This window comes from Diadema antillarum, unplaced genomic scaffold (assembly GCF_040938485.1).
Source record: "Diadema antillarum isolate AM-2024a unplaced genomic scaffold, OU_Dant_1.0 seq00001012_RagTag, whole genome shotgun sequence".
Taxonomy (NCBI): Eukaryota; Metazoa; Echinodermata; class Echinoidea; order Diadematoida; family Diadematidae; genus Diadema; species Diadema antillarum.
In genome coordinates this window covers 425,918-488,538 of record NW_027271848.1, presented here as the reverse complement: position 1 = coordinate 488,538, position 62,621 = coordinate 425,918, and the positions used below count along the sequence as shown (strand labels likewise).

Sequence of the window (62,621 nt, the reverse complement as noted above, 5' to 3'; positions counted from 1 at the left end):
ATAATTGGCACAGTTTTGGAGCTCCGATTGTAGTAATCGTCTTAGACTAAATCTAGTTTTGCACAGTTTACAGTGATTACAGAGAGGATGTAAGGACAAAAGACAGCAACACCTGGTTTGCTATAGAAAATCACCATCGGCTGTTGGTACAATAACTACCACAATAAAAGACGGACTTTGATTCTCAATGTCTCCCCATAACACCTCTCGTGCTGGCCTCATCTTTCTGGCGTGCTGGCCAGTGTTCACAAAGGTGGTGTGAATTTAGAACAGGGTTTATGCAAATTCTTGTGGGTTAAAGGGGACCTCCGGATGATTTTCAGACTTTTACATTTGAACAACTATAAATTAGTTAAACTGAGTACAGAGTTTCAGAATATTTAGTGATTGGGATGAGGAATGAGAATGTTTTCAAAATCTATAACAAATCGCAATGAACAAGGATGATGACATAGCAGCCTCACCATAAGAATGCATGAGTTGGGGCTCAAGGAAGCAGAACAAAAGAAGAAGGCATGCATAGATTTTTCACAGGTGAGCTTGTTGAACAAGCGGTATTGTAATGGAATTACACTGCTACATTTCTGAAATAGATGAGGCTCTGATGTCATCAACACTGTTCAGTGTAATTTGTTAAAGATTTTCAATTTATTGGTTTCTCTGCTTAAGGACCACAATAAATTCCACAAATCTATACATGGAGCTGTCGATTTATGTGCTACATGATGTGAAATTATTAAAATCGTCCGGAATGCCCCTTTAATGCCTGTAATAGATTGTGTAGCCAGCATTAAAACTGTGCATTGATATGCGCATGTGAAAGGTATGCATATTTCACGCTTATTTTAGTACATGGACTAAATTTAAGCCTGGGTATTGATTTACACCACCTTTGTGAATACGGGCCACCGTGTCCAGTGATTACCCCCATATAATTGGGAGTGAATGCATGTGTGTATGTGAGGCTTTATGGATGAGTTTAGCTAGGCTGCATGTTTGTGTGGAGGGGCCATAGAAGGCATGTGATGGCACATCTCTGCCCCCCACACTGGCGAAACATCACTGTTACATTAAACATTGTTGTAATGTACATCTCTTCTACTTGCTAAGTAGTAAGAGTTTAGACTGCCATTGCATGAGGTATTGCAAGACCTCCCCTTCCCATGGCCATTCTTGCCTGTGTTGAGACTAAGCATTCATCACTTTAAATACATGTATTTACAAATGATCCGCATTCTTGTTGGAGGCTAGTGTGAATGCAGGGTATGGCAATTGGGGTGGGAGCTTAAGACTGGAGCAATCGTTGCAGGAGCAAATGGTGAATGTGTGTGTATGAATTTTGGTTGTTTGGGTATGGAGAAAAAGAGATGGGGGTCGGGGGGATGTGTCCAAGATGAATATGTTCCATTGAGCGACAATTGGGGTGTAATTTTAGAGTTAAAAAAGATTTTTGGTGAATTAAAATGAAGTGAACAACATACACAGTCATCATGGAGCATGACTGACTGTATGCGAGATTCACCTTTTAAGTTTGATATAGATAGGATCAATGACACTGAGTAAAGTCTCTGCATGGATTAAATACTAGTATATCAAGGGGACCTCAACTCTGCTTCCAAGTTACTAACTGCTAAATACATTGTAGACTGACATAAAGCTGCTTGTTTGTTTCACAGAAATTGAGCGTGTACAAAAGTTTGGAACATGGCACAATGCACAAGTAGCCAATGAGATATGAAGTTTGATGTTCATCTCACACTTCTGCACAGTGCTTTCACAGCCTGGGACCAGTGTGGTGTGCACAGATGGCAAAAAAAATCAGATTGTACTATTTTACAATCAATCGCCACTATACGTATTTAATCAAGGGGACACAGTTCATCGAGTAGACATGTTACTAAAATATCCACACACTTCTCCATCACACAAGTCACAGGTGGTCATGGATAGGTTGACAAATTTAGTGTGAGTGAAATGAAATGGTGTGAAATGTTTGCACAAGTGAGTCATCCATCTGGAGGGCATTTCATGAAGAGTTTGTCATATTTCGTCTGACAAACTGTTAAAAGCTACAGAAATCCTTGCATGAGATTGGCTGACAGCATATTTGTCGGACAAAGTTGTTGGACAAAATGCTTCATGAAATACCCCCCTGTTCTTAGCTAAATGGAGTAATGTTCATCGATGACTCTCTTTTCTCCTCTTCAGTCCATACTCCCCCCTCCCCCTCCCCTTTCACTTTCCTTGTCGAAGATATGTTAAAGGTGCATGGTCCCTGTGTTTTAGTCAAATGCGTACGCGGGCGCACGGCGCAAGTTTCCTATAGAGACCTACGCTATCGACTCCTCTTTAGCGCTTGTGCTTTGGCCCACTTCCCCAAGTCCGAAGAAGTCCGATTCATTGTAGTCGGTGGTCGGATCACAGTTCGGCTCATGATTCGGCTGAGGGGGATGACAGCTTTAGCAAACTTCTTTTGTGATGTCATAATAACAAGCACATATGCACGCACCGTGGCATTACTACAGACTGCGCGATGCACAGAGAAGACAACGAAGGCAACGTTACTTAGCAACACCTACGCACTTTACTCTTGATGACGGCTCAACTTCGGTAATCTTCGTATCAATGCTAACGGTGGTCGGCAGTATCATCAACAGTGCCCTCTACACTACCGGGACTATGCACCTTTAATCAGCTCTTGCACAGGTGACTCAATTTACAACGAAGTCTGCAGGACCAGAGGTTTTCTTTTGGTATAATAAAATGTCGTTACAGCTGAACAAATGAAGTATATAAAGATATATACGCCTAGATAATGATTTTAGGACCTGAATTTTCACTTGCAACAAAATTTCTATATCACCAAGTTTGTTATGCTAGGTGGGCACTGTACCTAGTTTTACCACAAATACATTATGTGGTTTCAATGAATGGAGAAATGTAAGTAGAATGTAACAAAGGTTGGGGAAAATTGGACCAATCTGTTCAAGACATAATATATTTTCAAAGTTTTGGTGTTAAGCCACATGCCCTCATTGCTGGATAAGATTACAAAATATACAAATAGTGAATGGTCACGAGTGCGATGGTACAAGATTTCGCACGAGGTGAAAGATAGAGGTACTCTATTCAACGAGGCAAAGCCAAGTTGAGTAGTGCGCCTCATCAGCCGTTTACAAGGTTGGCACCAAGACTGTACAGTGTACAATGCACTACTTTTCTCAATGCTCAGAATTCACATACTGTACATGTTAATGAGATAAGAGCCCCTTAAGGTGTCTCCATTTTGCTGTTAGAGCTTGTCGATGCACAGAGCAAACCAAAGTGGCACACCGTGGCACTCATTTCATAAAACATTTTGCCGCACCCAACTTTCACAAAATTGCTGCTCCCATGGTGACCAGCTAGGCAGCTTTCATTTTGGCTGATAACCAGTCAACAGCATCTCGTAATAATACAAAGTTATGATAATTTACAGTCCTCTGTCTTCAAATGATGCCCCAGTCTTACAAGTTAAAGGGATGGTATAGTATTGGTGGAGAAGAGAAATGGGTTTTTAACTCTTTGCGAGATACCAAGAAACCATTTATGAAATAGTACAGACCATACCATTCAGGGGAATTCAAAATTTATTGGATGAAAATCGATTTTGGAATGGCTGAGACATCCAAAAACAAAGTAAAACAAAGAGATCATAATAAAAGGTGGGTCCCACCATTTATTAGGATTGCTCTGTTTTGGATATCTCAACCATTTCAAAACTAATTTTCATCAAATAAATGTTGAATTCTTCTTGGAATTACATGTTCTTTCATATTTCATGAAAGGTTTCTTATTGTCTCACCAAAAAATGTTAGAAACCCAAAGTTAGGTGTCAACCAAACCTTTACGATCTCTTTAAAGCATTTCCCAGACGCTTCAGAGTACTGCATCACATCATACTCCACTGCATCAACATGCCACAGTGTACGGGTAGTCCCCGTTAAATTCAATTCATCCTCATTTCGTTCTTCATCAGAATATCAAATGAAAATCAAAGAACTCTCAGAATTCAATATTTCACTGACATTATCTGACAAATGGTAATCAAATTGTGAACAGTACTCTTTGGGCAGTCTGATGAAACAAATCATGTTCTGCCAAATACGTGGGGGAACCACTGGAGCACATTGCTAGAAAAAAAAAAAAAAAAATTGTCTCTCCCACGGCTAGTCATGCAAAGTTTCTAAAAATGACCTTGAGAACAACAAATTTGTGCATTCTATAGACAGTAATGCCAATCCTGAATTTGATGGCACTGAATTAAATGAGCAAGCAGCAATAGGCAGAATGCTTTTTTCCCCTTTCATTTTTTTTTTCTTTTTCTCTCTCTCTCTCTCTCTCTCTCGCAATCATACACTGGTATACAACAACAGCTGGTAATGACAATATTGACAGTATTCCTGCACATCATAGAGTAACTGTACAGAATAATTTAATGGAGACTTTTTCCTTTTTTTTCCTTCTTTTTTTACAATTCATTTGCTGTCACAGTATGTTTACAATATTTTTGTAATTTTCCTTTTTTAAATACACTGTATTACAATCATATTTTCAAATGTATGGTACAATATTGATAGAGCATTTCACAACAAAGTTCATTAAGATTGTGGCACTTAAAAAATGTTAACGACATTCACAGGATCGCTTTAAACTGATATATTACTGTACCTTTCATATGCGTACATTGAGATAGGGCACTGAAATACACCAGTGGCCAACATTTCTACATTATATACCACTACCTGAAAACTAATATATGTTTTTAGTATTATTCTCTAAAATATTGATTATCAGTCATGCTATGATGTAGACATATAATCCCAAGTTCTCTGGAGCATGTCCAATCACAAAATCCTCTCATTTATTTTACAATTTAATGTCACTTACTGTGAACCTGACAGTAAATACTGTATCACTCCATCAGTCAAATGCAATTACAATCCACACTCACACACACACACACACGATTAACACACATATGCACTTGTAAAACTGTACATATGTCCATGCATAAACAAACTCTCACATTTCAAGCACACACACTCATACACACATTTTAGTCATGCATGCACACAGGCACACACACCTTCGATCATAATTGACTATGAACCTCTCTACAATATTACTTCTATCCCCCCCCCCCCCCCCAATCAATCCTCCTACAGTCAAAAAGAGGATACACACACAACTTGAACTTACACTTGGACAGAAGGGAGGTGAAAACTCAAATCCACAATTCAGACAAAGATGAACCAACTGTCAAAATTATGTGTAACATGCACAGAGAAATATGTTAAGTTGACCAATTACAGGCATCAAAGCATGGTCGTTGGGGATGAAGGGGGTGGCCAGATTGCATTCTAGCATTCCTTCCTTTTCCTTGTTTTCCAAGATTTCAGTACTTTTCTGTCCCATGGGCACCACATCGATTGCAGAAAACATGACAAGATTTTTACAGCACTCATCACAGAGGTTGCACATCTTCTAACCATGGGTGACTTTCATGTTTCCCTCACCATTAGTATAACTAAAAAAAAAATTAAAATAACAAAACCAAAGTAAATCTGATTTACCAGTCAGAATTAAGTATTAACAGATTCTGTGTTCTGTTTTGCAATGTGCGATGACATTGTGGGATCACAACTCCAGTCCTATAATAACAAGGCTGTTTGAAATGAGCATATTCCTCTGTATACAACTACAACAACAACAACAACAGCAACAACAACAACAACAACAACAACAACAACAACAACAACAACAACAACAACAAAAATCTTCATTCAACCAGTTGTAGTCATAATGCCCTGTTGCAGTACAAACATGACTTACATGGTTACACTGACATCACTTCTCAGGAGTGGGATATGAACACACTATATGTGAAAGAGGAAAAGCACAGTTAGAACAGACTCTTCTTTTTTAGGATCATGGTACAGCGAGCGACAAAACAGACTTGGCTCGAAAAAGTTACTTTATATGAGGCAAGGCGTGTAATGATGTGTTTTTTACTGTACGGAATGAAAACAAAGATTTTCTCACATGTAAGATCCACTAAGTGTGTGCGTGTGTACATATTTATCACACAAAAACTAGACTTAGATAGAGTTAAGATGAAGTTTAACCTACCTGAAATGTTTACCTGAACTCAAATATCTCAGAAAAGAACCAATGTCACATTCTGTGTTCTTTATATCAAAAATAAATGCACAAACTCCCTTCTGATTATAAACCATGAACAACAGAGATATCATAGCAGCTAATGCAATTCTTGCACAAAATTGCAAATTCATGTATCAACACAAGGGCACTACAGCCCATCCACACTAGCAACACACTGACCCCTAAATGTCATGGATGACTCAAAGTGACCGATTGACCTCTTGCTCCATATCCTGGCATTGGACCAGTATGACACAACAGATAATATAGTACACTGACCTATGAAAGCTGTGTGACCAATAATACATGCATTATGCCACAGTGACCAAGCTGAAATTTGACACACTGTGATAAAGGTTTGCTGATTTCCATGTACGACAAGATAGGACAATCAGGCCACAATTTAAGGTAATATCTCTTATCGGGGTCAGGTGACAAACAGCCTTCTTCCGGTGAAACAGACATGTCCTCACTTACAGCACATTGCTAGCCATTTGTTTAGTTGTTTAGTCTTTCAGCTTCGCTATTGTGCAGTGACAAGCATGAAATGTTCTGGGCAAATTAATTTTTCACACCAACATGTGTAGACATTCGACCAAGACATGAGATTAACTATGGAGAATTCTTCCCCTGTAATTGTTTTTATGCCTTTTATATCAAACCATGGCTAGGCTATGACATATTCCACTCCTGTTTTCTCAGTCATCTAACATGTACACAGGCTAATGAATAAAAAAAAACACACAAAAAATGAACTTCTCTCAAGTACAACATACTAAATATAAAAAAAAAACCCAAACATTTCCTGCCATTAACCATGTTTGCCCCATGAAAAATTCCATCACAACACAAGGTTCCTCATTCCTTCAGTCCTGGACTAAACTCTATTATCCTTACAAAATTACAAGATAAAACAGTAATCTACAAAACAAAACAAAACCAGACCAGCAATACCTTTGAGCCAAACATCCAAATGCCATCAGTACCCGTTTCTGTTTTGAATCATAGCCAGAATGCTATTGCTCAGAAATTAAACACAATACAAAAGAACACAAACAAACACTTAACAAAAAACAAAACAAAATAAAACAAAACAACTGCATAAGCTGTAGCCTAAGCCAAACGGGTGACCTGACTGCTAATCCAAGCATGGCTGATAAACCAACAATGCAAAAATTCACATCAAGAATGGGAAGAAATTCACACGGTGTCTTTTTTTTTTTTTCCTATTTATGAGACTTTGTGGTTGAATTGGAATGCACGATGCACACAGTTATACTTTAATATGGGAAGGTATCTCAATTCCTTCATGAACATTTCACACAAAACCCTATACAGGAGAAACATAAACAGGAAAAGAGTTGAAGAGGAGGAGCAGGAGAAGAGATGGAACAGAAGAATACCAGATGGAAACTTTAGGAAGAAGGGAAGGAAAGATACACAAATAATATATAAAGGAAGGAGAAACAGAAATACACATTGTAATATACAGTACATGTGGTTTTAAGGGGCCAGAGGACAGACATGATAATATGAAAGGTTGGTTTCCTTGTAAGGGTTGAAAAAAAATCCAGTCTTTCTTTTTTTTTTCTTTCTTCCTGTTGCATTCAGCTGAAAAACATGCCATTACACATGCAAGCAGAATGTCTGCATATTGTTATAAGCCACTGAGCATGACTGGCTGTGGTATACAAACATGCCATGTTTAACACCCTGTTTGAATGGGTTTGCTGTTATTGGATGTTGTTTCTTTTTCCCCCTTCAAGGAAACAAAGACTGCAATGTGTGATTGATCATTCCTAGAGTTCATTCATCATGACCCTTGACCCTTGACCCTTGACCCTTGGTTGGCATTATGTGCATACAGATGTTATAGGGATCGTATAGTTTAGGTTGAGACCTAATTTCAGGTTTCTAACATTTTTTGGTGAGATAATGAGAAACCTTTTATGAAATATGAAAGAGCATGTAATTCCATGAGGAATTCAACGTTTATTCGATGAAAATTGGTTTTGAAATGGCTGAGATATCCAAAACAGAGCGATTTTAATAAAGTGTTGGACCCACCTTTTATAAAGATCGCTTTGTTTTACTTTGTTTTTGGATGTTTCAGTCATTCCAAACCCAATTTTCATCAAATAAACATTGAATTCCTCTTAAAATGGTATGCTCTGTACTATTTCATGAGTGTTTTCTTGGTATCTCGCAAAAAGTTAAAAGCCCAATTCTCATCTCCACCAATACTGTACCATCCCTTTAAAACCCTTGGACTTCAGTAATATGCGGACTATGAGTTTACCATTCATGACTACTGTATACATCAACAGCAAATCTTACTTTTCGAGAATCAGGACTTCCCAACAATTTCTCCAGTGGTTGAATTCAAAATTGTGGAGCACGGGACTGAACGGAGAATAATATGCATGCATGTCACCATCATGCTGGGATCAGATTTAACATTTCCGAGTGTTTCTAATTCGCCAATAGCACCTGACTTGCGAAAATCACGAAAATAAAAACCTCACAAAATATTTGGCATACACAATACTTCATCTCTCATGTTTCCAATAGCATTGAGAGGACTTACAGACACCATACCTCCCCTTTATTTCAGGCCACAAACTCCTTATTTTCCTGGCATACATCACCACACACAGAGAACTAAAATCACAGTATATAAGGAGAGTCCACTACATCCGATGTTGTAAGGAATGTTTGATGCACAAATACCCTCGTCAAACTTGAAACATTGCCAATAATGTACACACACTTCCCATTTATAAATGGATATAATCACCATAAGTCATAAGAATTTGGCAAAAATATTTTACACGTGGAGAATCCACAGCTTAACGGCTATATTTTTGTTTTATTTTTCTTTCTAATTGTATCCTCTCTGTCATGAATGGATGTGAATTATATACATCTCTTCACAAACGAGAACAAAATGAATGGCCTGCAAACGTTATCATATTCCTGTATGTTCAGTCCAATCCCCCAACCTCCCTCCCTCCCTCCCTCCCCCCCCCCCCCCCCCCCACAATTTTCCAATCTCGGATATGTATTAGCATTAGCGCTAAAATAGGCATCTTCTGCCAAACGATAGCATGTTCCCCTGTCTTGATATCAACAAAACTACCCGGTAAGTATCCCTCAAATAAACATTTGACTCTTTCTATCCACACATATAAGTTATGTACTTTGGGCATCATACTACCAGATAGATGTGGTGTCAATAACAGTACACCTCACCAATGTTTGCTCTTTCTACAGAGAGACAATAGTGTCAGAGAGTAAAGGAAGTAGGTATTCTCCTCCTCCTCCTTAATTTCCTCCCCTTCCCCTTCATTCATGGTTACATAACAAGCCAGTCATAATGCCCAATTATCAATTTTCATGGTCTACCATCCCAGTACTTAGCAGCGGCAGGAGTGAAGACAAATCCATAATCAGCATATTTTCAAGACAAAATCAGCTACTTTTCTTCCATAACTATTGGCTTTGAAATTTCATGAAACTGTCACATTTCTGATAGCCACAAGAAATTTTACAGACAAATTATGGTAAAGAATGGTAGATCAAGGATTCTGTACGCCGACACCGTGCTGCGTCATCTTTAAAACAATGTAGATTCGTGCACAAGGCATACCAGCCGGTAGGCCTACGCTCAAGCAGCTGCTCCGCACATGCACATGTACTTGGCGGGCAATAGTTTTGATTTCACTCCGGCTATAGTAGAACCATCTACCGTGTACCTGACCATGAGAAAACTTGCAGAAATAGCCTCTTATACACAATAATGGATGTTGTAAGGCCCTGTCCAAGACAGAAAGCTGAACATTAATACCTCATCATAACTTGTTTTGAGCACTGTTTATAGAGCAGAAGACAAGCATTGGCATAGGCCCTATCTGATATCACACCAACCAAATTAATATGACTTTTATGTAATTCCCTATGTATCTCATATCTGCAACATCAACATAGTGTGCACATTTAATTAAATGGTTTAGTATTTCACTGCATGAATCTGCATATTCTTTATTCCTTGTATGAAAGAAACATGAAAAAAATAAACAAAACAAAAACATGAGCACAGACAGCTTCGGGTACTTCACAATACTTGTATATTCTTCACAGCAATTGTGAATATCTTATTGGATACTAGTAGCTAATACGATTTGTTTTAAACCAGTGACAGTATCACCTTAGCACAACGTTTTGTGTCAGTTTCTTCGGTTTTTTTTCACCACACTGTACTGTCAATCTCTCAAACACATTCCCTCTTAACACACATATCATTTTAAAAAACACATTCATCCTCTGAACCACTCAAAATAAAAGTCACTTAAAACCACATAAAACCAAGATATCTTTCATAGCACCTATACAGTATTTCTCAACATTTCCTGCTAGAACCCACTCTCATTGTCAAGCTGACCCACATATCCCTGAAATATCATACAAACGAGCTGTATTCAATAAACCCACACCCTGACAAACACTCAATAATGAGGTAAAACAAAAGAAAGATGTAATCTGCCAAACAAGAGGCAGAAAGCATGCTAAAGCAGCTTCTATCATGCATGCATAAACCCCATTCATGGCAGTTCTGGTGACTTCCTAAAGTCATCATCGTATTTTAATATGCGAACCTGCTTTTTTGGAATCTTCCAAAATCTCTACACAAATTTTTTATACACATACCTGTGCAAGGAGGTGATTCAAATAGTGCTCTCAAGGGGGTTCATCTCCTCTCCTCAAACTTCTTCACAATGCATTCAACATAAAAGAGTTGATGCCATGACCTATGCTCACATATTTTCCCAATCAAAATCTAGCACCAAAAAGTATTCATATTCTCACTCAATACATACTTCACTCCTACAGCCCAGTGATGAATATTCTAGTTCTTCTACGCAACGATGAAAACAAGGGACATTCTCAGTGTTAAATTGTTAGATATTTTCACTCCCATTGAACACTTGGATGCATTTTATGTCCAACAGTTGGCATCCATGAGTATTATTACCAATATTATCTTTATTTTTCGTACAATTGTACCTCACTGTAACACACACAGTAATCAATCCTTCTACACTTAGCACAATGGCGTAAGTACTTCACGGTGCAACATCCATGCATGTACATGTTGTGAATGATCCATGCTAATCAACAAGGTTCACCAGTCTAGACAGAGAGATGCAGCAGACCGTATCTCACTTTGACTCCAGGGGGAAACAAACTCAGTATGATACAGTAAGGTAACACTCCCTATGAACTCAGAGCATAGAAAAGAATAAGATCACTGTGCATTAATAGCAATTAACACACAAGTGGGAAGTGTGGGGGAGAAGGGGGCAGTGGTGTGTGTGTGTATGTCTGTGGCTTCCTCTTGTTTGTATGGCTGTTGTTTTTCTTCTTTTTAGATCCAAGGGCAGAAAGCAAAGAACAAAAGCAGACACAAACAATTCTAGTGGAGCAAAAAACATTTAAACACATAACTGCATACTCTACTGAACGGATTTACAAGCAAACAAACAATTATATGATATATATAAGCAGAAAAGAGCTTACAATACAAGGTTACTAGACCCCATTTTTGTATGCAAGTGGTACATGCATGCTTTTAGCTTTGGAGCAAAACTAAATACACATTGAGACCCCAAAATGACTTCCATGAGACATTTTTTTTTCCCCTTGGTGCGAAATCTTGGAGCAAGCAATGTATACCCCAACAACGGAGACAAAAAAGCCGAATGATATCAACTTCAGCTTTAGTAAACATAATGATTTCTACGTATTTAAGAGGGTGTTGGATCTTGTGATCTTCCATAAAATTAAAAAACTCCCGTTGCACAAAAACTCCAGCGACACTTTGCATGAAATATATCTCGTTGAGGGAAAGAGCAAACAAAGCAAGAAATAATACATGAATACGGGATGATGATGATAGAAAAGTGTGTGATAGATCTGAACAGCATCATACCATGATATAAACACTGGCAGTGTTAACTTCAAAAGGAAGTATGTGACATCAATATGAGAAATATTCTTCTACCCCTTCTCCTGAGAGTCCTTATTGAATGCTCAATCAAAAAATACTACTACTAATAATAATAATTGGAGGCCTGAATAAGATTTTTCCCCCTTTTGATAAAAAAAAAAAGGGGGGGGGGGAGGAGTTTTATAGCAAAAAGGGGCAATTTACATGCTGGTAGTAGAGACTGATAGGGAGGCTTCCAGAAATGGAAATGATGCAAAGTTATAGGCATATCTAAAAAGCATCAAGTTTGGTTTGACTGAGTTGATTATATTTTCTAATATTGTTTTTGTTGAAGACACTCCTATTCTTATCTCCCCCCTTTTTTGTTGCCAAGGAGGTTAACTCCCATTAAAACATAGTATAGTGTTCTCTCCTTTCAGTTTCTACATCCTTCAATCTGAAACAAAGGGCTAAGTCTTCGTATTTCATCTTTGAATGGGAATAATTGCATTAGAAATTGAATTTTTTTTGGAAGAGAAGGAAGCATGTACTGTAAGAGTGGATATTTTCGCGCGACTAATTTTTCGCGCTCGGCAGGGTTAGAAGAGTTTCGCGTGTTTTTAATCCCGCGGAATCAAGACGTCAACTACTGGAACATATGGCAAGCAAAAATATTTGCGTGCTTTTATTTTCGCGCTAGTTTCTGGTTGCGCGAAATGCGCGAAAATTTCAACACCGCGAAAATTTCCACTTTTACAGTAATACATCAACATTTTGGGGCATCATCATCACCTACTACTCCTTAATTAGCACAAAAGATATGCTGTGTAGAATGTGTCTGCTTACAAGGGTAAATACTGTTGGCAAATGTCTTTTCGATCATATAACACTATACACTGAGAAATACTTGGCTGTGACTGGCAGATGGCTGTACCGTACGTAACTTGTAACCATCAAATGGTAATTACACAAGAGTGAATATGAGAATTTTAAACTCTGCTGCCCACTAATAGTCAGTATAGAATATGCACAGTAGGCCTACAGGCCAACATTCACACCAACTATGTACACACCAACACTAATACACACACACACACACACACACACACACACACACACACGTTCATTCAACACGATCAGGCACACACAAAAAGTCTGTGTTCCATTACCTCGATCTGCAAAAGTAGCTTCACAACTGACCAAATAGTTTACTTATGGTACTGTCTATGAAAGAGACGTGCAAGAACCCCAAAACAACAAGAAAAGTTACTCTCCAATCAACTTCTTTACATCGCCATGACATAGAATCACAGAATGACAAATTACCACTGCCCATCACACACTGCCGTATCCTAGTTCTACCAAAATTACTCGTTACAAGAAAAAGAGTTTGTCACATAAATGTGCTTTATGTCGGCACATAGTGAATCCACACAAGAGATGCCTCTCTTCCATTTACAGGAGACCTCTGGATGATTTTCAGACTTTTGCATTTGAACAACTGTGGATTCTGAGTACAGAGTATCAGAACCTATAGTGGTTGGGATGAGGAATATGAATGTTTTCAAAATCTATAACAAATTGCAATGAACAAGGATGATGACATGGTAGCCTCACCATAAGAATGCATGAGTTGGGCCTCAAGGAAGCAGAACAAAAGAAGAAGGTATGGTAGCCTCACCATAAGAATGCATGAGTTGGGCCTCAAGGAAGCAGAACAAAAGAAGAAGGTATGCATAGATTCTGCACAGGTGAACTTGTTGAGCAAGCGGCATTGTAATGGAATTACATTGCTACATTTCTGAAATATGTGAGGCTCCTTTGTTATTAACACTGTTCAGTGTGATTTTTTATGATTTTTCAGAGTATTGGTTTCTCTACTCAAGAACCTCAATAAATTCCACAAATGTATACATGGAGCTGTCAATTTATGTACTATATGATGTGAAATTTTGAAAAACATCTGTAATACTTATTCAAGGCTTTGTGTGTTCTGAGTGCTGATTGGTACAGAAACCCTACAGCACTGTTCACACTGTCTAAAGTCTCTGGCACAGAAAGGGTTTGAGCGTATTATATCATCTGAATGCAAAATTCAGATTCATATGAAATGTTAAGTTGACACAGAGGTGTGTATGTACGGTACTAGGACCATATCACTGTATATGGCGGATTCAGGACTTTCTCTTCATTTCAGTGTAAACGCGCAAAAGGCCAAATGTGGGGCCAAAATTGGGCGCGCATTTGGCCACACTCTGGAGGTGGTCTCAGCCGCGGCCGAGCCTCGGCCGAGCCCGACCTTTTCTAAGTGTAAATGCAAACTGGGCCAAATGCGCGGCCAATTTTAGTCTGGCTTCCAAACCCTCTGCCTGTATATTTCGCTATTCAGGACATTAACCCCCTCAACGTCGAAAAGTAGTATAGTTTAAGGTGGTTTTGTCCTGCAAAGGATTTTTCCTTCGGCAAAGGCCTTTGCCCGAACGGCGACTTTGTCACCACCGAATCCAGTTGGATAAGGGTCTGAAAACCAGACTATACCAAATTGCGTTTATTTACAAGCAGAGCGCCACTACGACAAGATATTGAAAGGTTTGAATTAAAAGCGCGGCCGAGCCCGGCAGTGTAAACGGACAAAATTGCCGGGGCTCGGCCCCGCAATTGAGGCTGGGCTCGGCTGCGGCTCGGCCCAGCCCCGCACTGTAAACGGGGTCCAAGTGAAGCTTACTTTAATATGTGCCTTTTAGCATCTGAAGTGTCAAGAGTCTAACGTCTCAAGTTCAATGTTTGCCCCTTTTAATCTCTCTATGAATAAGAACCTGCAAACCAGACTCTAACCCAAAGGATCTCTCAAACTGAAAATTCCCCTTAGTAAACTAGAAACTCTAATCGCATGAGGTGGAAGTGTGACGTCTCTTGCAGTGAGGACTTAGCTCTAAGTTTATTGATGCTCTCTGGAGCTATGTTATCCTGATCTCTGATCACATATATGACAACATAGAGTAGGGGGAGAGAAAGCCAATCTCAAATAGGAGAAAAAAAACAACATCTTAAGCAGGAGAAATTCAAATTTAACCGGGAGAGCAGGAGATTTTGAGAAAACTGCCCCAAAGCGGGAGAGCTGGAATCTTCGAACATGAAGTAGGAAGTAGTATGAATCATAAGGCTGATTATAAACAAGAAAATGAGTTGTGAGTGCTATACAGGATGTAATACTATCTCAGCGAATGACAATACAGGGTATTCCCCACATCCTTAATATCTGTGCATGAGATCTCAGGTGTTAAGAAGGGGAAATGATCCTCAAGACATCTTAGATACATAAGAGTTCACGCAACAAAAGAAGCACAAGTATTGTAATGCCAGCTTTAATATAATAATATGGATCATATTTACACAGTGTCCAATGTCCAAATCTTGAAGGTTGTAGGAATACGTGAACGTGACATATATACGAGTAACATGAACCTGGCTACATGAAGCTCATGTCTATTAACTCATCCACACAAATGCCTTCTCCACAGGATGGAAACAGGTGACCACAAGAGGAAAGTAATGGCTTAATACTACTTTAGAAACACAAGATTCCTTCCATTATAAGTTAAATTAGCTTACATTTTAGGGGTTTTGAAGTGGTGGTGGGCCCGGTGCCACACTCAAATAATCTCCAGAAGAGAGGAACGCATCACCGCTCTTTCTACACCTCAATCTGCTATCTCCTTAATCTGGGTGATGACCTGCACTATGCATTCATGAGCTTGCGACCAACCCATTACTGCATTTGCTCTTTCATCACAGTTAGAGTATCCACAAGCACAACATACAGGACCTCAATGCCTGCATTCCACTGGCAAACATGCATATACATAATATATTGACACTGAGGGGCACCTGAGAATGTTACGAGGCATACAGGATTTCTTAAAATGAGATCTTTGTTTTGACATGAGTGACCATGTAATTGACACCTTCCTCCTTCTTCTCCTCTTCCCCAAATCTCCCCTATCCCTTCCCTACCCCTGTTCACCTCTTTTTAAACCTCCCCCAAAACATCATTGTCTTGAAATCAATTTTGAAAGTATGGCACAAGTGTATTTCAAGGACAGCAATGGAAATACATGCTGTATATTTACAAATAACCCCCCCGGGACTGATTTGTATTAAGCACTCTCATTGCGGGGCACAGCAAGCTCAGAAACATAGGACTGGGTAGCAAGGTGACTTTATTAAAGCAATTTGTGCAATGATGGCTGTTTTTGCTGATTAGATGCCAAACATTGATGATGGGGACAAAGCAATCAGATAATCAATTGAGGACTGTACTATAATGATTCTTGCTGTGACTGATAACTCTGCTGAATCATCTGAACAATGTCTATCTACAACAACTCGCTATAAAACACTCGCTTTCGCCTGCCCCCCAAGGCACAATCATTTCAGTTCTTCAATCATGATAAAACAACAACAAAAATGATAACTGATCTAGAAGCTGATTTGCTGCGATACCAAACTCAAGACACTTTTTCTGAATTCCATTAGACTTTCACCAGACCTATTCTTTGCCTCTCTGTCATCATAAAAGAGTAAATCTAGCAGAACAAATTCAAAACAAAGAAAATGAACAAAATTCCGAGTAAATAACAGACATTTTCCTCCATTACTCCCTCCTTCATCTCTTCCCATATCTCCTTCACCCTCTCTCACCTCTTCTAGTAATCCACTCAGCACGGCACCAGGTTCTCATTACATGTCAAACCACATGGCCGATAGCAGCATGCTCTACAGATGCACCTGTGTAGTAGATGACTCCAAAAACTGCAATCCAGCCAGTGATGTCACACCTCAGCCCTGTTGCTGTCTTTGATTCCTGTATTTCATTACTAGAACAATACATTTCTCAAGACAACAGGTTGACACCACATGGAATTCGGCACACCCCTGCATAATTTTTTCCTCTTACACTGAACACCCCATGGCAGCTACATGTACAGCTCTCTGAATGCCACCCTCATCCAGTCCACTAGTCCAGTTGGCGAGACACAAATACAAGAAACTACAGAGTGGTCTGGCAAACCAAGTTTCTTAATTCTCAATCTGACGCAACATCATAACGAGAAGATTCAATATCACCCTGCATGTATCAAATTATCACATCAGATACAATGTACGTTGTACAATGTGCATGTATCAAATTATCACATCAGACACAAATGTACATAAGACTTTGCCGACTGCCCCTTGGCAACAAAATGTTTGCTGCTCTCTTGTCGAGAGTCTGGCAAACGAAGGATTTCATGGGTCAGCAGGACATGAAGTACTTTAATGCCTGAACAGGAATGATAGTTTGCTCATGCTCTGGAAATAAATGCCGATATACCCTATGAAAGATTACAGCCAGAGCAAAATGTAGCTAAATCGTCTACCTAACTCACAGTCTCCAAATACATGTTCCCTTTAGTGTAGAGCAAAACAGTGCCCCACCAGAACACCCCTCCCAAGCAAGCCCTTCATCAATTGCACTCCGGTGAGCTGCTGCTGGCTGAGGGAAAGACCAGAATGTGGTCCATGGTGTGCTGCGGAGAGAGGCGGGCCTCAAAGGAGTGGGGGATGCTGTCTGCCGAGCCGGGGCTGGAGCTGAGGATGCCGTTGCTATCGGCAACGAGCTCCACCGGATGCTGCTGCTGCTGATGATGCGGCGACTGATGATGCTGGTGGTAATCTGAGGGAGATGCGGGATAAGCACGTTTGATGAGACCCGGTCTCAACTCAGAACGGAGCAAACTGGCCTGAATGGTCAAGGGTTAAGTTCGAGGGTCACAAGACGGGCGGTGAAGCGATGCAGTGAAAGGAGTTTAACAGAGATAAATGTCAGGAAATGTGAAATGGCAGAGGAAATTGGAGTTGCCAGAAAACATGCAGGGATGGAGATTAAAGGCAGGGGACCCAAGGCAGGGGACCCGAAGTTAAGATGTAATGAATACAATGCAAAAGCCAACAAACAAACACGATAGATATAGAGGTAGAGGAGCACCCATTTAAAGATTGGGAGGGAGAGTGCACAAGGATGGAGAAAGGGTAGCAGTTAACAGGAGGGAAACAACCAAATAAATGAAAGAAGTAGATGGAAAGTGTTAGTAGAAATATTCCACACCACACAATAGTTATAGTTAGTGATGAACAAAGGAGTGTATGGTAAATATCGGATATATATTAGTGATTAAAGTCTTGGGTATGATAACACTAGATACAAGGCTGTAAGTTTCAGATTTGATAGAGCAAGACCTCCACCAAAGATGAAAATGCAGACCATGAGATGCTTTGTTGGATAGCTTGATTACATGGCAGGGTTATAGCTGGCTCAGTGGGTAATTGGACTATATAAAGGGGACACAACAACAATCTGAAACAAACAGATTTGAACTTATAATCAGCATAATATGTCAGCAAGAGTGTTATGGGTGGTTTTTTTTTTTTTTTTTTTTTGATAGAAATGATTGCTTAAAATAAGAAGTGCTATCTATATTTTAGAGTAGGCAGGTGCATGTACTATTGATTCCTTAGTACTTAAACCCTATTTCAGTTACACTGACACAAAGGGCATCTTTTAAATGCATACAGCTAATAATATATCACAAAATCTTTTTATCTCACAATAACAATAGTATTAACCATACAAATTTCATAAGGGTATCTAGTGTACTGTAGAACAAATCTAGGCATTACGGATGCATAAAGTGTGTACAGTGAATCATCAATCTCAATGACAGCAGATGTTTCTACACCCGTCATAAGTACTCAATTCCATAACTTCATGCTTAAAGCTACTGGACGATGAATATCTGTCACCACTTACATGAATCATAGCAAAAAAAAAAGGCAAAGATAAGCCTGTTGTCAAAGCCATAATTGGTAATATATGTTCTGTTGGGTTCTTACAACACCAAGTTTACGAACTTAGATGTCAAGTGCACAGGCCTTCTTTTATCTAGGAAAAATTTGCTAATCTGAACACCCTTTTGCAAACATCACAAATTTTGCATGGTTGAAAGATAATGTTTCTAAACACTGTGTATGAAATCTTATGGTAATACAACTCATAATAAAAAAACAACAACTGAAAAACTAATCCACATCTTTTAAGAATAGGCTCCTATTTTGAAACGAGAATAACGGTCGGAAATTTGGGGGTGCAAATTAATTCACTAGGAAATTGTAGTAGTATTTCCCCCTCCATCACATGGAAGTTTTCCACTTTTGTTATTCTAAGGAAAGGTCTGACTCACCTACCTTCAATATACCAGATTATGAAAGGAATCTAACTTCCAGTGTTACAAAAGAGACCCATAGTAATTTAGTGTTTCTCACCTTTGCGCTTTCCTGAGGGGCCCGTCTCACTGATGGGAGACTCCGCCATGGCCTCAGCGATGGTCTGCTTGAGGTGTTCCTCCAGCATCTCACTACTGCGCTGGTGGCTGGGGTAGCTCTCTGGCCAGCTGCCACAGCTTACCTCCAACAGGTTGGAGGCGTGGTCAAATGTACCTGGCAACAGACATGGCAGACAGAGAACACCATTCTACATAAACAATTTACTCTCCTTGGGTGACAACAGGTCATGACAGTGGAAAAAAAAAGAAGAAATTTTTCGTGAGCAGGGATTTACCCTATGTCGGGGGCATGGTCAAATGTACCTGGCAACATACATGGCAGACAGGGAAACTCAGCTCAGGTATGAAATTTACTCTCCTTGAGTAACAGTAAGTCATACCTGACAGAGTCGCTGTGAAAAAAGAAAACTTGAGTGAGCCGGGACTTCCCCCATCTTGGAGGTGCGGTCAAGTTTGCCTTGCAACATACACAACAAACAGGCAAAACCATTTCAGATGGCAATTGACTCATCTTGACTTATCATTCAGGTGTTCCTTGCAATTGATGTGTAGGGAAGAAAACTTAAATGGCAGCAGTGGAGAAGCTCCTCTGCCGGATACAAAAGAAGATGATTTCTCACTGGGACCACAGTCAGTAAATCCCAACAGTGAGAATGTGGATGGTAATGACAAGGAGACATAGCACTTTGCAAATATTTGACAAGCACATTTTTCAATATAATATAAATATTCTGGTTCAGATGAATTCTTCTAAACATAAGTTAGCCATGTCTTTCTTTTTCTTTTCTTTTTTCTAAACATTTCCAGACTGTTAGAACTTGACAAGCTGATCGTGAACACATTTATCAAATATACATATCAGATACTGTACTTTTTTCCAGCTGATTTTTGATGGATTATAGAATTCAAATTTGGATCTATCTTTGGCAACTTATCAAATGCCTAGACATGTAGAAAACGAATGATGAAATAAATGTAGAGTTAGTTTTTACCTGATCCGTACTCTATACTGGCTCCTGCTGACCCCTCACAGCTGGATAACCTATGAACTCTGCCCTCTTGGCTCTGCGGCGTCGGCAGGGGGTCAGATCGCAACGGCTGGATCCTGTGAATGACAAAAAATATTGAAATGAGCTTGTTCCATTGAATCTTTTCAAAAAAGAGCAAACAGTAACCTCCTAAGGGTGGCCCTTTGGAATACCACACAAATAATGGATGGAGTACGCTCAGCCAAATCCTGCATAAGAAACTTTATCAGCTCCAGCAAAGTTTTCATAATACAGTAGTAGCAAAGTGTGAAACGCACCAAGCATGTAATACATCCTGAACTTTTTACTCTCTGAAAGTCTTAAACGGAGCAACTGAAGACTTTGAGATGGATAGGGTTAAAGGTCCTGTTTACCTTTGGGAGCAGTGATTTAAAAATGTTCAAGATATCACTTTTGATGCATATGTGTAGGTCAGTTGTATCACAAAACATCCTACTGTATAAAATTTTTGCAATAAAGCCTAAAATATAAGGAGATATCACTATTTTTCTTCTTAAACCATAACTGTAGACAGTCTAGTCTGAAAACATTTTTATTATAACTATAGTTCACATTTTGTATATTGGACAATACTTAACATCGATTATAATGGTTCAAATTTTTACATTGGTTGTTTCTATCCTTAACTCACATTTTAGAACTATTTTGAAGCACTAATGCTGGGTTTTTGTTTCATCTGCAAATGGTAAATTATGCCTTTAAGTTTCCTCACCAGGGCTTCAAACAAAAAGTATTCACCAAAATATTGATATTTGCAGCAGCAGAGATAAACATCTGGCAACAACCTTGTGAATGATAGCCAATTTTATTTTAGAAGAATTGTAGAATTGTGCATCAGCAAAATCTCACCTGAGGGAGCGAAGGTCCACATCATCAACAGTCATGTCCATGGCAGAGCGGTTGGTTTCTTGCCCTTCAGTGAGGAGCGCAGATGAGCTGGAGGAGAGAATGGTGGTACTGCTCGGCTGGGGCACCGTCTTGAAGACAAACTGTGGTCCCATCCATAGGTGACGGTGTGGGCCAGCGTGTGTTACCATTTCAACCTGGAGGTGAACATGCATGTTGTGAATTCATATGCTACAATTTGAGGTGGTGTCATTGATATATTGCAGTAAAGACGTTCTCACTTTCATCATTATCACACTGGGTGTCTGTGCATGGTATAATAGTGCATAATTTTCTGTGTAAACAATACTTCTCAAACACATGCAACCATGATTTGCTTACATCCTAACATTGAAAGTTCATTCATGCCTTTTCTGTCATTTTACTGTGTATTTGCATTACCTATGAGCAACGATCACATCCACAGCACAAGAATTTCATTTAATTAGTGATTGTGGCTGAATTAGACTGAAGAGCAAATTTTGAATTTGTACAGCCTATGTACCAATCACAACTCTTCACAAATAATATTTTACTAGGTACGATATTGTAGCTTCATACGACCACTGATCAAGTTCTCCATTCAAAACAAACAAATATGTGGGAATTCAAATTGAATTGAATAGAGTTGAAATATGATTAACTTTGCGTGGCCATATCATAAGGAATGTACTCATGTAAGCAGGCAACCACAGGACTGGTAGGTTTAGGAGGTCCTCCCAAAGACCAGTCAATGAGGAAAAAGTGCCTTGCACTGGGGGCACTATGCCTGCTAACAGGGGGGCTTGACCCAAGGATCTCATGATTGATGGTCTTTGCTTGTATCCACTGAGCCACAAACAGCTCTTACCAGGTATATTCCACGAACTTTTGCCAACCCACTTCTGTGTCCCCTAAACTGACCTGCGCTAGCCAGGGCTCGTCAAAGTCACTGTCCTGGCTGCTACTGTGGGCCGAGGTGAGACTCTCACAGGACTCGTTCCTGGGGAGGGACTGGTAAAAAGACCCTGTGGAGAGACATGTGGTAGAGTAATTGGTTGAAAGAGAGAGAGGGAGAGAATGGCAGCCTCTAAATTTAAAATGTACAGTACTGGTTGAGGTGGGAATTCATGATTTGAAGATTCCTAAGTGAGATAATGAGAAACCTTTTATGAAATATGAAAGAGAATGTAATTTTAAGAAGGATTTAACGTTTATTTGATGAAAATTGGTTTTCAAATGGCTGAGATATCCAAAAAAGTGATAATAATAAAAGGCGCATGCCATGTCTTTTATTAGGATCTCTTTGTTTCACCTTGTTTTTGAATATCTCAGCCATTTCAAAACCGATTTTCATCAAATAAACTTTTGATACCCCTTAGATTTGCATGCTCTTTGACACCCCTTAGATTTGCATGCTCTTTGACATCTCAAAGAGTGGTTTCTGAATATCTCACAAAACGTTAAAAGCTAAATCCTCACCTCAACCAGAACTGTACGCACCCTTTAAAATGTATGCTTCCTCTCTTTCATTCAATTTTAACACAGCAAACTGAGGAGGAACTTAAATACATTTCAGCACAGCAAACTTCAGGGAACTGGCAATACTTTTTTTTTCTCTCTCTCTCTCAATACGGCAAGCCTGCAGCAATTGCAAACTAACTTTTGTGTCTTTTTAAAATTGTAAATCACTTTCTTACAAAATTATTGTAGTGATTAGTGACTTTCTGACTCAGTTTCTTAATTTCTGCAGAAATTTGTGACGGATGATACTTTCACATTGTCATCAAAAAGAAAAAAAAATACAAAAAAGTACTCAAGACCAGTAATCTGTCTTCCCAAAATAAACATCGTCATCTAAGTGTGGATTAAAGAACACCTTCAATCAAATACACGAATTGGAATGTAGCTTTGACAGAAAATAAAAATGAAGGTAAGATAACACACATGAGAATAACTGCAACTTTGAATTATTCATTTTTAACAGAGTAATTACATTTCATCATGACAGTGGTGATTACAATGATCTGACAGAGAATCAGAAGGAAAGACAGTCAGAGGTTGAAGAGAGGAGAAAAGAGGCTCAATGTAAACACACCTTGAGTGGCAAGTAAGGACTGCTCACCGTCATCCGTGAAGAGATGCACTAGACTATTGCCTGTTATCCTCATATGACACTCTGATGACCCGATGTTTCTGTGGCAGAACAGAGGTAGCAAACAAGTTATGAGGAAAGTTACTCCACTATCCCTGCCCCCCCCCCCCCAGAAAAAAGAAAAAAAATATATATATATGTATATATGAAGAACTTAATTGCAAAATGAAATAAATCAGATAACTTCATTCTTTTAAGTTGAGATATTTGTGCTTAAAGCTGCTAATAAACAATGAAAATGATAAACAGGATTTTTTAAATCATAACTTTTAGAATACTCCTTGTTATGTCACAAGTGAGGTATTACTGGAACGGTTTAAATTTGCTCTATCTGATGATGTACAGTTTCACTTGCTTTGAAATGCTTAAAAACGGCAATTAGCTCAGTTAGCAATAAAACTCTTCATATACATGCTGTACAAACTTGTACATTGTGCTCCAAAGTACATGTGTGAACACAGAACCAACTGCTTCAGTCACCTTAAAGACCTGGTAGCGTGGGGATTTGTGCAATGGGAAGACTGGCCCAATTTGGATATAATCGAGTATCCCTGTAATTAAATGTGTGTAGCTTTATCACTCTGTGTGTCTGTCAGTCTGTCAACATTAGAGATCTGTCAGCTTGTCTAATATAATAATAATAATAATAATAGCTGCTTATATAGTGCATAATATTCCTGGAATCTCTATGCGCTTTACATAATTGGGTAAAGTACCATAAACTACAACTTACATAATTTTAACAAAACAATATAATCCAACATACAAAATACAACTTATCATAATCATTTAAAAACAAACAAATATGTTTTTAAGGAATGGGGAAGTGTGAGTACATGTGATGGCCCTAAGTTGACTTGGTGATTTGTTCCAGAGTACAGGTGCTGCTTACTGAAAAGCCCAATCCCCATATGAACATGTTTTGGTTGTTGGTATAATTAATAAATTCTGGCTAGAAGATCTTATTTATCAATGTTTTATGACATAATGCAAGGATCTACCTATCAATGAATAAGTCTACGATTGTATTTCTCTCTAAATTTACATATGAATACACAGAGAGTTGATTTTCAGATCTACTCTCTGATCAGGATACCAGTGTGAACAGACCTCTGCAGTGCCCACTGGGCAGTCATGATTGCACTGAGCTCCAGAGGGGAGTCATCCCCCTTCTTGACACTGGCTGGCTGGGAGGCCCTGGGCTCTAGGAAATACTCCACCAGCACTCCATGGCATGACATGATGAAGAGAGACGGCACCGATGATGATTTGGCCACATCTACACGAAACAAGAAAGACAGTAATAGGTAGATAAATATAATAGACTTTAATATATCTATGTCAAAGGGATCATATAGTTTTGTTTGAGATCTAACTTCAGGTTTCTCAACATTTTTGGGTGAGATAATGAGAAACCTCTTATGAAATATGAAAAAGCATGAAGTTCCAAGAGGAATTCAAAGTTTATTTGATGAAAATTGGTTTTGAAATGGCCGAGATACCCAAAACAGAGCAATCGTAATAAAGGTGGGACCCACCTTTTATTATGATCGCTTTATTTTGCTTTGTTTTTGGATGTCTCAGCCATTTCAAAACAGACTTTCATCAAATAAACTTTGAATTTGTCTTAGAATGGTATGCTCTGTACTATTTCATAAGTGGTTTCTTGGTATCTCACAAAAAGTTAAAAGCTCAATCCTCGCCTCTGCCAATACTGTACCATCCCTTCAATGTAGGGTAATTTGTCAATCAGTCGCAATAAAAACAACTCGACAAAAGAATTTAATCTATTTGAATAAATGCGAAGTACCCCCTGCATGCTATTAGGATTAGAACCAGCACTGGCTGTCAGGCGGAAGCTCGGTGTCTTAGCTAGTGGATAGGATGCCTGTTCAGTGATCAGGAGGTCGTAGGTTGAATCCTGCCCTAGTATCTATGCCCATGATTTTTTTATCATGGCAACGACTACACACTTATCAATTTGGTGCTTAGATATGTCGATGGAGGACAATTTGTCAATCAGTTGCCATAAAAACAACTGACTGCCAGAATTTTGTTAATTAGTATAACAAACAGATAAATAAACAGACAGGTAGCTTGGGAGACAGATAGACAGATAGATAGATAGATAGATAGATAGATAGATAGATAGACAGACAGATAAACACACAAGTAAAAAGAAAGAGAGACAGGGAGAGAAATTATGAAGCTTCCCTGAATACAATGTGTATATATCTAACTGGTGCTGTGGAATTTGTCTGTGTGTTTTTCTTTCCATGATTGTTTAATTCTTAATCTCTCTTTCTTTTAGATCAATATGGCATTGCTGTAGAACAAAAATATAATGCAAAATGTGATTCTTTAAATTCCACAGAAACAGTTTACCCTGCTTTTGCACAAGCTAGAAGCACATACAACTTCCCTTGCTCAAGCATCTGACAACATGGAAACACATTCGTTGGCTCAGGGTGAAAATGTCATATATCACCAGAGTCACCCTTTTCTCCAGCACCACATAATTTGGACAGAATATCAAATCTAAGCAACAATCAGCAAAACAAGGCAGAGAATGCACTTTTTGAGATAATTTTATACTTTTAGCCAACACACAGATGCATGGAATAAATGATAAGTAGACCAATTCAATAAACCTTCATCAAAAGAATACAATTACACATACATCATATCCAGGTGTAAATGATGACACTGCTACCTGGCTGCTCTGTACAATGTACCCATCACATGTTGCAAGCCTTTCCTAGAAGCACACAAAAGTTTAGTAATAATAAATATTGGAGGCGGCATGACTCAGAACAGGCTACAAAGCACCTTCCACAAATACCTTTCTCCCTTGACACCTGGCCAGCTCCCTGTACATGTCCCCTGGATGTAGCAAAGCATGTGGAGAGGCCTGAGTATTCGCTGACCCCTGAGGCCTGGGAGGGGGACTTCCCCCGCCCCGCCTTGGTGGAGCCAGCCATGCTGGTGGCTACTGCTCCCAGGGTGGTGGAGAGTTTGATCTGCTCCAGGGGTAGGATGGTGATGGTCTGGGGGTAGGGAGGCAGGCGGGGGTTACCGATGGCAACGTTCAGGGTGCTGTTGTGTGGTATGGAGGCGATGGAGTCTGGTGTGTGGAAACCTAATGGTGTGAGGCAGAAAAAGTCTTGTTTTAAGAGCTACAATTTGTATAACATGTCTGTATACGAACAGCAACTCAGCTGTAGCAGTACACACTATACACCCTTCACTTCTAATCACTTCACATTCACTGACTGACTGTATCATGACATCTCTCCATTCTTTACTTCGCTTCCTCACTGGACATACACATAGGAGAATTACATATCGTTGCTGGGGTGACAAGACCTTGTATCTGCAATTTTGGTGAGAATGACTTTTTTGCATTAATGGTCAAATAATCGGTTAAGTGATGTCCTGTCCAAATCCTAGCTGTGTTACCCCAAAAATGAAGCCACCATGGTACGTCAAAGGAACGGCTGTCCCATTCTGTATAGTGCTTTGGCCGCCATGTTTTTTGGCTCTCCTGAACATTTGACATTTTGTAGATACGAGGTCTTGTCGCCCCAGCGACGATATGTAACTATGTGAGGATCCAATGATCATGTGCATATTACATGCATGCACTGTATATTGCTGGAATATCATGCCTCGATCTTGTGTCAATCCTCTTGTTATTATTTTTTTTAATCTTTTTTTTTTCTCTCATAGATAAATACTTTTGGATGCATTTTCATACTTTTGTTGTCTCTTCAGACTTTTGTAACAAGATTTGTTCATGACGGTCGGCAGTTCCATCCACGTCACCTTTGACTGTGATGCCTCAGATATCTGTAGTCATAGTTACGCGAGGCAGTTCAGTACTAATGGACTGAGAGACTGATGGAAAGACAGTCTCATAATACAATATTTCAAAACCACGCTCTGTCGTAGAGGCACACAAATTATTTCTTCTCTCGAACAACATCACGCAGCTTGGCTACACACAAACATAATGACTAACTAACATTTGTGACCCTGCATCACAAAACTGACAAAAAGTCGCCAGACATGGATTTTTAGTCGAGGGCAGATTCTAAAAGAGTAGACTCTAATCTTTAAAATGATGTATAACTCAATTCAAATGGACTCTCCTAACCTATCTAAATACTTGAAAGAAAGCACACACTCTGAAATAAGGTGAACTGAGAAAAGAGGCTCTGAAGTACAGGGTCTATTCAAGCGCTTAATCTTTACCAAGCCGTGGCTAGCTGTGTGATGAATGGGGCAAAAAACAGGATGTAAACCACCCAAGCAACAACAATGAAGGGATTATCAGATTAAGCTTAAATTGAGCATGCTCTATCAACACAATCTGTCCATAAAACATCAACTTTCAAAGCAGTAGCATTATCCTTTCAAAAGTTATTAGAGTTGAAAGGGAGAGTAGGCAAAGGATTTTCAAGAAATGAAAAGGGACCTCTAAGACATACCTGATCACAATACTCTACTAAAAGAAAAGGGTGGTAGAAAAACTGCTGAAAACACACTTTCCAATTCATTTAATGATCCCAAACTTAGGAATAATAACGTAGAAGATGAATAGCTCTTTCAAAACCTATGAAAAACCCAAGATCGACCCGTCTCACCTTTTTTGAGTCCTCATGTAAAATCAAGGTGTGTGACTTTTTGTTGGTTTTGAGATGCACGGTCACATTTTAAGACAGCACACTAGTCTGTACTGCAGACTTCATAACTTTTGTTCTTGTTGCTACTGCATCATTAAAATAATCATTCATATTGGCAAAGAGGACCTTTTCCCCACAGATATGGTGACCTTACCTGATGATGTTGGACTCTCTGACAAGCCATGGACAGGGCTCCACCTTCCTGTCTCCTCTAGTTCCTCCAGCCCGGCACTCTTGTGAAAACGGCTCTCCTTGTTCACAATCTTCTGAGATGTGTGGGTCCTTGCACAGACGTGTCCTTCAAGGCATGGGAGTGGGGAAGTGAAGAATCAATAATTCACCATACATGGACAAATACCTATATAACACAAACCTCCCCATATTAAAGGTGCATTGTCCCGGTGTTTTAGTCAAATGCGTACGCGGGCGCACGGCGCAAGTTTCCTATAGAGACCTACGCTATCGACTCCTCTTTAGCGCTCATGCTTTGGACCACTTCCCCAAGTCCGAAGAAGTCCGATTCATTGTAGTCAGTGGTCGGATCACAGTTCGGCTCATGATTCGGCTGAGGGGGATGACAACTTTAGCAAACTTCTTTTGTGATGTCATAATAACAAGCACATATGCACGCACCCTGGCATTACTACAGACTGTGCGATGCGCAGAGAAGACAACAAAGGCAACGTTATTTAGCAACACCTACGCACTTTACTCTTGATGACAGCTCAACTTCGGTAATCTTCGTATCAATGCTAACGGTGATCGGCAGTATCATCAACAGCGCCATCTACACTACCGGGACTATGCACCTTTAATAGCGAGCCTTAGATCAGCGACCCAAACACTTAGACAATGGTAATTAGGTAAAAAATGGTGTTCTACACATGCACAAGACAGCTATTTCCACTGTCAAACCCAGGAGGCTGCGTCGTCTTGGCGTTCCCGTCGCAGATCTATAGTTCGCTAATATCTCAGGGATGCTTAGTGGTGACTGGCACTGTACCAACCTTTTAAGCAGTATTGCAGTATTTTGAGAGCTGAAAAGGTGTGTTTTTGGTGGTATCTTTACCTATCCTGCAACAGACATGTGTAGTTACATATAATTTAGGAAAACAGAATTTTTCATGAAACCTACAGTATTTTTGGCTAAAAAATTACAAAATACTGCAAAAAAGCAACAGTTGGCATCTCTGATTTCTGGATTACACAATGTTTCCCTACATTAATACCAGGGGTCGCACTTAACCTTTTTTTTAACTAGCCAGGCGGACTACTTAGAATCAATTTTGACACTGAAGCAATATTTTGGCTAGCCAGACAGACTATTAACTTCATAATTTTATGATTTTTAGCTAGTCCGACGTGATTTTGGGTGGCCAATGGCCAGCGGACCATCGCCAATTTCGAACCCTGAATACCTGCATTACATTTACTTCCTCATACCAATACTCACAAAACATTTATTTCCTGGGGCTGTAGACTGCATCATAACCACTTCCTATTCTACAGTACTCACAAATCTCACCTCTCAGCAATAGACTCATCTAATGATACATAAATGGCAATGAGTATTAGCAGTTTCAAAGGAAACACTACTGCAAGGAAACTGCTGCTTGTAGAGTAAGTATTCTTTGGGACTGTGTATACAAGTCATACCATTGATAGCTAACGAGTCATTGATACTTTAAGAGGGTGAATTCAATAAAGAAATAGCACTGTATACCACATACACCATGATATTTAAAGAATCGAGGCTAGCTAAATTGAAAGATTGATTGAAAGGTCTTCACCAAAAATTTGATTTGGAGACCCAGGGTCGAATTGCACAGATGTATATCTCATCATATAAAATCATACATTGACATAAAGGGAATAACTTCATAACCATAAGTGCAAAAAATCAATACATTCAAACATACATACAATTAATACAAATTCTACTCTAAAAATTATTACTTAATTTTAGGATGTATCAATCCAACCAAAAGAATGAAGAAGAAAACAACAACAGCAACCATGAATTTGCAGAAATGGAAAAAAAAATAAGTATGATCTGTTCTCAGGAAACAAAAAGTTAGCAACTTTCTTTACACAAGATTGAATTGCATTTGTGATATGGAAGGCAGTATTTGGTGTGTTGTTGATTTGCGAATGGCCCTTGACTTGCAATATTCATGGAAATAAAACCACCATAAAATACATGGTGCATACAAGACACATGCATTGTTACCGAAGGATTTCAACACCCACAACTTTTCAATCTGTCAAATAAGTTGCTGTACTGTAAAAGTGGAAATTTTCGCGGTATGGAAATTTTTGCGCATTTTGCGCAAACAGACGCGAGTGCAAAATAAAAGCACACGAAAAACGCTCGCGCGAAAATAAAAGCATGCAAATATTTTTGCATGCCATATGTTCCAGTATTTAATGTCCTGATTCCGTGGAATTAAAACCACACGAAATCCATTTTACCCGGCCAAGCACGAAAAATTACTCAAGCGAAAATATCCACTTTTACAGTATATACATCATGTTTGAAACTCCCTACTGTGAAGACATCATACACCAAGCTGCCTTCTACAGTTATTATATGCCTCTGTAATAAAGGGTTGGTAGCCTACCTCCATAAGGAGTGATAGGAAAGACGTGAGTGGTCTCCCTCATAGTACTAACAGCCACCCAGCGGCTATCATTGGTGAAGGACACGTGCTGAACCTGTCAAAAGAATCGGCACAGAATGAGACAGGAGTTTAGAATGCAGGGCACTATACAATCAACCACATGGTGGCAATCTTGGCAGACACTAGTACTGTCAAGATTTCAAAGTCTCATGGTAAGCATTTTCCCCGAGTGATAGAAGATATAACTGTTGATCGTGCATCTCAGAAACTTGTTGCAAAGTTACACAATAAGTTACACACATATAAGTGAGTGTGGTTAATATATAGAGTACATCCCAGCCCCCAGATCCACAATGAATGGACTTATTAAACGAGTTAGACATATTTTGGTCTTGAAGAGAGAGTACTTGAAAACAAACAGAAGGCCTGAACCCATTGAGGACGAGTCCCGAGTATACTCGGGCAAGCGTCTATGGGAAATGCGTGTTGTAGCAAAATCAAACCGTCCTCAACGGGTTAAGCATGTTAAAAATCCTCTGATTAACCAACTGAAACCATCTTCACTCATGCTAATCATTACTAATCATTAAAGGACTTAGTCACCCAGAATCTAACCGAGTTACACTGAATGAAACATTTGTGAACAAATTACAAGAGTACAACAGCAACGTGGTACACTGAATCACTGTAGACATGGAAAAGCATAACTCATTAACTAGGAATCATGTAAAGTTTTCCCAATCGCATGTAAGAATCTGTAAAAACCAGACGGCAGCAGAGCTTTTAAATTTCCCGTAACAATGTGTTGATGACGCTGTGCCAATGCACAGAGCAAAATCTACTTGATTGTACACAAAAAGCATGGAGCACCATCCCTCTCTCCATACTACAATAGATTTGTAGATTTTCTCATCAATTGTTATGTGTTGGGAAAGGAAACATCAGTTTATAAGCTCTGAAAATACAAGCATTTCTAGCGTAAAGTGTCAATGCTCTCGTCAATTTAAAAAGGGAAAAAGTAGGCGTGATTACTGCATGTTACCTACTCTCTGCCTGTGTCTGCTGCACAGTAACTCCGCTTGACCTCCGCTATTCCACTTGGGTGCATGGGATCACCTTATTCATTTGCACATAGCGTCAGCTAAAGTATGGACCCGACTACCAGTGACAAAATGTTTACATTTATATACGAAAGAGAAAACTGAAAGCATCGACAACGTAAGAAATATCTAGACCACCAACCTTAGCAGCAGTGTCTCCCCTGTAGAGAATGTAGAGGTGGTGGACGGCACCAAGGCCCGACCTGCAGGGGTGGCTGGTGATGCGGAATATGTGAAAGACATGGCCCTGGGCCCCCGCAGTGAACAGTAGCCGCCCGCTGGGGTCAAAGGTCATTGCTGTGATGGGCTCGTTGAGGTGGGCCAGGAAGTGGGCCACGATGCCCTCCCCCGGACTGTCATCACTGACATTAAACTGATGTGGCGGGGACAAATACATGGGAAGAAACAGAGAGTGAGACTAATGGTTGACTGAGCAGTTTTTACAAACATCTTCAAATTTTATTCAAACCTCTATTCAAAGACTTCAAAGACTTTTGTCAGAACCAGAAAGCTTACAAAAGAACTAACATAGCACAATTAATCAATGCAAACATGCATTCAAAGTAGTGAAATGTATCAAACATGATACAGGTGGATGGATAAGCATGTTCAAAACATAGGTCCTTAGAGGAAAAATATCCACAAATCGGAATACACCAGTAAGCTTGCCAACGGCGGCAGATCAAAATTTTAGTGATTTTAAGAACTTGAATTGTGCTCTCAAGGAAAAAGAATTCTGAATGGCAGGACAATTCTCTAGGCACAGGGCGTAGTGTGGTGTAATACATGGAAACCTCAAAACCCTGGTACGAACGAAGAACTTACCTCCCCCTCCAGTGAACAAGCATCAACCACTGTTACCACCCCTGGTGTACCCTGCTTGTGGGGAGGACTGGTGGTAGCCTTCTCCCCAGGACTCTCTGGAGAGCGGGGAGGGGAGTTGGACAGCTTGGAGGAGGCATACTTGCCCAGGGACTCACTGAACACAGATATTCCTTTGGTGATAGCCTACACAGGGAATAACAGAAGAAACATCCACATTAGATAATTTTTCAAAGCATGTATTCCACATGGTATGAATGGAATTTCTCTCATTTTCTACTGCATGCTTCACTAGACATGTACAATTATTGATTATTATCACTTTTTTGTCTGCATGTGATTGTCCATGATATATTCACCATGGTGTGAGATTTTTTTTCAAGTGCATAATCTAGAACAGCACAAAAAGAGTGACAATGGCAGAAACTCTTAATCAAGGTATTAACTGACAAGAGCTACAGATGTACTTTTTCACAGCAATACAAGAGTCCAAACACAACAGCCTGTCAAAATCCATTGATGCCAGATGTACAGTGTGAAACAATGTGTGGGTAGGTACATTATGCCCTGAAGCTAACAAAAAAAAAAAAGAAAGAAGATATTTGATGTAACTTCGTGCTTTCGTAACTGAATATTCATATTCAATTCTGCAAGTGATTAATACTGATGATAGCCAAAGTATGTACGGTATGTATGGTTTAGTGAACTTCATATTTTGTGGCAGATAATGCAAAAACTTTATTTCTGTGTTCATTATGAAGGTGAGCATGATGATTTAACACATCAATAAAGGGTGCGTGCTATTGTAGAAATGCCAAGTACATCAGGAAAATCCTGCAATCTTTCTACCCTCTGTGACTTGTTTGAGAGTGGAATGGTTGATGGGGTAGCTTCAGGGTACTTGACCTGGAACCTTACTGCACATTATAAACCTTTTTAGGAGTACGCCACACAATTTAGCATACAAAGAGTATCTTGGTAATCAGATTAACAGTGTATCTACTGAAATCAGATGGATAATTTTGTTTTGTATAAAGAAAACACAAACATCTACAAAAAAAAAATTGAAATATGTTCTTACAATCACCCAATAATGCCCCCCCCCCTCAAAAAAAAAAATACCCCAAAAGACGCTACCATAAAAACAAGAACAGATACATACAGATATGTACACATACATCTGTATGTGTACATAACTGTAAATGAAGAGCCACATCAAATCAGCAACTAGCCATATCAGCCACATCAGACCGAGAGTCATGCAAGCAATCTAATATAAACTGTTGGGCTTGTGGACGGTGGGTGCTGGTAGACAGATCATGCACACATTTGTGCATAGCTGAACAGAGGATTGTGCCTTTGGAGTGGCGTATCAATTTGCACATATATGGACTGAACATCATTGCCTTCCTGATAGCAGCTTTTGTACTCACCCTCAATTTAGAAAGAAGATATTGTGTTTACAATGTAACCACTCATAAATGTAGAGATTGACTATGAGAGCATTTTTATTTTATTTTATTTTATTCTTTTGCTTAAAAGTAGAAAAGCATTCACTACATAACAGTTTACACGGTACTCACACTACTGATGATAGACATATTATAGTGTACAAAACATATTCATCTTAATTTCCCATGATTTTGATTACAGGCAGTAAGTCTTAATTTCATGTATATTTGAGTAGATATTGATATTATATAATAACACAAACTCTTATTTTAAGCATTGTGTCCTTGCTTGGGATAAATCTAAACACACCACCAGACCCATTAATTCAGTTACACAGTCCAGCAGCAGTGCATATCACTTCAATAACGTGAATAATTTGTGTACAATACCTTAGCGGCATGGATGACTGTCGCCTTGTAGGACTTTGAGGCATCCCTACATACACCACCACCTGACTGGTGGGTGGGGATCAGCTGCAATGCAGGAGAGAGAAAAAAAACATAATTATTTTGTCAATTATAATGAAATAAGGTCATAGAATTCAGAGGTGTTGAAGATAATCAGCGGTTGTAATACACCGTCTTTTATGACCCTCGAAGGACTAATTCCTCTGCAGTGGCAGATCCAGAGATGGGAGCACCGGGCGTGCACCCCCTCTTTTTTTTTCTTTATTTTTTGTTAAAACAAAAGAAATTTTAAAAAAATGGGGGGACAGGCGTGCGCCCCCCCCCCCCCCCTTTAATTTTGTAAAGGCACCTCCCCTTTACGGAATTCCTGGATCCATCCCTGCTCTTGGCACCGTTTCATGAAAGTTGTCAGTCTCTGACAATTTCAGTAAAATCCTTGGTTCTGATTGGCTGAGAAGCTCTGGTCACTGACTATTATTGTAATGGTTATTGCTGGAGACTGACAACTTGTCAGGGTTGACAATTTTCATGAAATGGTGCCCTGGAATCACATCCATATCTACAGTGTAATTATACCTCTCCACAGGGAGCATTCAACCGAGGTCACCACACTGTATATCTGAACACACTGAAAACAAATTCAACTACACTTACGGTAATTATATATTTCTTAGCTTATATCCTTATTTCAAAATCATTATGCTTTTTTCAATCTGAGCAGAGGGGTGTAAAAGGGGTAAAAGTGTCTACTTTGCAAAGTGCCATGGCTGGTAGGACTCAAAGCCTAGAACTCGTCTTTGAGAACATAGTGCACAGTCCACTAGACCACTACTTCACCAACTCTGACTTCATTCAAATCCTGTTCAGGACAGACTAATAAATAATCCTGAAATGTTCAGTGAATATCATAACATGCAATGCATGCATATGAGAGAGTAATGGCATTTTTCCACTTCATGCTTCTGAATACTGGCTCTCACTATCATCCCGTTGAGGACGGACTGATTTTGCTACAACACACATTTCCCGTAGACACCTGCCCGAGTATACTCGGGACTCGTCCTCAAAGGGTTAAACAGCTTCACTAGTCCACACTAGAAGGCTGTTCAATATCCTGAGTTTAAGCAAGCTACATGTACAATGTATGTGTGCTATGTTACCTTGTGATTCATAAGAAGTGTTGGAAATATATGATTATAAAAGCTGAATGCCAAATAAAGATGGGAATTAAACAATAAAACATGAAAACAAACGACATAAACATGAATACACATGACTACTCATACATGTTGCGGGCACTATAACGCTCTCAAGTTTGTTTTTGCCTTGTATCACGGTAGGGCTATGTGCAGTTAGAGTTACAGTTCAGGGCTGATGCTGCTCTTACCTTCTTGTCAGCATACGCTAGCCATCTTGTCCCCAGAGCTAGTGGGTTGATGCTTGGTGGACCCGCTGGGTAGCAGCTGGTTATGATAAACCGGTGTTTGAAGGATGCTGCATCAAATGCTGCAATCTTCTCCTGTAGGGCTACTATCATCAATCTATGGTCAAACATGACATACATATGTTACATTAAACACAATGTCCTTATGTCAGTGAAAATGTGAGTGAAGAAATGCTGCTACATATGGTAGTCAAAGTAAATGACAGTGAAATACTGTAAAAGTGGATATTTTCGCGTGACTAATTTTTCGCGCTTGGCCGGGTCGGAAGAGTTTCGCGTGTTTTTAATTCCGCGCAATCAAGACATCACGCACAGGCACATATGGCAAGCAAAAATATTCGCGTGCTTTTATTTTCGCGCTAGTTTCTGGTTGCGCGAAATGCGCGAAAATTTGAACACCGCGAAAATTTCCACTTTTACAGTACATGTAGATATATTGATATGTACTGCACACTAAATTTTTGCTGAAATCCAGCTGGTTACTTTAAACTTTCAAAACCACTCTTACTATAAACAAAAGGAAACTTCTACATCTTTGTAACGTTAGACACAATGTATTTCTCTAATACAATCAAACTTTCTAAATCTGATAATGTTATGTATTCAACCTGTGGAGGAATATGAAAACTTTCCTCAGTAACATGGGCACCAATAGGAACACATTCCATGAGCTTGCAAGACTACTTTAGTAGTTTGTCATTTCTTGGAAAGTATTTAGTCAGAGCATTTTATTAATGGAAATGGCACAATATAAATTGCAATTATTATTATGAGTATCAAAAACAGAATGGTAATTTCAAAGCAATCTTCATATGATATGACCTAAAAATAGCACACATAATACATGTTTTGTTTTCATATGACTACAAAAAATAAATTTTGTAATCTTGATTTTGATGCCCCCTCCATACACTGAAATATTGATAACTGCACCATTTTGCATTACTTTTTAAATGCTACTGCTGGAAAACAGTAACAGTGTATTTCTATACATTACAAATACAGCTGAAAGAAATCAACTAAAGCTATAAAGGAGTACTAAAAAAAATTAAAAATAAAAGAAAAAGAATCTTCAGGAGAATCTATACACGTATGCATTATATAATTTATACCCAAACACACACAAAATATATATATATATATATAAATGATAAATATATTTATACATGGAAAGAGAGAGAGAGAGCAATTGGAATGGACCTTCACATACCTCTTCTCTTTAAAGCGTCTTTTTTCTTGTTTGGAGAATAACAGATAAGCTAAATTCCAGCTTTATATCTTGTGTTATAAAACAGAAGTAATTCTATACCTTCTATGTGTTGTAACATGTCCACATTCCACATACCTCTTGTTACAAAGTATATCACATACAGGTGTTTTGAAGGAGACTGCATGCACTTGTTCATTGGACCTCAGTGACCGAATTGTCACAGAACAGAAGGGCTGGCTAGAGCTGGAGAAAGAACATGTACACAAATGTGTGATGAATACAGTTCTCTTGGAAAGTGATCATTATCATCATCATCATCATTAACAGCATCTATCACCATTATCCAGGCATTTAGATATGCTATGCACAGTACAACTATATCACAGCACTTAGAACTACAGGTAAATACACAAATAAAATATATCAACTCAGCACAATTGAGGAAAAAGATTTTTTTTTTTCATTTTCTTTAAATGTACAATGTATGTACATGTACCTGGTACTGACTTCTGGGTTTGATGAAAGTGGGGGGTTTGTTCCATTCTTTTGTTGAGCACTATGAAAGTGAAAGTATGATCCCAAGCTATCACAATATCAAATATACATTGTAAACCAATGTATTCAGTGAACAGCAATGTTTGAACTAAAATTACATTTTGTTGTTGTTACCATGTCAGGCAGTTTTGAATGTAAAAGTTTCAGTTTCTAGGCAGTGTGGGTTTAATTGGTTGATAACTGTTGTGAGATTTCAGCCTTTCAGTGTGAGAGGTTGTGGATAAAAGACATAGTCATGGGTATAAAATGTTAAATTGATGCACAACAGAACATGTCACCACTTGGTTTAATAGCCCACATAAGTGTAACTAATCAATTCAAATGTATGGATTTTTTTTTTCTTTGGAGCTAGTATCAGTAGAAACAAACAATCAAGTTATCTCATTCTACTAAGCACATACTATATAAAGCCATTGTTGCTTTGTTGAGCAAGACACTGACAAACTCGCTACGAGTAGTTGTCTGATAGGAATGATCCTTTATAATAGAGGAGAGCATTAATAATTCAAAAGGCTTTAAAGTAGACTAGTCCATGGTCATTGGATGCCATTTAAGGAAAACTGCAACATTTGGTCAGACTTTGTGTTCAAAACATGACCGAGATCAAAACAGATGTATGGAGGGCAAGTGGAAACAAACACTGTTGTGCATTACAATCACGTATGTACAGTGTACCACCTGCAGCACAACTGATCATATAGCCACAGTGCTATTTTTTCCATGGCTGTCTCGTGGCAGATGTGGCTCTGCTGTCTATGCCACCTAACCCACCACCTGTGGGGAGCTGTCTGGCCCAACATAAGGTTCAAGTAACAGAACACCAGCTGGTCATGCTGATGTGATTTGCAGCAAACAAGAATTTAACATTACAGCTCACACAGCAGGCTATAGCGCTTTGGCAGTTTGAATAGAAAATATCCCCACCCCACTTTGTGCAGGCCCCTTCCATTAATTATATATATCCACAATTAAACTTCCACTTGTTCACTACAAATCGCATTAAAAAAAAGCGTGTGTCATGTGTGAGAACACAATAACTACTGTTTGGCAATGAGGACCTCCCCCCCCCCCCCATAAAAAAAAAACAATAATAATAACAATAATAATTTCGTCCATGCTTTGGAGGCAGTTCTTCCCATATGCAGGGAGGTGGATGAGCTCACCATCCTGCAGTATGCATGACACCCGAATTGTGACCGCCACTTGATGAACGCATTGGTGAATTGTTATGCTTCACAGCCATCAGTTTGTGCTTTTATACACAGCCCAGTACAACTCCATTAGCAAATGAGGACTCCGCCTCTTGCAGGTGAAAGCACTAGTATGCATCTATAGATGCTTTTTGACTAGTTTGAACAGGCATGATGTGTTCATTGCAGCCAACTGTAATTGCATCTTGTCATTCTGAACCATCGTGGTATTGAACTAGTCTTGATGATCCACTATCATCTGAGACTCTGGGCAATGGATTGTGCTTAAAGGTAGTAGTCAGCAGCCACACACTTTCTAATTTAGTAAATACTTGTATGATAGTAAATGCAAATTTATGACATTATTCTCTTTGCCGCAAAAACACACACCTGAAGCCAAAAGATCAAATTTGGTAGCAGTACACACAATTCTTGAGCTAAATATGAAATGACATTGGAAGGTATTCTGCAGTCATCTTAATACGCAGAAAGGACAATCGGGGCGGGGGGGGGGGGGGTGGGGACAGTTTTAAATTTGAAGCAAGATACATTGTCCGCTTACCTTGCACCATCACAGACAGCTATGAGGGGCCTCTTGTCCTGGTGGTGGTTCTTGGAATGTGGTGGAGTAGGCAAGATGCGTAATATTCGCACGGGTCCCTGTCGCAGTGACAGCACCTCCTCTGCATCCCCATTGGACTGTTAATGTAACAAGAATAATAAAACACTAGAAGAATAGAGGGAATGTTCAGTAAAATAGCATGGAAGTCCTTTGAAACTCTTATTCATCATCAATCAGCATAAATATTCATTTTCTGTACACACTTACACATATTCACAATAATGTTGGTTTTACAAACGTTTCCCTTTTAATTTGGCAAAACAAACAGTAATTGTAAGCTAAGCTAACACACATTCAATTTTCCCTTTTCATATGGATATTAAAAATTCATGCTGCACACCAGTAACATTCCACACTGTGGGATTACACTATCAAATGAATCACGGACTCCTGCCTACAAACTTGAGCAGCCTCAGAATCTCATCAAATATACATTAACTGCTAGACATGAAGAATGTGCTAGTTTCCACCCTGGGCTCATGTTCCAACCACACGGGGGTCAAAGCCAAGTTTGTTGCATGAGCATACAGTACCTAATATCCCACCACATAAATGTGCTCTAGTGACTCATACATGTGCCATGGCAACCAAATGTTGAATATGCTAATCATATGCTCCATTATTTCGTGAAAGAGGGTGAGTTTTTGCCCCTCTTCGATTAGAACATAGCATTGTCCTAAATACATTGTCAATGCCTCTAGCATTGTAAGGGAAGACATGTTCTACAATGTATCATAGAGAAATGCTGTGAAGTATAGACTGTACATCACAGCTGGGATGGAGTAATACTCTATTTCTTGCCTGAAAAGCATTTTGATTGCTCACTGAATAAAGGAATTTACATGAAAATAATAAGAGGCATGAATCAATTTTATTGAATGGTGCACTTTAAACAAATTGCAGGGATATAAGTATTTCCTCATTAACCTGATTACTTTTACACAATATGCATAAATGTTGTACCTCTTCTCACAATTTCTTGATCTACCATCTGGTGTACATGCTGACCAATCATACTGTGTCGACTGGTATGATTGAATACAGAGTTGTCATGTGCACAGACATACAGTAGTAGGTATGCTGATTATTCATAAGTCATGATGATAGACATGTGTTATGGAGTATTGTATCATTTTACATTCCAGTGTAGCTTTATATACCTGCCAAGAAAATCCTGAAAAACAAACCTGGCATTTTACCCACTTCAAAAGTGTAATATTATACTTGAATTAATGATGCATATTAATCACAGATCCACTGTAATTCATGGTCTTGAAATGACAGTCCTCTAATAATTGTAACAGATCATTCCCTCTTCTGGGAAGTGCTTTTTAATTTGTCATTATCAAGGTTACAATTTATGAAAGCAATATCATTACAGACACTATATCTGCAGTTCAAATGTTTACATGTACATGTAGCTATATTTTCCACAACAAGATGAATTCCTGTACCACGGTATCACAGCATCCATTCCATGACAGACAACATATCTACATTATTTAAAGTGGACATGGGGGGGGGGGGGGGGAGAGGTGTTGGCTCCAATCTCATACACATGTAACCTGGCACTTGAATTTCCATCCATTTGTAGCCCCTAATGATTTTAGGAAGACCAGATGAGACTCTATTACATGTGAAGTCATTCCAGGCATTGCCACTAATTCTACGGGACAGCAGTATTATGTTAATCACAAAGAGGTGGCGGAGATGGGGTAGCGGACATAAATGCCAATGACTGAGCAATCTAAAGTCACTACATTGACGTTCCACACATTAGGGCTGATGATAAAAGAGGAAACATTTCACTTAGAATTCAAGTAATTTATTGCTGGTTCGGAGGGGCAGTGCATATAGTGCAGGAGTATGTTAATCACATAGCGATGGGGAAGGTGGTTGTTCCACAGGGAGTCCACTCGGCATGGAAATGCTTGCACATGCCATAATGGAGCATCAAGCACTGTACAGGGCTATTCTCAATACACATAGACCCTATCATTGCCATTGGTTTATCTGAATGTACTGTATCTAGTTTAGCAGAGCTGTATACATCTCCATTTGAATTAAATACATCATGTACATGCACAACATGATCTACTTAATTGGGTTTTTCAATAAAAAGAAAGTGCACTAAAAAAGAGAACCTAATCTGTTTCTTGGATATGAACTAATCCCAATATATGCAATCTTTACATTGATGGTGAAAATATGCATCTAATTGAAAGATATGGCAATGATAATTCAACAGCATAGAAAACAGCAATCTTTTCATACCAGCTTCCAAGTTGAGAACCCCCCCCCCCCAAAAAAAAAAAAAAAAAAAAATCACACTTAACAAGAAATTATTTTACTGACTTAAAAACGACTTGAACCCTCTTTTTTGGTTATGAACCTGTTTAGCCTTTGCACACGGTATGCATTTTCTGCATTTTCTTTGAACTACTGTGTTTCCCTTTTATGAATCTATTCAATTCTTGATACTCAGTTTAGTAGAGCTTTAAATTTTGTTCATGAATAGCTTTGGCTGCTCATTTGAACAGCAGATTTAGTTAGCATCCTAATTAATTTTCCTTCACCCTAATGTTCAACATTCATTACTGTCAAGCACTACAATGGTATGATACATTGAACTTTCATGCAAAAAAAAAAGCATCTGCTGACTCTTTGCACATTATCTTTGGGGAATGCCTATTATTTTCCATTAACCTCAACAGAGTTCAACTGCATTTACAAATCTATGTAAATATTCAATAGAAAAGAATAATTCTTGACTTGTTGATTATTTTAGGTCATAACAAATCTTTCAGGGTATCCATTAGCTACAGTCTGTACATTTAATGACAAAAGTCATGTAATCCTCAATCAGTGGTTAATGGTAGTCTCCTGCCATTTAAATGTTCATGTAAAAATCATGTGTAGCATCATAACAAACAAAATGAATTTTCATACATTGTGTAATACAAAGGGAGTTGTGTGTTTCACAAAGTATCAACTTTGCCCTACAATGTCATTGTTTTTTTTCATAGTGCTCAGTAAGTTTTTGCAAGGTATATAAAGAACAATAGGGGAGAGGGTCATAGATCCCTCATTCTCCTTAGGAAGGCTTCCTTTGTAATAGAAAGGCTGTGCCTATTAGAAGTGTTTGTGTAGTACGGTGTCATTACGGCTGCCCTGGCAATGAGGGCTACACTGTACATTACAATGGGATGATAATGGTTCCCGCACAGTTTTCATATTTTTCATTCTTCAAAAAAAAAAAAAAGCATGTATACTTAACATCATGTACTAGTTGACAGCCAAGTGCTTAGACTTGCTTCACTCTCATCCACACCCCAGTCACGCATGGCAGTCAGGATGGAACAAGCTGATTCTTTACCAATGTAATAGCAGCACATTACTGCCTTGTGCACTATTTCCTGATAGCGTAATCCATTCTACATCACTGCTCACTCTTCCCCTGGGCTTGGCTTCAGAGCAGTCACAACAATTGCCATTTGCAATCAGTGCAACCACAATACGTACCATGTCTATTAAAAGCCTAGAGCGATCATCTGTCAGACTAAGAGAATTTGAGCTGCTCCCATGGTAGTTGCAATTATTGCAATTTAAATGATTGCCACCTTTAAAAACACATTCTGGGTATACTGTTTCTTTTTCACAGCAATCTTTGGTAAATGTGATCGAAAGACACATTTCTAAATTGAATAAAAAAAAGCAATAGGTCCTATGTTGATTTTCTAGAGGAATGTGACAATGAGACAACACAAGCATTTCAAAATACATTCAACCATGGATGCTGATAATGCATGAAGTTGAAAGTTGTACATATTGCCCAAGTGAGGCACTGTGATAACACTTGGACTGAAAGAGTGCATAGTTATTAGTGTACACAGTATGTAATGCCAATTACTGAATATTAAAGATATCCAATATACAAGTATTGCACATTCTTCATGATGAAAAGTGGGCCATACAGAGTAAGCCTTCACACTAGAAAACAAAGCAACATATTATACAAATATCGACTGCTGCAGAGGGAGATGGTAAAACTATTTGCACCGAGGTGATTTCTCAACAGTGCTATGTCCCGAGACGAAGTCGAGGGACATGGCACTGTTGAGAAATCACCGAGGTCAAATAGTTTTACCATGGCCCGAAAGAAAGCAGTCGATATTTGTTTTATATCCCTCTCGAGCATTTTACTAGAGTGATGATGGTTCCCTTTTGGAAAAATGTGCAGGTTTCCTGACGTTGCAGCAGCTGTGCGTGCAGCGCGTAGCGAACGACACCGTTGGTTCCTACACACGAGCTACACTACAGCGTGCAAAACTCCGACAGATCGAGGAGGTCCAGGACTACGTTAGAAGTAGGTCTAAAGCGGCTTGGTTACCCACATCTTCAAAATCGCTTTTAGTTTATTCCTAATTCGTACCTGATCTGATATGGTGTCCTTCTGCTACAATCATTCCTCCGTTACTTGAAGCGCAGTCACTTTGTCAATAATGAGCTGAACTGCATTGATCACACTGTTAAACGAATACACACACACACACACCATCGAAATCGCACCACAGATTTCTGTATTGCCGTCGCGCAATTCCAAAGCGCTGCTAGCGCTAGCTACAAGCCACGCACAGGACTGTCGCTCAAAAGTATCGCTACTACGCGCACTGCGTACATTCTTAAGTGAGAAATGTCGATATCGATCGCACGATCACGATTGGGTGCAGATCGTGGATTCCCAAAAGTACTATATCCCGCTGGCTAGTAACCAATTGCACCGCATCCAGCTGCTCGTAGCTAGCTAGTAAAACTACACCATGTTCGTGCTCTGTACAATCCTATGGCAAGAAGCTTTACATGAGGGATATAATTCAATTTACCTGCTCTTTACAACCCTTCTATATGTACATGTGTACCTCTCTCTCACTCAATAGGAAAATCAATGTTCCCGGATTACAAAGATAATACACACTGCAATACTTGAATCTGAACATAAATATTTTGGCTGCTAGCCCTCCTGGTTCATCTTGTATAATCTAAACAGACATTGACTCAAGTACCTGTAGTCTAAAATGAATAATGCTCAGTCAACCTTACTAGCAATGGATTCTTGGCTATTGTGGGAAATTTAAATTTACCACATCAGTCTTCTTGCAACTAAACGATGTGTTAAGAATAAAGTCCTTTCTATTTACAAAGCAACTCAATAGCAATTGTTTCCTGCATTATTTATACAAGCAGCAGTTGCTGTGCATGATAGAATGCTATCATGATAACATAGCAAAATGAGTACGGTAGCCTTCTTGTTCTCTTTCCAAACATGAGAAGAAGGCATAACTTAGGGCTACCCATCTTCAGATACTAAAAACAACTTAAAACTATAAGTAAACAAACATGAAAACTACATTGAAATTGACTTCAAAGGCATTTTTTTTTCAGTCACAAAATATGCCTTCAAAAAGTAATGCGACACTGGTATGAGATAACATGATACTGAACTAGATGGAAATTACTTCAAATCTGTAAACCAACATTTGTTGTTGTTGTTGGGGCTTTTTTTTTTACATTTATATCAAAAAGTGGGAAAAAAGTCAATCATGCAAAACTTTCCACATACTTTGTATAAAAAAAAATCAGATCTCACACTATAAAGAATTTATCAACTTCACACATTCAATATGCCAAAAATTGGTTGCACATTTGTGATCGTAAGACTGTACGTTATTTTTTTTTTCACGTAACATGATTCTGAAAATGTCACATTTTTGGTCATCAAACTATACACGGGCTTTAAAACCACATATAATTTGTATCATTAGATACTGTTCACTAATGAAGACAATTTGTACAGATTCTTACCAATATGCTCCAAATCTGGACTCCATTTGTGTAACCAATCACCAAGAACAAAGGGCAATCAGCTGCTTCTTGACACGGAAATATGTGATCTAGTCGATGCAAAACACAGAAAATGGGAAGCTTGCATACTTACACTGTAGTTAACATTGAGGTGATCATTTATGGGACCATTAAAAAAAAAAAAAAAATGCATACCGGTATAGTAGTACATGATACAGTGTACTTGTAATAAGTTTTCTAGTGATCATGATTAGGCTTTCTACATGTATGCTCAATAACATCATCAAGCCATTAAAGGCAAGATTTAGAAAACTTGTTCTTTCCATTTCAAGCTGGTAAAGACTATGGTATCCAACACGTTATACAAATTCATTCTTTCAATAAGAATAAAACACAAAGAGGGCACATGACAGCATACTCTAAACTAAATCTGTTTAGTAATACAGATCGTTATACTTCGCTTAAAGTATAAAAGCCATGCTTTGAGAGCCTGTCCTTTCAATTTTGAATTACTTTCAAGACATCACATTTTGAAACTAAGTTAAAACTGTTTTAATACTCTCAGCTGGGAAGCATACTTTCAGTAGTCTCCATTTACTTCCTTATAGGCCCTCTACAATTACTGTGAAACCAGGCATTTTCACGTGCATGATACTTTCGTGAAATTTGCAGGAAGCCAAGATTCACAAATTAGGTAAAATGCAAGCATACAAGTATTTGTGTAGCACAATGAAAACCAGCTTGCAAGTCATAAAATGTCATGCCACGCAAAGAGCCATCGACTTCAATTCAGGGAAAATTTCATGCCGCAAATTGTTTCTGGTTTTACAGTAATGCATTACACTTTACAATTATGGAGAATTTACATTGTGTGTATACACATAATGGACTGATGGTACACTATGATACAGTGTAGATCCAAACCAACTTATTGTATAATTGTACCTTGTATGATCGCTATCTCATTTCCATATAAAGTATATGTACACACTATACATTACTGCACAGTAGATTGTAGGTAGTCTGTAAATCTCCAACACTGTAGGTCTACTTCTAAAAAGCAGCCTGAATAATTCTGTATGTATCGTGCTTGATCCATTTTATACCTTTACAGCCTTGCTGTTTGTTTTGAAACTCCCATCATGTTCAAATACGAATAACACTTTGTGCTTTCAAAAGCTAAAACATAGTTCTCCTCTGCTTGCAGAACTTTCGATTTTTGCTTCAATCTGTAAACTTACTACAAGAAATGTGTGAAAGAACCCATAAAACATGATTGCCATTGGGTATTAATGAAAATGCAAAATTTTAACCAAAAAGGTTCACCGGAAGTACTGCAGTTTACGATCTTACCCGATCATGTTTGCTACGGAATGTTTTACATTCGATAACATAGATTACAATGTATCAATGTATCAGGCCATAGCAATCCATCACACATGAGAGTGAATTGAGTGCAGTTTGCTATACGTAGGCCTATGCGATTCATAATGCTAGGACATTAGATCATATTAATGTAGCAGTGTTCTAAACACTAACTACGGAACAGGGGATGGCGCTTCCTGAATAAAAGTCGGTACATTGACTTTTGAAAAATGTTTAGCACACTCTTTGATCTCAAAATACTATAAAACAACTTGATATCCTGGCAAATGACACCAGCGAGACAGGTTTCTTGGTACAATTCAGATCCTTTCAATTATAGCAAATTCCAAACATTTGGCAGAAGATGAATGTGAAGGTCCTGCCGAGCTATGTTTTAGAGCAACTGCTAGAGATCAGTCTATGATTTGAACTATTAAACTCCATGCTCTCATATCGAAGCCAACTGACAACACAGGTATAACTCATATCACCTATTTTTGATTGACAGATAGCATGATGGTTCACCTACATTATCCATTTTACACTGTATACCAATTCCAGATGGCTAAAAACACTTTGTTCTTTATGATGACATCAATGCAACAAAAATATGTAGCTGCATTGGTCTTATCCATCTACTTTAATCCATAACACTTTAGTTCCTTAAATGTACACTGTGCACACCATTGATATTTTTGGTCCTGTATCAATACATCCTAGGCACTGGCAACAATAGACTGGTTCACTCACATCGATGCTGCACTAAGCTGAAATATAGTTTGTTATCACACCATTTATGAGAAGGATCGTTAATACATGTACATGTACCCGGAAGTAACAAAAAGGCTTGTCTACGGAGGTTTGGCAAACACTCCATCAGGTCCATAAAATGTATAAAATTCTTCTTTTGCACACATGTATGTGCATCCCAGCTCTTCCTCCCACTCTTTTTTTTTTCTTTTCTTTCTTTTTCTTTTTTTTTTACATAGTTTCTGGAAATTGACTTGTGTTCAGGCTCTGAATTCATTCTGAATGCATAACATTATGTACAACGTGTACTGCACATGAATAAATCATTTGGTCACTGCAGCTGCTAAGATGTGCAAATCTGAAGCACAGAGTGTTGGAACCTTGTAGAAGATGCTACATTGTAATTGTCACCGATGCAGATGAAGATGCTTCCCATTATGTTCACCATGACCTTTCATTCAAAATAATTTATCAAAAGGGGAGGGGGGGGGGGGCAAATAGTATAGTACTCGCAATATAGAATCTCTACACTCTTGAATTCAATTGATTTTGAGGGTTTTTTGCCAAGGTTTAAAATCACTAAAAGGATGCAGTTTAGATTGTACATGTAGTTATTTAAACATTACAGTACTGTATGGAACAATAGGTAACCAAATACTCTCCATGATGGCTATTGACAAAACCCCATAATTCAAGCCTTTCATATTTTTTTTTCTATGGAAAATCAATAGACAACATTATCGCATCAGTTTCCTTTCTTTAACTCAATAGTTTGATAACTTCTTTTTTGTTGTAATCATTTATGAAAGATATTTTATGGGGGGGGGGGAACAGACACCCACTCTAGATGTAATTTCTGCATAAAATAAAATATTCTATACTCAGTTGGTATTATGTGGTTGTAGTGAATACTAAAATTAGAAATATCCAGACAAAATAGGATAAAACAAGTCAAATCTTCATACTAATTTGAGTGAAGTATTGTGGCACTCACCTGTAATATCAGGTTTTTCAAACTTCACCCAAATGATCTTGTCGCTTTCAACAGGACTGGGACCAGCATAAGCGTCATGGAGAAAATCAACAACTGATGCAACATATGACTTGTCACTGCAAAAGCAAGAACAAATATACATGTATGTCATAGGTACATCTTCACATTAAAGATGATCTTACAACATGTGTGTGTGGTAGGTGTGAACAGCTATAGTACTAAGTACATCCAGCTTCATCAGAAATTATGCCTGTTTCCGAATATACAGTGTATGTGAATTGCTTATTGAAACATAATTAACTGCGTTGCAATCTGATCTGTCCATTATGCTATGGTTAATGATAAGAAGATGCATGCATGAGATACACTAAATACAAAGTAACAACAGAGGGTTAGAAATTTACTAATAAACCAATTTCAAGATTTCTCAGGAAACATTTGCAAGAAAAAGATTGCAGTTACACATGTACTCAGCTGCCATCTCAAGCACTTTCACTTGGGTGCCTACATTCTACTGTACATAGAACTACATACAATGTGTAAAAAAATACCATTGCAAGCTGTGATTTTCTAACAATGAACAAAAAAAAGTGTCTTTGATGGAGGGGCAATACAAGAGTATGCTACAAAATGTCACTGTACAATTGTAGTTTTAATAGACAAATGACACTATGGAAATGCATGCTGAGTGTACTGCTTAAAAGACACACACACAAATTTTGTGTGGCATGATGTCGGCCATGGATCACTACTGTGCCATCTACATATCTACTAGCAAGGTTTGATATACATGTACTGTAATATTGTGATTAAACAAGAGTGGTCCACGACTTGAAACTTGGTATACATGTTACAAAGAAAAAGTATATGATGACAGTACAGATTAAGTTTAGACAAGATTGAACTACTTCTCAAATTTAGGCTCAAATGAAAATTGTCTTTCTGCCCTATTTACACCCATGATGCCACTACTTTTTCCCACAATCACATACATACACATATACACACACACACACATGATATTTTTGTAGAGTCTGATTTTGAAGGGGACCAGACTTCATTAGAAAATAAGCAGATTAAAAAATGATATTAAAGGCCCTATCTGGCTGATCTGGATATACTGTAATTACTCTGTATGGTGGTGAAATGTCATATTCCGTAGATCTGAATCTTCTTCTTCTTCTTCCTATATTGTTATGAATGCTAAAGTTTTCTCTGACACAAAACATAGTTTAACTAGAAGCACTCTGAGAGCGCAGACCTCCGCCAAGCAGCTACTTTCCACCGATGATCTTCCTCTTTCCAAAGAGATTTTTCTCCTCTCCACCACTCTGGAAAAGTTCTTTGGGCTCTTCCATAGAGATCAGTGATTTCCACCCATAGACCTGTATGCTGAAAAATTGTCCGATTTCCCAATGTAGAAGCCTTTGTTACGTCATAAACCCTCAACTGCACGGCGCGCCTCGGCCCAGCAGAAACTAGAGCACGCACTTTAGTGCGCATTTGAAAACCTAAAAATGTGCAGCTTGAACTCCCAAGTTCATTGACCTTACCTATCGAAATATCAAAATCCTTCATAATTTTCCCCCAAAATTCTCGGATCACTACCAAAATTTAATCATTTATTACTTGTGTCATTCTCAACCTTTCCTGTAAGTTTCATTCAAATTAGTTAACTACTTTTTTAGTTATTTTGCACAGGGACAAACGAACAAACCAACTGAACGGTAACGAAAACATAATCTCCCCCTTGGCGGAGGTAAAATTAAAATCATACAAAACTTGTATGTACACTTCATCTACTGTAGTGACTTTGAGAACACTCAATGTGTCTTTTGTTTCCCTACAATTAATTTGACAGACTTTTGCATTCAAGCAGAATACTTTATGGCCCATAATAGTCATGCTTGAAGAATTCTACAACATGCAAAAAGAGCATGTATTTGAAGTGTTTGTCTGTTTGTAAACAAACTTGTGTTTAGAAGGTCAGCTCTCAAATTGAGTATCAGTGCTACTACTATCAACACTCATTTATATGTCAATCACATTCCCAGGTGAACCACCTAATCTTAACCCTTTGAGGACTGGCTATATTTTGCTACAACACACATTTCCCATAGACCCCTGCCCGAGTATAGTACTTGGGGACTAGTCCTCAATGGGTTAATACAGATAGCTGGCATTCATGCGTACATTGTACCTTGTACAGTGTAGGCTTGATACATAGCTTGTTGCAATGACAAGTCAAGAACTTTGATTAACAGTTCTAACTCAATGCGGTACAAGTGTAGTTGTGATGACAGTGAAGGGAAACGAAAAATAGCAGACTTAGTGTCATTTCTGTGTGTGTGTTTATATGTGATATTTAACCAATCGAGTCCTGTCCAAAAGAAATTTTGTTGCAGAAATCACCATCTTACAAGTCTTCTTATAAAGTTAAATCAGCAACTCTGAAATTTACCTTAAAGTACATTTACTAAAATTGTGTCTATCAGAGAAAGATTACTAGATATTTATATGTATGAAACTTGTTTTGGATTGAATCTGCGCGTGATAGATTTACACGAGGTTGCCAATTATGAGAGGGAAGTTACATGAACTTTATCCTCTTTAATGTGTTGCCAATTTAAGAACCTGTAACAAAATTAGTAATCACAAAGCTTTTCAAAATTCTGCAGCCAATCAATCACATAAATATATGGGCAAAAGAGCACTTAAATGAAAGTTCTAAAAATATTCACTCTTACCTCATGAAATACTAGACAGAAATACAGTGTATGTATACTTGTATGGTCCCTGAGATTTGATGGGTTGAAGGAAAGTGTTGACAAAAATAACAGGCTCATACATGCATGGGGAAATGTTACACTGTCTTTGGTACACAGAATAGCTTCATCTTGTCATTAGGTTCTAATACATCAGTAGCAATTAAACAAGCCTTTTGCAAGTGCAAAGTCCTATACTAGAGTGGCAGAGTTCATCTGGTGAACAATACAATCTGACGCTGGATTACAGGGCTTTGCATCTGATACATAATTCCCTTTATTTTGAGATGAATTATTTTTGCAGAACTCTGCACTGTTCTTCCATTAAAATTAATGTAGGCCCTCTTGTGCCAAATCGTTTAATCATGTCATCCATTCATAGATCGGCCCTACAGTGTTGTACGTCCACATACTGTACATACCAGTACCACAGCACAGTCTGTGCATACATAGAGACAAATTTTTATACAATGTAGAAATCTAGGAGTAGCTGTATCAGTCTACTAAAGTACTATCACTATCAATTCACATTGTCAATCTGCTGATGCTGCAACTGATGGAACTACATCAGTAAACTTTGTCTTTTGAATATTTTATCTACATGGTCCATCTACCTAGCGTTAATGCCATGCAGCCGTTCCACGGTAAAAGGGTCTATCTAATCTTGAGAAATGTTACTTCGGAGAAAAACGGGTTTAAAGTTTGGTGTATTTGTATGTCTACGTCTGCCTTTTGTGTTTGTAAAGAGAATGGCTTGTGAGTGTTATGCATTATGAAAATATAAAAAATGAAATATGAAAAATACACCAAACGTTAAAGGGTGTGTACAGTTCTGGTCGAGGTGAAGATTTAGCTTTCAACGTTTTGCGCGATATCATGAGAAACCACTCTATGAGATGTCAAAGAGCATGCAGTTCTAAGGGGTATCAAAAGTTTATTCAATGAAAATCGGTTTTGAAATGGCTGAGATATGTATCCAAAAACAAGGTGAAACAAAGAGATCCTAATAAAGTTGTGGCATGTCGCCTTTTATTATTAGCACTTTTTTTGGATATATCTCAGCCATTTGAAAACCAATTTTCATCGAATAAACATCGAATCCTTCTTAAAATTACATGCTCTTTCATATTTCATAAGAGGTTTTGCATTATCTCACTCAGGAATTTTCAAAACATGAATTCCTACCTCAACCAGTACTGTACAGTCCTTTTAAACCCGTTTTTCTCCGAAGTAACATTTCTCAAGATAAACCCTTTTACTGTGGAACAGCCGGCCGCATGGAATGTAATTGCCATCAGAGAACTACAAACTTCGTCATTCGTTTTTACATCTTTTAGTTACGCCCGCCCGCTAGTGCACAGCGCCAACAACTCCATCCCTTTCAGTTTGCCCCCCACCCCTCCTCCCCGAGCCACCATCCATCCTCCATATTCATCCACTGTAGTAAATTTACACTAACAAAGTTAGATGGGGCTCTAAGGCTAAGCCTCTGACGACAGACTATTATCTCTTGCACCACACAGCTCTGGCTCCGATATGATGTAGTCTTGTATCTAGAGTCTAGAGAACATAATGTAAATTATAGGCGATGTTGTGTTGCAGGGTTTAGAAACAACATTTCTTGCAGTCAATAAAGTATCATACCTCACAGGTTGTGGCCTCACAACATTTCCCCCACGTTGAGCTCGCCTCACACCTTCGTATGACATTCTGAGGCTGGTTGACAACTGTTTTCTCCACGGCTGTGCTGTGTTGTTGTAAGCTGTTGTTTGGAGCTTGTGGATTTCGATTGGTTTCGATACCTAACGTTAGCTCACTCAGCTGTTTTCCGTTGTCTTCTGCAACTCACTACGGAACGCAGTTGTTCTGTCCGGCGGTCGTCTAACTTCGGAGTGCATGCGCCTTGTTTACAGCCTTGGAGGCCTCTAAACACGCGGTAGAGCACTCTCTAAGATACTTTTCATCAAACCATTCTTTTGCCTTCTAATAATTCGCTAAAAGAAACAAAATTTAGCTAGGAAATGCCAACAGTTGCGAAATAGTCGAATGACGTTCTCAGTAGTGTTGTCGTCTGTATGTAAATGAGGTTGCGTTAAAGATCAACTTATGAGGGCGGGCTCTGGACGTACATGCAGCGATTGTGTTTGGAGAAAATCCACATCACACTAGCATTGTGCAATGGAGGATCGGCCGATTTTTTTTTTTTTCCGAATAAAACTAACCCAAACCAACAACAAACAAAACTACGGCGTAGGAGCACTCAGTGCATTGCTAGTATATCCATGGAGTGGTATATCTTATCACATGTGTATGTCCTTTTACATTTCGACGTTTTTGCACTGAAAACAAAAAATGCACATACTGTACATTGAATTCGGTCATTGTTCGTTCTTCACGAATATATCACAAAGAATTTGGAAGTTTCATATGATTTGTTTTCATGAGGAAGATAATTAAAGGGGCTGTATAACAGTACTGGTTGAGGTGGGGATTTATGTTTTTTACATTCCTAAGTGAGATAATGAGAAACCTCTTATGAAATATGACAGAGCGTGTAATTCTAAGAAGGATTCAACGTTCATTTGATGAAAATTGGTTTTCAAATGGATGAGATATAAAAAAAAAAAGGTGATAATAATAAAAGACTACATGCCACAACTGTATTAGGATATTGTTTCACCTTGTTTTTGGATATCTCAGCCACTTCAAAACCGATTTTCATCAAATAAACTTTTGATACCCCTTAAAATTGCATGCTCTTTGACATCTCATAGAGTGGTTTCTGAATATCTCGCAAAACGTTAAAAGCTCAATCCTCGACCAGACTGCTGTCTTTAATGTGCACATTTACGAGGGCTAGCCATACATTCTTTTGTTCAAATCATCAAGAGTTAGCAACTGCGACTCCCTCTTAAGATATTAATGCTCAGTAAACTGTTATTAGGCCTACCTGAAATTATCAAAGTCGATGCAAAATGATACTGAATTAAAAAAAAACAACAACCACTGATTAGGCCCTTTGTGTGTCAAATAAACGGATGACAAAATAAGCTGCACATTCATTGTATAGGCTATTAGAAATGTCAGTCTTTTCAACCACCTACAACTATTTTCATCACTTTCATTTCATAGGATATCAAAACTTTAGGCCTATCATGAGCGGCTGCAAGAAACTTCTATCTAACAGGAAACCAAAACCCAAAGAGCAATGTGGATTGAGCGAAAGCAGCAACATATAAAAGAAAATCCAAATCCAAAGAGAAAATGATGTAATGTGGATTGAGTGAAAGCAGCAACATTAAGTCAATGAAAGTTTGAGGAAAATCGGACAATCGATGCCAAAATTCTGAAAGTTTTGGTGTTGGAACCGCTGGATGAGGAGACTACTAGAGATCATGACGTAAATACTCAATCTTGAGTGATACACGCCATTAAAACCAAAACAACAAGTATATGTGTGGATAACAATATAAAGAATTGTGGTTTTTTTTCACGAAATTCATTTTTCATGAAAGTTCATTTCATCAACTTGATACTGACATTATCCTTATGCTAAAGGTAGCAATTATCCCCCTGCTTTCTGAGAGCGGTTAGTATAGAACAGAGAATTTTTTAGGAATTCCCGTTATATTTTTCTTTGTGTTGTTGTCCACATATCATAATGTGACGTTGTTGTTGTTGTGTTTGAGGTGCGTCATTCACTTTTGAATATTAGCGCCTTCATCTGCATCATATTAATATTATCATTATACTTTGCATAAAATTAACTAAAAAAAAAGAAGCTAAATACTTCACATATCAGATAAGTCCTGCAATGGGGCAAGCTGGTGACAAACGCCATTATACCTCTAAGTGGTCTGTCATCCAGCAGTCGTTCCAACAGCAAAACTTTAAAAATTCATAACTTTGGTTGCATCGATTGTCCGATTTTCTTCAAACTTTTAATGATGTGTTCTCCTAATAATGTTGGTTTCACTCAATCTTCATTTCTCTTTCGGTTTGGGTTTCCTTTAATAAAACACAATGTGATCCATTGTTATGATTCATATTGTTGTGCACACATGACATCATAACATCTAGTAGTCTCCTCATCGAGCGGTTCCATCACCAAAACTTTAAAAATTCGTCAGAGATAGGGAGAGATATAATATAGAGAGAGAAAAATGATCGTGCAACAAAGAACAGGTACGTGTAGAAAAAACGAGGATTCAGTTTAATCTGCTCAACAAAACTCGTGAAGGCAGAATTTGAATCCACTTAATGCACTCTTCGAGAAAAGAAAAGTCACCACAAAAGCAAGATGAAATATACAAGTGAAAATTACCATTGCGTAGTTTCAGTTAGTAAATTTATGATGGCACATAAAGGAAATCAATTCAATGACAGAGAAATAAGAAAGTGTCATCGTCAGTGAGATGAGAAGAAAAGGAAGAGACAACATATAAAAATCTGAGGAAACAGAAAAGAAATGATATGATTTATCTGAAATCATGAATTCACGAGCGCAAAAAAAAAATGAACAACAATACTTTTTAGGCCTATGTTTGCTGGAACCACATCCCTCAACTCACATGATGATAGCCTCATTCTTCGAAACTTACGACACGGAGATAATTTCATAGCCTTTTCCTGGACGTTTTCTTTTATATTCTCAGTAAAGTGTTGTTGATACAGTTGTGGTAAAAACAAAACAAAACAAAACAAAAACAAACCTAACATATTCCTATACTGCAGTATCATGTGCAAAATGAACAAAATAAGTTTTGCTGTACAAACACAGAATTCACACAATGTGACTTTATATAGGTATGATTAAATGGAAAAGATGAATATAATTGGCCTCCATTGCGGTTGACCCTGAAGTTACGTCTCAAGTTTACATGCAGGCCATTTTTTGATAAAACCTACTCAATGTGTGAATTGTACACTAAATAAAGTTCTATCCTCAAAATAAGATAATATCAGCGATATACAATGTCATTCAAACCTTCTTCTTTTCCCCAATAGCCGGAAAGGATAAGTTTTCAATTTATACAGATAACAAGCTCAGCAAGTCATTGATGATGACAATGAACGATGATGATAATAAAGAAGAAACTTGAAAGAGACTATATTCGGTCATTGATTGTTGTGATCTGAGTAATCCACGTCCAGTGATGTGGTGCCAGGTGGTGGGTGTATTTTGCGTGTAAATTGTATGTACCTGTAAGCCAGTCAGTGCATTTGATACTGTGCGAGGAAGGGAGGCGAAGTAATCTTGAACAAAGTCAAAATGTCCAGCAGTAATCCATTTTTTGACGACGAAAGTGCCGGTGGAGGTGGAGCAGGGAACACATGGAATGACTGGGATGATCTGGGAAAGGACACAACTGATTATGATCCGAACAAGGACTATGGTTTCGGTGTCCAGAGTAAGCAAATGGAGCTGGAGAGACGGAAACAGAACATGTTAGACAGCACACACCGCTCGATGGGGCTGATGTACGAAGCGGAACAAGTTGGCAATGAAACAGCTGCGGTAGGTTTGATCCAAACGATATCTATGCTAAAGAAGGGCCGTATACGTAGTAATTCAAAACTAAGTCATGTAAGTGGTCTAGACTACTCATACAATAATTAAGTCGTGAGTAAATTACTCTGTAATTAAAATTAGTCAGTGTAGCAGCTAGTGTTGTTACTGTCAGTTTATAACAGCAATGAGTGGCAGTACATGTACAGCAGGCATGTGTTGACAAGTTTATCCCCAGTTCTTCTGTAATGTCATGTACACGACACGTAGTTCTGCAAATGCTTTGAACATGGTAAAAGCCCCAGAGCAATGCTAATATATATATATAAAGGTTATGTCAGTGTCTTTGGCATACTCGTGAAATAGGCCTCCCCCTCTGGCCTCACCACTGCATGTCCGTACTAATATTACGGCGGCTTGCCTGTTGTGTTAGACTCGTGAATTCAGCCCCATCGACGCATCGTGGTCATCGGTACCTAAGCACGGCGGTGGGGCTTTCTTCCACAGTATTTATACTCGTGAATGCAGCCCCACCAAACAGCATTTAGGACGTTTATGCGAGATTGATACAGCATCTTTCGTCCTTCCTTTCTCCTGTTTTTTCCTGTGTTCATTCTTTTCTTTCTCCCTATAATCTTGGAAAGACTTCCTAATGTCCCTCGACTAATTTAACCATAATACAACCCTAAACCTAAACCTAACCTAACCTTGCTTGCTAACGCACGGATGCACACGCACTGCGATGGGGCCGATTTCACGATTTTGCTGTGTCTTCTGCTGTCCAACACAGTTGAGTAGACAATTTTTACAAAAATCCAATGTAGAAAAGTTATTGTTTTCGCAAAATGCCCCAGTGCCTCCAGTATGTAAAGGCTTATCATGTCAGTGTCTTGTTAATATGCTGTATGTACATAAGAACACAATAGAGTAGACAGTTTTTACAAAAATCCAATGTAGAACAAGTTCATGTTGCTCTCCATACAATGTAGCCATATAGTCTTTTTTGCGGCATCTTTTCTTTTTCTTTTCTTTTTTGTGTTAAAGTTATCGCTGTGTGACTTATCTCACTCCCTGTGATCCACTAGAATTCCATGCTTTGGCCTGAGAGCTGGTGATGGTTCCAATTCATACTAACCATACAATGTGGGCTATTTGCATTGATTAAGGGTATATTATATTTTATCAAGCAGTCACAGTAAAAACAACTCTATGCAAGTACACCCAAGTAAACCCAGAGAAGTAAGTAAGTTAGAATCATTAAATTTTGCTTCCAAACTTCCTGCAGGAATTGCTTCACCAAGGGGAGCAGCTGCGGAGGGTGGATAACAAGCTTGACAAGATCGACTCTGACCTGGACACTTCCAAGAAGCACATCACCTCCATGAAGTCAATCTTTGGTGGCATCGCCAACTACTTCAGCAAGTCCAAGCCCGCCCAACCAGACGCGCCCAAGGCCCAGGGCCCCAGCAAGCTGGCCCAGCACATGGAGAGGGTGGACGCAGAGGAGGAGATGAGGAGGGAGAACACAGACCACCCTGCCCTCCAGATCAGAGGGGTCGGGGCTTCCAGGTCAACGAACGCTGGCTCCTGGGGTACATCATCGTCCCGCGGCGGTGGTGGTGGTGGCGGATTCGGCACATCCGGCTTTGGGGAAGAGTCGAGTGGGCAGACTGCTGATGTTTGGCAATCTTCCAGCCACATGAGGGACTTTGACAATCAGCTCAATAGCAACCTTGGTGAGAACATACAATAGGCCCATAACTAGAATTTTTTATGGGAATGTTCAGAATTTGAAAAAGTGGACCACTTCCAGATTTAATCAACTGGCAAGTAAAGAAGAAAAAGGCTTTGGTTTCTCCTGCCACTTCTGGGTTTCATCATCTGACAAGCAAAGGAAAAAAGGGGAAAAAAGGCTTCAGCACAATTTTTTAGTGCCACTACAAGCCCCCTTTCATATTTTTTTTTTTTTTTTTTTTGGGGGGGGGGGGGGGGGGACTAACCGAGTAGCCAAACATATGTGACCCACTACAACAAAAGGATCCTAAAGTCGCTGACGGCTGAGCCAAGAAAAATGAGTTTGAAGGCGCATCATCAAAATTGGTCAAAACAATCAGATTTCTGTTTTTGGCATAATTTTGTAGTCTAATGTTTTGTCTATCATCTGCTGAAATTTCAAAACTAAATGATCAAAGGAAAGGCAAGAAATCAGCATTTTCCTGGGCCATGACTTTCGGACTTTCAACGTAACAGAATCGTGTCCGAAGATCTGGATTTAGCGCCGCAGCTAGACTCCGCCCCTTGCGATGAGGGAGTGATCTTATTGGTCAGTGTGTGGCATTCTGATTACTGATTAGTTGTGCGTAGACCGCTGGCGCTAAGCTTGAATGAACATTGCCAAGGTCGCTAGGAGCATACCTTTTATTGTCAAGCGGTGAAAACTGTCTCGCCTCCCCTTGATCATGATAGCGTCGGATCGAAAACTTTGAAGGCGTGTTTCTTGAAACTCTGATTTCCACAACCACTTGACATGTGCTAATAAAATCATCAATATCTCCGCAACCAAGTATACTTCTATGAGTTGTGCTATCGATATGAAATTAGAGTAGAAGAGTAAGGGAATAATGTCATGCCATTTTCAGAAAATTGTCCTCCCCCCCTTGACTTTCAGATCCTTTTGTTACATAGCAGGTCACATATTATTGTGGCTTCTATTTGTGTAAGAGTGGCCTATATCAACATGAATGCAATGAGCCACTTTTAAGTGAACTCCACTTGTTTCTGATTCTTGATGACAATATTTCTGAATGTGTATGATACAAATATCTATAAAAAAGAGAAGCTATTTGTGTGATGTTATTTTTGTACCAATTCTTTGCAAATTGATGCAACCAGCTAGAAAGTACCACTGCAACATATCTGCTAAAAATGTGAACAATATGTTGGAAACAAAAAAGGAATGCATAAAATCAAGTCTGGTAGAGGATTAAATGTTTAAAAGCCAAAAATGCAAACCCCACTTGTTTGTTCAGTGAAGATTAATGTTTGACACCAATGAATAAATTCACGATGGAAGTGTTTAAATTCAGAGCATGGATTATGCAGATGTGAAGTTTAATGTGAGCAACAGGGCAACACGCATCCAAAAATGAATGCTATGTGAACTGTGCATCTGCAACAGTGGACTCCCATTATAATGAAGTCCTTGAGTCCGGCAGTTTTCTTTCGTTATATCGAATTTTTACTTCCTTGTAATCGGAATGTTGTTATAACTGTCTTCGTTTTAATGGGAGTGCACTGTATACGGCATATATTTAGCGAATTTAATTTTTCAAGAATTGAGACAGTTTTGCAAGTGCTTAAATTTGCAAGAGTAGAGTACAGTACATGGTACAGTAATGAACAGAGAAATGTAAGCATGCACATTTGTATTCATTTCAGCATCAGAGTTTATATATTTTAGCATGTTGTTAAATTAACGATCATCATCTGACTCGCAAATGTTGTGAAAATCAGACCCTTGCAAAAAATATGGCATATACAGTAGATTAAAAATTTGGATTTGATTTCAGATTATGCTGTATGTGTATGATTTAGGGCCAGAGTGTGTCTGTGTGTACTTGTTTTTCTCTTCATCCATCCTTTCAAATTGTTATGATTTCTGCATGTGTTTGTCTGTCTGTCTGTCACTGTCTTCTTGTTTCGCTCATCTAGACGATATCGGAAGTGGCCTCAGTCGACTGAAGGGTCTCGCCCTGGGTCTGAACGATGAGCTGGAGAGACAGAATGATGACATTGACAGGATCACGGGCAAAGTAGAGCGAGTGGACGACAAACTGGTGAAGACCGACAAGGATGTGAAGAAGATTCTCAGGAGATAATGGCCGTCCGCTCCTGCTTGGACACTCGAGTTAGAAGCACCACTTGCAGAGCACTTTCATGAATTCTAACCAGTTAAAGTCCGCAACACGCATCTCCCTCTAATCTCTGTCAGGAAAAGATCACATTAAACACTGACTGGACCTCACCTTTCAATTTGTCCAGAACACGTGGAAAAAGCACGAAAGTATGTCGCAACTATTCTAGCTGTAAGTGGAGCATTTTGGTAATGTTTTGTAACATTTTTGCGTGCTTGTGTTGACCTTGAAAGTTCATGTGTTAGTGGACATACTGTATGAGCAAGGATATGGTCATTGAAAAACATGGTACCAAAACAATGGCTGCACTGATAATTTTATAGTTCATGAGACTTTTTTTTTTTTTAATGTAGTGAAAGGTGATTGTTGGATTTGATCCAAAGCCCAGTAGCAAGAATATTGAAACTGGGAAATTTATCCTTGGCTTCAGCAAGGCACCAAATAATCTCAAGAGTGGACTATAGAATTAAAAGTATGTGAGAATGCTAGCATTTAATACCACATACTGAGTATTCAGAAATTCAGGAACAAATTGCACCCAGGCAGGTTACTTTTAGGATTATCATGGTGTCAAATTGGAGATGTGATGCATGTGGTTTCACCCTTTCTCCTTCATTTCAGTGAATACATAGTTCTGTCAGGGTATTACTTTTGTAGTTTATGTCAGATGACAAAACACACAGTACAAGACTTATGACAGGAGACAGAAATTTAGCACGTTCTCCTGCATGATAACTATCAGAGGAGGTGCTGATTTCTCGGCACAAGGGGAGTGGAGGATTTGAAATTTTGGAATTCCATCAGCGATGGTCTAGGCAAAAGAATATATGTGTAGTGTTATTATGCAGATCAGTTAAAAGAGTCAAAAGTCATATGAATAAGTTGTAGGATTATTCCGGTATGAAACCCTGCTGGCTGTGCTAAGCTGCACTGGTTAAAACGTTACTAATGACATTAATTTGCCATTTTCTTGTCGTGATAAAATGTTCAGGATGTAAACAAAATGAAAATGAGAGATTGTATGAAATAAAAGGGCTGGGGCCTCTGTGAGTCAAAAATTCATAAATCATATTTGCTGGTACAATGTACTAGTGTATATTTGATGTGATTGGTGATGCTGTATGTTATCCCTGCATTAGTTATTGAATGATGAAATATCATGCCCATGAATTTTGATAAAATGACTTCTTCAGATGATCATGAAGTTGATATTGATGTCAAAACTTTACAAATATGAAAAAGCCTACTGTATATACATTTTAATTTCTCAGGTTCAGATATAATTAAAGTTTTTTAAAGTTCCTGTCTGCCAGTGATTGATGGCATTGGTGTGAATTCTTGCCAGGGTACTTACTGAGCTACTTCATTGTATGGCAGTGGAAAATCCAATTGTTTGCAGGAAGCCAAAAAGGAGCCGTCTTTATAGACTTTGTTCCCCATTTTCAGTCTTGGCTCGTGAGAAACAGGTGTACAGTGTATTACATCTGTGAACAATAACCACATCTTGAAAGCCAGTGGTTTACACCATTATGATTTTCAAGGGTTTTCAGGTAATGATTTTCAGGTAAGGATTTATGTGTTATATGTTGTTGATGAAATCATCCTCCCCTCCAAGATAGAAGCCTTTGAAAGTTACTTTGCAGATCAGGCCACCAAACCAGTGTGCATTCAAGGCATTTCATGGGAAAATGTCCATTGCAGATTGCTTGGCAGA

General features: G+C 38.7%; 2 protein-coding genes across 2 annotated transcripts; one reads left to right on the top strand and one right to left on the bottom strand.

Moving 5' to 3' along the window:
- Nucleotides 1-15,358: 15,358 nt before the first annotated feature.
- On the bottom strand, nt 15,359-53,537 carry LOC139742653 (BCAS3 microtubule associated cell migration factor-like). Its single transcript, XM_071653179.1, has 19 exons — nt 53,129-53,537; nt 48,720-48,835; nt 45,611-45,699; nt 39,689-39,825; nt 37,517-37,624; nt 36,115-36,268; nt 34,710-34,793; nt 32,872-33,054; nt 32,189-32,419; nt 30,947-31,040; nt 28,480-28,623; nt 26,483-26,779; nt 24,751-24,919; nt 23,584-23,681; nt 22,410-22,513; nt 21,471-21,664; nt 20,565-20,677; nt 19,553-19,726; nt 15,359-17,906 (listed from the first exon to the last, which is right to left on the bottom strand). The coding sequence occupies exons 1-19, from the start codon at nt 53,191-53,193 to the stop codon at nt 17,698-17,700; spliced, it is 2,763 nt and encodes a 920-aa protein (XP_071509280.1). The 5' UTR covers nt 53,194-53,537; the 3' UTR covers nt 15,359-17,697.
- Nucleotides 53,538-56,698: 3,161 nt separating this feature from the next.
- LOC139742663 (synaptosomal-associated protein 29-like) lies at nt 56,699-62,065 on the top strand. The gene is made up of 3 exons (XM_071653190.1): nt 56,699-57,002; nt 58,279-58,729; nt 60,705-62,065. The coding sequence occupies exons 1-3, from the start codon at nt 56,757-56,759 to the stop codon at nt 60,869-60,871; spliced, it is 864 nt and encodes a 287-aa protein (XP_071509291.1). The 5' UTR covers nt 56,699-56,756; the 3' UTR covers nt 60,872-62,065.
- Nucleotides 62,066-62,621: the final 556 nt, after the last annotated feature.

Coding starts and splice junctions, on each gene's coding strand:
- LOC139742663 (XM_071653190.1), top strand. CDS start 56,757: ATGTCCAGCAGTAATCCATTTTTTGACGACGAAAGTGCCGGTGGAGGT. Junction 57,003..58,278: donor TTGGCAATGAAACAGCTGCG/GTAGGTTTGATC, acceptor AACTTCCTGCAG/GAATTGCTTCACCAAGGGGA. Junction 58,730..60,704: donor TCAGCTCAATAGCAACCTTG/GTGAGAACATAC, acceptor TCGCTCATCTAG/ACGATATCGGAAGTGGCCTC.
- LOC139742653 (XM_071653179.1), bottom strand. CDS start 53,193: ATGTCATACGAAGGTGTGAGGCGAGCTCAACGTGGGGGAAATGTTGTG. Junction 21,665..22,409: donor ACGAGCCCTGGCTAGCGCAG/GTCAGTTTAGGG, acceptor GTTCACCTCCAG/GTTGAAATGGTAACACACGC. Junction 20,678..21,470: donor GTGGACCTTCGCTCCCTCAG/GTGAGATTTTGC, acceptor TGTCATTCACAG/GATCCAGCCGTTGCGATCTG.